This window comes from Lissotriton vulgaris, chromosome 6 (genome assembly GCF_964263255.1).
Source record: "Lissotriton vulgaris chromosome 6, aLisVul1.2, whole genome shotgun sequence".
Lineage (NCBI taxonomy): Eukaryota > Metazoa > Chordata > Amphibia > Caudata > Salamandridae > Lissotriton > Lissotriton vulgaris.
The window spans coordinates 1,371,329,582-1,371,401,670 of NC_141694.1; positions in this window are offsets into that span (position 1 = coordinate 1,371,329,582).

The following is a 72,089-nucleotide window of genomic DNA, read 5'->3' on the forward strand; positions in this document are numbered from 1 at the left end:
AGCAACCTTGGAAAGCCCTGCTTGCTTTGTTTTGATTAGTAATAGAACTCCTGCGAGCACTGTAAGAACGACCAGTTCTTAGTGACATCTTTATTGACGTCTTATGTCCAAAACTTACGTCAAACTCGGCACCTTTCAGGTATAAATATACCAACGTTGCCTTAAGCAAACACACGGTGGTGGTGAATACTGGAGCAGAACAGCTGTCCCCTTGCAGAAAGCCCAGCAGATGCGAGAAGCCCACGGACGCTGCCCCTCCTCTTTGACGCGCTGAGAAAGACGCTATCTTTTCTCCTGCCAAGAAAATCCAGCTCCGGCGTTTCCAGCCTACCCTTGCGGGTGACTGGGATATCGGGTCCTGAGAGGGAGATACCAGACCTCCTACATTCTATTCCAGAGGTACGGTGCTGACTAAACCTTTGGAGAGAATTCTTGAATCAAACTCTTGGCAAAACCAACTTAACTTAAACTGCTACTTACTTACTCCCACCCACGTATTAGGCTTAGGTCAGGTACACCGGGGTAGGCGTAGTTAGAAGCACCAGTTGAGGTCGTTAGCCAATGTATATACGAATGTATATATTTTATTCATTTTAACTATCTTATGGCTAAGAAACCATATCAATGCCTTTACAGTATTATTTTGTAATACTCCTTTTACTGTACGCACTTTTCATTATAACAAGTCTTGCAATTGTGGCAATTCATTTCTCTTGCATGAGAAAGAAGACCGCTCAATAAATAATATCTTTTATTGAAAACGCCCGTCTCTCTATTCTATGCACCCTGGTAAAATTAAATATGCACAACTGACTGAGTGAAATAGCTGTCTATTGTTCCACACGACTCTAGAGATTGACTCTTATTCTGGGGAGCAAAGTTGTCATGTTTATGCGGTTGTCGGAAGCTGAATCCCTTCTTGTCTGAGCCAGGGAAGCTGATCACTTCCTATTCAGTCAAGAAAGTTTCCAGTGACCTCTGAGCTAGCTGGCGCAAACCTAAATTAAGTCTCACATAGTCAGTAGAGACCTAGAAGACCTCAGTCCTACGTCTACACTACTGTTTATGTTATTCCAATGCGCAGGGCCTATAGGGAAAATAGGAACTACACTACATGGCGCCCAACGTTTGGTAAGGCGATAAAACTAACGCAAGACGTTAGAGTAACTCAGTCGTGCTTTTTCACACAGACCCTTTCTCCCGTAAATTCTCCAATAGACGTCTGGAGTGGGTGAAAGGTTAAAATCCGCTGGAACTTAGTAGGAAGAGATTCCTATGTCGAGTTTCTGGTTTAGTCGATGTTGAAGGATACAGTGTTCCAAAATATTGTGCACCTAATCTTTTGTTTCCTTGGAAACCTGCTCTGCAAACTTTCATTAAAACAATGTCAAATAATGGCGATAACAACGGAACCAATGAGGTCGCAGTAGATGCAAAAAAAACGGGTTTCAATGTTACAGGGATTAATGAACCGGATGCAATTATCATCCCGGCGAACATAGGAAAAACTATAACTTTAAAACTAATAGAAAACGGACTGACAGCACGAGGTGGTACAGTCATTTTCGTGATAGAGGCACACGAATATCGGCAGACAGAGGTATTCTATTCATGGCAAACGCTACAACACACGAGTTCCACTATTACAAAATAGAGGAACCACCGGAAGAATACGCTCCTTTCGAGGAGATTGAAATCCCATTAAAATACCAAGAGCACCTGCTCTGGTTTAAAGGCGCCCTAAAACATAATGATCACATCACCAGGCTCGGTCCACTAGGTAGACCAGGAGCAACGTGGCCGGTTCTAGCCAGCTACACACCACATCCAGACATTGATAAAATGTCAAGAGAAGAACTTTTAGCACAGCTAAAATTATTAATTAAAATACACAAACAGTTAGTCCAATATGTAATGCAGACTGCAAAGGTCCAAACAGCTGTTAATATTCCACAGCTAACCCCTCATCAGGGGAATACAAATAAAATCACACCACAGAACATACAATCATGTCTTGGAAAAACACCCGCAAAACGGGAACAATTTCCATTCTGGCTAGCCCAAAAAATAACTCAAATAGAGGCAGTATTCCCGAATACTCCCCCTATTGAGAAACACAGAATTCTGACTATCTGCCTTCCAATGGGGGTCGCACCACATGTGGAGGACTGTGACACTTGGGGCACAGTCTTTGCTTTCATTTACACAAAAACACATGGTGTTCTGTCCATGGCGGTAATACCAGATGTGCTAAAACAAATTCAGAATGAATACGGTCCAGAACCTGCTTTAACTCTTGGTATGAAATTACTGAAAGACTTCAAGCAGGTCTCGGCTATATTACTAGCCAACATAAAAGGAGAAGCAGCATCTGTGGCGATCCGCCAGAAATTGAAAGAAACAGATATAACAGATCAACCAATTGAAATTGTAAGAATCATAGAAAAATGCTATGAAGAATTAGGTAGAGATAGTTTGGGTGGGAAACCAGTAAAACCCGTACTACTTGAAAATCCTGAAAAATTATTTATTAAAAAGAATCTAAACACTCCTAAAAAGAGCTGGGATGGAAATAAACAATCCACTCCCAAAGAAAAAGTTTTCCAGTCCAGAGGAAGATCTCCTCGACGGAGAGAAAGAACTCCGAATTGAGAACACCAGTCTCCCCGGAGGGAGCACTCTGAGAAAAGATATAACCTTAGAAATAGGGATAACTTGAAAAAACCTGATAGATATCAAAGTATTGATACACGTCCCTCTCGATCTTTTTCGCAGAAATCGGAAAGAAGAGGACGGTCAGATCCAAGGGAAGAGCACACCAAGTCCAAAGACAAGGAACCTGCTTAAAGTAAAAAATTTGAATTTCCAAGAAAGAAGGTAGCCAGTATTAGAGTAATCGAACATGCCGAGAATACTTAGGACACAGCTGAAAAACGGAGAGTGGGCACAGACAATGCTAGACAGTGCAGCAGTAATCAGCATAGCTCGCAAGATCCTGATGAGTCATCTGAAGACAGTGGACACGAATGAATACATTCAAGTAGAAACTGCAGACACCAGAGTTAGCGAACCTCATAAGATATACGAAATAACACTGCGTATAGAGGGAGATAAGAGTAGGAAAATAAGGGGTCTATTTTGGGATAACCTCTCAAAAGGCTATGACATCCTGTTAGCCGAGAAAGATTGGTCCCCAGAGTTTGTCAGGGAGTGCCCTCATGGCGAAGAAATGATTATGCCTGCCTTCTCAAATCATATTCCAATTCACACTAAATATATATATGCAAGGAAATGGGCAGTAGCTCAAGCACCTGCATTATATAAAAATCATGTAGGATGGGATGAGGACTCTCCTCCTCACAAAATCCAGTTAAAATGTCAACCAACTGCACAAAGGCAGTACCCAATTAAGCAAGAAGCTAAAAAACAGATCAGGGAGATTTTAGATCAACTTGAATACCATGGGGTGATTGAAACATGCACCTCTCAAATGAACAATCCTTTGTTTCCTGTCTCCAAACCAGATGATTCGTATTGTCTAGTCTTGGACTACAGACACCTTAACTCATGTTGCAAAATATTTGCAGTACAAAATTCGCACAGTGCTGCACTAATGAATAACAGAGTTCGCAAAAAATACAAAACAACATTAGACATATCTAATGGGTTCTTTTGTCAAAATATTGCACCAGAAAGCAGGTACTTGACCGCTTTCTCAATAATGGGGTCACAGAAAAATTTCTGTAGGTTCCCACAGGGATTTAAGAACAGCCCAGGACTATTCTCAGCCAGAGTAACAGAGTTACTACAAATATATGATGATGAGGCATTATCTTATGTCGATGACATCTATCTCACAGACGACGACTTGGATACTCACTTGAAAAGAGTGAACACCATAATACTTGTATTCGCAGCAGAGGGTTACAAATTCAACTTTAAAAAGTCACGAATTGCCCATCTAACAGTCTTATTTTTAGGATACGAATTATCAAGTGAAGGAAAAAGCCTAGCGGACAACTTCTTAGAGAAGTGCGCTCTACTCCAAGCATCAAAAACGCGGAAGAACTTACAATCGATTCTAGGCTTCCTGAATTTCGGAAGAACTTACATTCTAAACTATGCAGAGAGGATTAAACCTCTCTACGAATTAGGAAAACCTGATTTTAAACCAATCAACTGGACTCAAAAACACACAGAAACTTTGAGATCACTACAAACTGACATGTTAGCTAAAACAAAATTAGAAACACGTGACAATACACGCAACCTTGTAATCCGGGTCATCCCAGGAAGATGCGGATTCACGTACCTGACCTCTAATGAGGGAGAAACGGTACCAATAGCTTACAAATCACATTTGTACACACAAGCAGAAAAAACATTCAGTCTCACAGAAAATATTGTAAAGGCAGTGCAAACTGCTGTAGCGAGGGAACGAGCACTAGCCCAAGGCAAAAGAATAACTGTTTTCACAGCAGAATCAGCCTACGAGGCGCTTTTCAGCCCAGTAAATCTAAAAACAGTGGCACTCGATCCGAAATGGATACAGTGGGAAAATTCTCTTGCTGCAGAAGACGTGACATACTATTTTGTCCCGAACATGAAAAAACTGAATGATTTAAAATATGAAAAAACAATATCCTCTGCCAATCGAAATTCTGCCTCTCCAACAGTACTCTTGTATAATCTATACAGACAGATCTGTACAGCATTACAATGTAGATGATAAATCTTACAATGCAGCCTGCGCGATTGTTAAAGGTCGCTGGCTCTGCGGTAAATTCAGACCGAAAATAACAAAAACTGAATCCCTGAGCAAATGTTCGGCTCAGCGAGCTGAAATCAGATCTTTAAAGATGGCGCTTGAAAATGCCGAACGTGAATTCCCGAAACTAATCGTGTGCGATTCGCATTTTTGCGTCAATTCTTACAATAATGATTTGCAGAACTGGGTTCAAAATGATTACAAAGATGACACAGGTGCCACAATCAAGCATAAAATGCTTTGGAAACAAGTAGTTCTTTTACAGAAAGAACTACAAAAGACTCACGTGATGCACACTCTGAGTCATCAACGTGATGGCGTTCACATTGCAGGGAATTCATTGGCTAATACAGCCACAGCAGAAGCAACTAAACCGGCTTCCGTAGCCACAAAAAAGCGTTCAGAAAAATACATAGACGGGGAAACCATGCTGGCGATAAAAAACGTCTTTGAAAGACAACTGTGCAGCAATATCTGTGAACTATCCACTCAATTATACATACGTAATTGATGCAAACTCCGTTCCTTTTGCTCTAATCCCTGGAGTGGGGGATAGGGTAATTCCAAACACGAATCGGAGAATCTTTTTAATAGCAGACGCACACATGGGATTGGGTCCGAGGCACAAACAGATGAAGGAATCTCTGACAGAATTACAATCAAAATACTGGTGGCCGGGGATGAGCCTGCAACATTATAAATTTGTGAAGAGCTGTCCAGACTGCAACAGAGACCGCAGTAACGAGCCAACCGGAGGAATGCCATGGCCATTTCTGTAGGGAGCATAGGGCTGTCTACACATGAAATCCAGCGTCCTATTAATTTCTTTTTTAAGACTATATTCACTTAAAAATGTGGCCCCAGCGCTCGGCTGACGCCAGAACTGTTGTAAAAGATTTGCAATATACGCAATTGCCATGCTTCATTCTGACCAGGGTCCTGCTTTCAGCTCTCGAGCTTATAAGGAGGCCATGACCAGCATGGGCATTGGGTTGCGGTTCTCTTGTCCCTTCCATCCTGAGGAAAACGGGGTAGCGGAAAGAAAAAAATGAGACATAAAGCAATCTATAACGGCAAAGGTATTAGGTTCGGGTGATGGGTGGGTCCAGCATTTAACAAGTGTCCAACGTAGTCTTAACAACTTGCCAAGAAATTCTCTAAAAGGTTTCAGCCTGTACAAACTATTGTTCGGAACTAGAATGTATGTTCAGGACTTAGATATTCATGCTTCAGTGGTAGAAGATAAGGAAAAAGGCTTTGACATCAAAGATCGTTTGGCTGTTTTACAGGACTTAAATGAAACAAGAAAAGCCCTGAGCAACATAAAGTTAAAGCAACAGCCAACAACCACTGAAGACACACCACCTGTCCCAGCAAGACATGTCTGGATTCCAAAGATTGGGGATCTGGTCAGAGAAAAAATAGCGGTGAAGGAATTTGGGCCTTCTTACAGAAAAGCAGTACCTGTCTTAGCAATCAACGGAACAAGATCAGTTGTACTACCGCCCCTTGCTGGTAAAAAGGAGAACCGAGTTGTATCCATCGACCTGATAAAACCACAATCATGTGGCCTATAATAAATAGTAGGCCTAGTGGACTCCCAAGGAGTAACAGAATACCCAAATTTGCTAGTATCCAAGAGGTTCAAACTGAAAGACTAATCACATTTGATAAACCTGCAGTGAATAAAAAAGGACTATGCAGAAATGCCATGGAACTTGTGCCTCTTGAAACCCAAATTGAAACAGTTCGTCATGAAACACCAATCTACAATGATGTAGCATCATAATGTGCTAATGAAAGGCAAATTGAGAAAACAATTCCAACAATCGACAGAACTGCATCTGGCTACTTCATCAATTTCGATAACTTTTCTGAAGATCAAAGCGACCCTGAAGTGACGCCAGCAACAAGGACTTTTAAAGAAAAAGCAACAGAACTCTTTCATCAACTCAAAGAAGCATATCTAAATGCACCATTGATTGAACATTGGATTGTATCAGGGGTACTTATACTCCTACTATGCCTAATTTTAGTTTTAATTTTAGGAAAATTTATTACAGTACAATGGACACAGCAAGTCAGAACATCAACTTAGTTCTGAAGCCTCACAAGTCATCTCACATCAAGAAAAGAGAACTATCATCAGTGAATGTCACAGCCATTCCAATACCCAGCGGGGTAGTTTGGGACAAAACAGACTACGAAATATTTGGCCCGGTCGAACTCTTGAAATATCCTCATCAGTTTAAGGTTTCATTAAGTGACTTTGTAAAACCAAGTACATTCTCTGATGATTGGGACTTTGAAAGCATAAACAATATGATGTCGGATTTAGTTTTGTCAGCAAAATTTACAGAACATGATTATTCAAGTCAAGCCAAATTAGAATTTGCATAGCGCACTACTCACCCAGAGGGTTTCAAGGCGCTTGAGGGAGGGGGGTGGGGGGGTAACGTTACTTATCAAATATCCAAGTTTTGAGTTGTTTTCTGAAAGAGAGGTGGTTCTGTGTAAGGCGGAGATGGGTGGGGAGAGAGTTCCATGTCTTGGCCGCTAAGTAGGAGAAGGATCTTCCTCCCATGGTGGATCTTTGGATGCGTGGAATCGCGGCGAGGGCTTGATTGGACGATCGTAGTTGGCGGGTGGGGGTGTAGAAGGTCAGGCGCGTGTTGAGGTATTTGGGTCCTAGGTCGTAGAGGGCTTTGTGTGCGTCGGTGAGTAGACAGAACGTTATTCTCTTGTTGACGGGGAGCCAGTGGAGGTCTCTTAGGTTACCGGATATCTGAGCTTGGCGGGGGATGTCTAGGATTAGTCTGGCTGAGGCGTTCTGAATGCGTTGGAGTTTTTTCTGTAATTTGGCTGTTGTTCCGGCGTAAAGGGTGTTTCCGTAGTCCAGTCGGCTTGTGACAAGTGCTTGGGTGACCGTCTTTCTTGTTTCGGTGGGGATCCAGCGGAAGATTTTTTGAGCATACGTAGTATGTTAGAGCATGATGATGAGATGGCGTTGACTTGTCTGGTCATCGAGAGGGAGGAGTCCAGGATGAAGCCCAGGTTACGTGCGTGGTCTGTTGGTTTGGGTGCGATGCCCAGGGCCGGTGGCCACCATGAGTCGTCCCAAGCGGAGGGGGATGATCCTAAGATGAGGACTTCCGTTTTGTCTGAATTCAGTTTTAAATGGCTGTTCTTCATCCACTCGGCTACTTCTTGCATCCCTTCGTGTAGGTTGGTTTTGGCAGTGTTTGGGTCTTTGGTGAGGGAGAGGATCAGCTGGGTGTCGTCTGCGTAGGAGATGATGTTGAGGTTGTGTTGGTGCGCGATGGATAATAGGGGACTCATGTATACGTTGAAGAGGGTGGGACTGAGCGAAGATCCTTGTGGTACGCCGCAGATGACTTTAGTGGCCTCCGATCTGAAAGGGGGAGGCGGACTTTCTGGGTTCTTCCTGCGAGGAACGAGATGATCCAGTCCAGTGCTTTTCCTTGTATCCCGACGTTGCTGAGGCGTTGTATCAGGGTGCTAAAGCAGACTGTGTCGAAGGCTGCGGAGAGGTCCAGTAGGATGAGGGCAACTGTTTCTCCGTTGTCAAGTAGTGTTTGAATGTCGTCTGTGGCTGCGATGAGGGCGGTCTCGGTACTGTGTTTGGCTCGGAAGCCGGACTGTGATGGGTCGAGGGAGCCGTTAGATTCGAGGAAGGCGGCGAGCTGACTGTTGACGGTTTTCTCAATGACTTTGGCAGGGAATGGGAGGAGTGAAATGGGGCGGTAGTTCTTATGTTCGGTGGGGTCTGCTGTGGGTTTCTTCAGGAGAGCGCTGAGTTCGGCATGTTTCCAGCTTTCCGGGAAGGTAGCAGTGTTGAGGGAGCAGTTGATGACATCTCGTAGATGGGGTGCGATGATGGAGTCTGCTTTGTTGAAGATGTGGTGAGGACATGGGTCGGTTGGCGATCCGGAGTGGATGGAGTTCATCAAGCGGATGGTGTCTTCAGTGCTGATTGGGTTCCAGGTGCAAAGGATGTCGGAGGGGGGCTTTGGTTCGGAGGTGAGGGGGGTGGACTGGTCGCCAAAGCTGTTATGTATGTCAGCAGTTTTGTTGTGGAAGAACGAGGCTAGAGAGTTGCAGAGGTCTTGAGAGGGAGTGATGTCGTTGGTGTCGGCGGTGGGGTTGGTAAATTCTTTGGCGATGTTGAATAGTTCCTTGCTGTTGTGGGCGTTGTTGTGAGTCGATCCTTAAATGTTGATTTCTTGGTGGATCGGATCAGCTGGTGGTGTTTGCGGGTGGCGTTCTTGAAGGTGGTCATGTTGTCAGTGGTTGGGTTTTTTCGCCAGGCTTTCTCGAGGGTGCGGCAGATCTTTTTGGATTTCTTAATGTCGTCATTGAACCAGGGGGCTTTTTTGCTACCTAGCTTGGTTAGATGGTTTTTCAAGGGTGCTAATTCGTCTGCGCTGTGAGTGATCCATTGTGTGAGGTTGATGGCTGCTTGATTTGGGTCCAATGATTTGGCGGGAGGGTTTTGGTAAAGCGATGTGAAGAGCTGGTCGGTGGTAATTTTGTTCCAGTTTCTGCGGGGGATTGGTTGTGGGTGGTGGTGGGTCGTGGTTTTTTTGTAGTTGAAGTGAACGCAGCTGTGGTCCGTCCAATGGAGTCCTGTGGCATAATTGAAGGAGATGTACTTGCTGGAGGAGAAGATTGGGTCGAGCGTGTGTCCGGCGTAGTGGGTGGGGGTGTTTACCAGTTGTTTGAGTCCGAGATTGGCGAGGTTGTCCAGAAGGGTGGTGGTGTTGCTGTCGTTGTTCTTTACCAGGTGGAAGTTGAGGTCTCCTCGTAGAATGTAGTCCTCGGAGGGGAGGGCGTGCTGGCTGATGAAGTCTGCGATGTCTTCGCTGAATTGTGTGCGGGGTCCTGGGGATCTGTAGATGAGGTTGCCTCTGATTGTGTGGTCTTAGGGTCGGTGTGAATCTGGAAGTGAAGGTGTTCGGCGGTTGCGAGGTTGTCGTCGGAACTGGTCGTGATGCGGATGGTGATTTTATGGACGATAGCGATGCCTCCTCCTGTTTGGTTGATGCGGTCCTTTCGGATGGTCTTGTAGCCGTCCGGGATGGCTATGGCGAGGTCGGGCGCTGATGAGGCGTTCATCCATGGTTCTGTGAGAAAGGCGACGTCCGGCGTTGTGGTGTCTAGTAGGTTCCATAGTTCAGTGGCGTGTTTGTGGACCGAGCGGGTGTTGAGCAGGATGCACTTCAGGTGGTTAGTGTCGGAGTTCTGTTTGGCGTTTGTGGATTTGGTATGGGTCCTGATGCAGTCTAACTTGCAGGAGTGGCAGGTGAAGGGTCCATGGGTGTGTCCTGGTAGCAGTCTGGGAGACGTCCTGTGTTGAGTGCAGAGAGGGTTGTGGCCTTGTACGTTATGCGGGTGGAGTGGATTGTGCGGGGACCAGGGGGTCTGGCGCTGGGTGCGGGCTGGGCACAGACGGGCGTAGATGGGCTTACCTTTGGCGCGCCTTTGGCGCGCATAGGGCGCGTCCGCTGTGCGTGGACGCTGCGCTCAAATGCATCTGTCATAAGTGGAGAGTGGAGGGGGCGGTGCGGGGGAGAAGCAGCTTAGAGGCGGGAGCGGGGTGGAGAGATGGGCTAGGAGGCACAACAAAATGGCAGATACCAGTCAGCCACAAATGATACTACAGGCAATGAGGGCAATGCGCAAATTGGTTAATGGCAGCAATGAGCATAATAGCGCTATGATACCAAGTGACCAGGGAGCGTGTGGGGAGCGACCACTTCTGAACGAGTCAGGACGGTCACAGCGCTGAGACAAACGGGATGATCCTTAGCTATCTGTGGGAGGGAGGAGCAGCTGGGAGGCGGGAGCGGGGTGGAGAGACGGGCTAGGAGGCACAACAATAAAATGGCAGCAAAAACAAAAGTGAAACAGGACGGGATTGGGGCACAGTCTGGGATGTCGCTAAGATATGGGCAGAGGCACCGGCACAATCAGGCACAAATGATTACAAAAGCAGTGCGAGCAATGCAATATAGCGCTATGATATCAGTCAGCCACAAACAATATTACAAGCAATGAGGGCAATGCAATATAGCGCTACGATACCAGTCAGCCACAAATGATAATACAGGCAATGAAACCAATGCGCAAATTGGTTAATGGCAGCAATGAGCACAATAGCGCTATGATACCAAGTGACCAGGGAGCGTGTGGGGAGCGACTGCTTCTGAACGAGTCAGGACGGTCACAGCGCTGAGACAAACGGGACGATCCTTAGCTATCTGTGGGAGGGAGGAGCAGCTGGGAGGCGGGAGCGGGGTGGAGAGACGGGCTAGGAGGCACAACAACAAAATGGCAGCAAAAACAAAAGTGAAACAGGACGAGATTGGGGCACAGTCTGGGATGTCGCTAAGATATGGGCAGAGGCACCGGCACAATCAGGCACAAATGATTACAAAAGAATGCAAGCAATGCAATATAGCGCTACGATATCAGTCAGCCACAAACAATAATACAAGCAATGAAGGCAATGCAATATAGCGCTACGATACCAGTCAGCCACAAATGATAATACAGGCAATGAGGGCAATGCGCAAATTGGTTAATGGCAGGGAGCGTGTGGGGAGCGACCGCTTCTGAACGAGTCAGGACGGTCACAGCGCTGAGACAAATGGGACGATCCTTAGCTATCTGTGGGAGGGAGGAGCAGCTGGGAGGCGGGAGCGGGGTGGAGAGACGGGCTAGGAGGCACAACAACAAAATGGCAGCAAAAACAAAAGTGAAACAGGACTAATTACATACATCTGCTCAACCTAGAAATGTTTTTAAATATAACCAATGGGAACATTGTGCTACTCCACCTAAAAGCAGTTCAAAAACATTCTATCAGGGTTTAACACAAGTGATGCAGAAACATTTTATTATAAACTGTTAGATAAAACAGGGACAAAAACCATGCTGACAAATACTAAATTGATATATTCAGAAGCATTTTATGAAAAAATGATCACATTTGGTTTTGATTTCTGGAAAAACAACATTGAAACAAAAACCATCTGGGGTACAAACGATTGGCAGGTACAAGGCCTAGAAGCATTATTTTGAGCCTGCATGATCCCAGAACAAATAATGTTCTTGAATGACACAATTCAACAAACAACCTGTCTTGGCCTAGCCAAGATTAAAGACCCTAACAAACCGTCTATTCCAAAGCCAATACCTGATAATGCAACCACAGATATTGAAGTAGACGTATCCCAAATTTGAAATGAAAACAGAACACATCCTGATTGGGAAAAGTGGTTAATCTGGCCTACAGACACGAATAACTGTCAAGACAGATTCCTGAACAAAATACAGGGGTTAAAAATGACCAGACCAGACCCTAGATACTCCCAGAGACAACATCCAGGGATAGTAACAACATACAGTGTAGGGAAACTATGCCTTGAATGGCTACAAACATCCACACTGGCACAAATTAAGCAACACTTGTCTTTACTTAAAGATGGTGCTGACTTGCGCGATTTCATAATGGGACCACGCAAACAGCGTCAAAAACATTTCATAGCGGCCAGTATATATGCTGCTTACAAAGAGGCATGGAAAGTGACTCAAATTGAGACAGCAGAGAAAATACGAAAAATTGATTGTATTAATTTGGAAAAATCACTTTCTGTTGTGGACAATGGGTTAATGACTCTGTCCTCCAGAATATATTCACTGGACAGAATTGTATCATCTGCTATCGATATAATAGACCAGGACTTGCAAATGTTACAACATGGCCAGTCCCAATTATGTTCTATTGTACAGCTAGGCTGGACGTTGCAAAACCTTCATTCAGGCTATGTGCCATGGCGTTTAATCAGCACAACGTCATTCTTTTCTATCTTTAACCTTACTGATAAACAAATCAGTTTGGCACAGAAAGGAGCAGACTATACAATCCTGAGCATTGAAAAATGGGGAGATTACCATTGACAATGTCAGAAAGACCTGTCATTGAATGGATAATACATGGAATAATCACAATTCCGATAACAACTTTCCAATTTAAAAATTGCCTAAAGTATATACCAGCAGGCCAGTATGAAAGGTTGGGTAAAGGATAAATTAAGTCATCATGGAAATTACCTTATACACACACATGTTATAGTGACAATAACAAAAATGTATTTCTTAATGGTAATGAGTGTAAACAATCACTAAGCAGGTATACTTTTGTGACAAGGTATTAACTTGCATGGGGCCTGTGAGGGGACTTCAAATAACCCTTCATGCCACCAGCACGGCATACCTGCAACACAGATAGAGCCATTCTTTAGACAACTTTCTAACGGGAGTTACGTTCTAATAACGGATCACAGCTGTTGTGGCTTGGTGCCAGGGAAAGCATATCTCTTAACCGTCAGTTCCATGGTCACTTGCTGTATGCAAGCATTATATCCAAATGGCCCTGGAGACTCAGTGTCTCCGATTTGGCTTCCTTTTGAATATCTCTTCTATACGAATTGATACTTTAAGCAGAATGAAGTCTGTGCTTTTACAGACAACAGTGCCCATCACGTCATCAAAAGAGACGTATGATCTCCAAGTTGCAAGGACAACTGCCGAGATACATACACTTTTATCAACAAATTGCCCCGTGCATTTCACAGAAATGCTCAGCCAAATCCTAAATATGTCGGATGCCAGTGGTATCTCGTATGTATTTAAGACAATTTTTTCGAGACTGTTAACACCATTCGAAGCAGTCCTGGGCATCTTTCCCAATTTTGTCCATTTGGTCTTTGGCGGCCTACCACTACTTTTGGGACTCGTAGCAGGTATTTTATTTTTGACCCTCCTGCTCCGATATGGCAAGCCAAAACGCAGACATGACTCCGGTAAGGATGGAAGAAACGATCCTAGCAATACGCTACCAGGACCGCATAACTAAAGTCCTTGGACTAGCCCGGCTAAGAGATCTGAATATGACCTGGTTTCTTTCATTCAGTCCTATATGGCAGACCTGCATCTTACCTGTGCTTCGATGTATGCTATGCAGAGAGGAATGCGTGTTAGACACCTGTCTTGCACTACAATCAGGAGTACCAATGGATATCGATACTTTGCTAAGCCCAGTAACGGCTCATGCATCGTGTTGTCCCCAGCGGTTACCAATCCTGATGACGGCATTCGTTGAGACTACTGCGCTACAACTAGGTGGTGGCAGTGAAGCAAGAAATGAAAGCAACATCACCCAGGTACGACCCTCTGTGAGCATTGCTGATCCTGAAATCGATGATAGCAATCATTCTCACAACTGCCAAGTTACAGCATTATCGAACTTGGTCGAACTGTCACCTGAATATGTAGACCAATTCTTTGCGAGCCTGTCTGAAATGATGTTCTCCCCTGAACAGAAACAATAACTTTTTGGAAAACAATCCGGCACACAGCGTTCCCATGAACTCTGAATTCGGCCTTCGGCTTTGATAAACAAAAGCTACTGAAAAGCGTTTGGAACTATTTTTGCCCCGCTCATCATGAAATTATTTTTTTCCAAAAATTCCAAAATATTTACCTTTTTCTGGCACACGTACTTTGCTTAAAGTAGAACTATTCATAAAGAACAGAGCTTCTATTTTTAGTAGATCTAGAGACAAAATATTACCTCAGCCTCTAGCACATTTTACAGCAACTGTATTTATATGTGATGAAATAGTCTCGCTCTTCTTTTCTGTATTGAGAGACATTTCATGTGTAATTTTCGCAAAATCGTTCAACTGAATATATATGCAAACATTTTTTTGAATGATTACTCTGCTTAAAACGTACAGTACCTATTATCATTTTCATGTATTTCGTATACACCATTTCAAATGCAAAATATATTTTGGGGTGGGTAAGAATACACATGCATCTTATTGCTTAAGTTTTTAGTAATTGATGGACATAAAATCATGGAGTGGGTGATGTGCTTTATGTAGGAACCCGATCAATATAGTGACCTTATGAGCCTAAACGGCTATAATCAATAAATATCCCTATAATGGCATAATAATCAGAGCCATATTTCAGTAACTCGCCTCTGCAGTCCATGACACAGCAGAAGCCCCTTCCTTAGATTCCTAGAGAACACACCGAGTTCTTTCGACACACCAAACCCCCAGCAACCTGGGAAAGCCCCGCTTGCATTTTTTGATTAGTAATAGAACTCCTGCGAGCACTGTAAGAACGACCAGTTCTTAATGACATCTTTATTGACGTCTTATGTCCAAAACGTACGTCAAACTTGGCACCTTTCAGGTATAAATATACCAACGTTGCCTTAAGCAAACACACAGTGGTGGTAAATACTGGAGCAGAACAGCTGTCCCCTTGCAGAAAGCCCAGCAGATGCGAGAAGCCCACGGACGCTGCCCCTCCTCTTTGACGCGCTGAGAAAGACGCTGTCTTTTCTCCTGCTGAGAAAATCCAGCTCCGGCGTTTCCAGCCTACCCTTGCGGGTGACTGGGATATCGGGTCCTGAGAGGGAGATACCAGACCTCCTACATTCTATTCCAGAGGTACGGTGCTGACTAAACCCTTGGAGAGAATTATTGAATCAAACTCTTGGCAAAACCAACTTAACTTAAACTGCTACTTACTTATTCCCTCCCACGTATTAGGCTTAGGTCAGGTACACCGGGGTAGGCGTAGTTAGAAGCACCAGTTGAGGTCGTTAGCCAATGTATATATGACTGTATATATTTTATTCATTTTAACTATCTTATGGCTAAGAAACCATATCAATGCTTTTACAGTATTATTTCGTAATACTCCTTTTACTGTACGCACTTTTCATTATAACAAGTCTTGCAATTGTGGCAATTCATTTCTCTTGCATGAGAAAGAAGACTGCTCAATAAATAATATCTTTTATTGAAAACGCCCGTCTCTCTATTCTCTGCACCCTGGTGAAATTAAATCTACACAACTGACTGAGTGAAATAGCTGTCTATTGTTTCACATGACTCTAGAGATTGACTCTTATTCTGGGGAGCAAAGTTGTCATGTTTATGCGGTTGTCGGAAGCTGAATCATTCTTGTCTGAGCCAGGGAAGCTGATCACTTCCTATTCAGTCAAGAAAGTTTCCAGTGACCTCTGAGCTAGCTGGTGCAAACCTAAATTAAGTCTAACATAGTCAGTAGAGACCTAGAAGACCTCAGTCCTACGTCTACACTACTGTTGATGTTATTCCAATGCGCAGGGCCTATAGGGAAAATAGGAACTACACTACAGCTCTACACACACCACTACACTTATTTCTACAGTAACATACACATACTTACTCTCCTAAACAATTAGTTATAGAAACACATACTTATTTATACAGGAACTCTTCCAATCTGTCACTGTCATATATCCTTACTTATATAAATCAATACTCACATATAGTAGTTTAAAACATATGTGCTTACTCATAAAGACACTATTGAGGCAGTCATTCACTCACTAACACACCCATACACACACTCATACAGTCCTACACACATGCAGTCTTCAAAACACATACAAACAGTGAGTCAGTCATTCATGCATCTGTGCGCTAAGTAATACCCCCTTCAAACCATACAGACGCTCATTCTGATACTCAAAAAAACAAGTAATAACCCATATAGACACTCATGTAGCTACTCACTAATCCATGCAGCCTCTTATACACAAATTGAGACACTGATACAGATATTTACATATTTAAACATTACTCGCTAATACATGTATTCACTAAGATATAATTAATACGTCAGTTATACAATCAATTTTACAAAAAAAACATTTAGACACTTATTTACCCACTTATTCAAAACAATACCCTTGCCGGCATAGAGTGATGCATAAATTATGCAAAAATGAAAAAGGAGAGAACTCTGGGTAGTTCCCAAGTTTAGGCGGAAGGCAGCTCCTGTATAGAGCACCCTCAATACCAGCGACATTCTAAATTTGCTCACCTCAAATGTCTGCTTTTCTATCAAAGTTTTTAAGCATAGGATTAGCACAGTGTTATCCACGCTGAGATAGAAATGGACAAAGTCTTTTGCCATTTGTACAGCAAAGTCTTTGAGCATAGGGTTAGCACAGTGCTATCCACACCGAGCTGTAAAATGACAAAAGCCATTTACCACTCCAGGCACAATAATACAGCTTTGGATTGGTAAAATACCATCCAAGCCAACCTGAAATGAATAAAACAACCCCTGACACATGTTTCGCTGTCATTACAGCTCTTCAGAGAGGTTTAGCTTTGTCCAGACACAAGGGAGCACCCAGTATAATTCAAAACAATACCCTTGCAGGCATAGAGTGATGCATAAATTATGCAAAAAAGAAGGCGAGAACTGTGGGTAGTTTCCAAGTTTAGGTGGAAGGCAGCTCCTGTATAGAGCACCCTCAACACCAGCGACACTCTAAATTTGCTCACCTCAAATGTCTGCTTTTCTATCAAAGTTTTTAAGCATAGGATAAGCACAGTGCTGTCCAAGCTGAGATAGAAATGGACAAAGTCTTTTGCCATTTGTACAGCAAAGTCTTTAAGCATAGGATTAGCACAGTGCTATCCACGCCGAGCTTCCAACGTATGATTTTTTACACAGCACTGAAATAGGTAAATGACAAATTTGGACTCATGATGTACTCAGTTTTGCCATTTTGGAGTTCATATGTTTTACATTTCTTCCCATTAATAAACGCTTTACATTTTAAGCATCTCCAGAAACCGGGAGTATTGAGCCAAGTTGGAACTATAGGTTATTTAATCATTAGATGGCTATGCGTTAAAATGTCGCCCAGAGACGCTGTCTTTCTGTATGTAATACTTGGATGTTGCGGAAGAGAGGTTTGTAAAGTCTCATCAAGCAAAAGTATTTTCCAGTTCCTTCGTATAATCTCTCTTAGTTCTTTGTTTTGATTATTAAGATCTATAATCAGCCGGGTAATTGTGTCATCCTTTTTGTCTGGTTTTGGACCATCCTGACGTGCAATTAGGAGGTCTTTTCTAATTTTAGTTTTTACTTTGTTCCTTGTGCTTTCAATAGCTTTCAAAGGGTATCCCCTGTCCAAGAAATGACCACTCATTTCATCCAGTTGGTTTTCAAGATCTACAATTTCAGAGCAGTTTGTTTTTGGCCCTCAGCATTTTTCCATAGTGTTTGCTCCATTTTAAATTCTGAGGATGCCCGCTATTTGCATGGAGAATGCTGTTGCAAGATGTTGCTTTCCTGTACATTTTGGTACATAATTTATGATTGTTAATGAACACTTCCACATCCAAAAATATGACATTCAGCTTGCTGATAGTAGATGTAAAGGAGAGATTATAAGTGTTGTTGTTTAGGCTTTGTATAAAGTTTTCAAAATCAATGCAACTTCCTTTATAAATCATGAAAAGATCATCTACGAATCTGTACCACACATTTATGTTGTGACTAGTTGCCAATTTGAAAATTTCAGTTGCCCCTTGCTGCCATCACAAGATTAGCATAAGTGCTTGCAAAAGATGTCCCCATTGCTATTCCCTGTTTCTGATGGAATATATTAACTTTGAACAGAAATATTTTGTGATCGAGGCAGTATCTCAAAATATCTCACAACATCTCTAAATGTTCAAAACAGCTTACATATCTCATATTAAAAAAGTGTTCAACAGCAACAATTCCAACATCATGAATAATCGATGTGTAGAGGAAAGTGACATCAGTTGTTGCCATGATGAAATTCTCTTTCCATTCAACTTAATGGAATTTTTTCAGAAAGTCCATAATATCTCTTAAATATGATGGGAAAGGTGTTATATTCTTCATCAAAAATATATCAATAAGGGGCGTGGCTTAGCGGCCGGCGGAGACGGAAGCGTTCATGTGAGCGCTCCGCAAACGCCGGGGCGAACTAGCGGCCAACGGACTTCTCTCTTTCCAGAGACACCTGCATCACTCATCGGAAGGATCCAGGAATGCCTTGGGGAATCGTTTCTTTGCTCGGATGACCGTTTCCTGGGTTTTTGCTGCAGTCTCTTCACTCGCGGCGTTACAACGGCCACGGCCGCCATTTTGAATGACTTAAAACGCACTCACTAAACAACACTCCTCTCCTCCTCATAGCGAACAGACGGGCATACTTTCTTCTCATTTCTGCAAAGTTGGCCAAATGTTTCTTTTATGATGCCTGCGATGACTGTATTATCGTGACTTTTTCCTTATTTTTTTTCAATGGATATATCTCCTTCTGCTGTTTGCTAATCTAATATTCCTCATATCAACGGCCATTTTGTGCTCTATTCCTACATGAGGGTTTTTTGGCTCGATCAGTTGGGCATTTCCCTGCACCTTTATATGGCTTTTTGATATTCCTATGCCATTTTAAGGTGTCTTTTCTCTGAATACTCTGACATTATTCCTGTGTGCTCCTGCAGAATCCGTTGTTTTCTCACCTACCTGTTGGTGCTCACACGGACGGAGCGTACCAGGTGCTAGCCTCTTTTCTTGGAAAGTGTTAATCATCCTATGGATAGGAGTGCAGCTGGCCGTCTTCCTAAGACCCCAAAACCCATCTTCATTAAAAACTCAAAAGTGTTTTCTGCGTTGGCTCATTTGGAAGCCTCTCAGGCATCTGCTGACCAAATGTCGCAGTCCAGTGTGGGACATCCTGTACAATCCTCAGGGAAGGCCACAACAAAGCGACTCAAGAAGGATCCTCCATCACTGATGGGCTCCTCTTCAGCTGTATCCATGGAGTTGTTGTTGGAGGAGATACGAGCCCTTCGTCCCTTTATGGAAGAAACCAATACCAAGCTACAGGTCTTAACTGATAATTGGTCGCAGTTGGGTACAAGAGTTACGATGGTAGAGCATAGTGTTTCTTCTCACCAGGAGTCATCCTCCAAGGTCACGCATATGCAGTCGCAGATTTCCTCTCTCCAGAAGCAGGTTGAGGAGCTTGAAAATCGTAATTGGCGCAACAACCTGCGCATTTACGGCCTGGCGGAGAATTGTGAGGGGAGTGACCCTATTGCTTTCTTCAAATCCTTCCTTCCTAAGCTCCTTCATTTACCAGAAAGTACCGTGCTTAATATCCAACGGGCACATAGGCTTGGTCATGCCTCTTCACCTGCTTCTGCCTCCTCTAGACCAAGGGGCGTCATCATGTATTTCCTGGAGTATACTGATCTTCTTAAAGTCCTCTCAGCAGCTAGAGCTTCTCCTCGCCTCACATGGACCATTGGCACCAGATATGGCCTCTTCCATCCATGCCTCTTCTGAGTTACTCATAACAACAAGACGACGACTTATGAGGATCCTGTTCACCTTCGGAGCTTTCTAAACTCTTGCCAAACAGCTGACATGGATTCCTCCAGTTCCTCCTCTGCTTTTCCTCCATGACTTTCCTAAGTGGCTATTGTTCTTTATTTGGCTCACTCAGTTCCTGTTGATTTGGTCATGCCTGTCATACTAGTTTTTTCCTTTCTACAGATTCCCATGTTTACAGTTCCTTCATATTTATATAATCAGTTCATACGTTTTATCCCCATTGTTTGATATAATATTTTCGCTGTTTCGTCTCTTGATGTTTTCCTTGCCTCATGTTTTTACAGAATCTACGTTCTGTTGCGCGATGTTTCCCCCGGCTTGACGGTCCGCTCACACTGGATGTCTTGCCTTCTCCAGTTGGTTCTACCCCCCCCCCCCCAGTTTCTCGTTTGTTCTCCTTCTTGACTGTCCTCCCCTGGTTCCAACCCCCGTAAGTATGTTTTCCTTCCTCCCTTTAATGTTTGCCTTCTCCTTTTTCTCCCTTCTCTTGCTTCTTTTCCAATTTCAATTTTGTTCAAAGGTGTCCCCTTTCCTTTACTTCCATCACTCTTTCTGTTCTTTTTCTCTCTACGCCTTTTTACTTATTACTTGTTTTTTTTCCTTGTCTATCTAATTGGATGATTCTTTTTTTTGTCTTTCTGACCAACACTCTCTCTCTCTGCTCATATTCATTCCCTTCTGCTCTCCCCTTTCTTTTTTCTATGATCTTTTATTTATCAGTTTACGCTTGTTCTGGACTTTGTTCTCTTTTCTTTTAGAGCACCCTTCTTTTATCTCTCTTCCACCTTCGTTACATCTCTCGTTATCTCACTTGCAATTACTTTTTTCTATTTTTCTCTCTTTTGCCATACTCATTGTCCTTTTCTCTCTAACCTATTTTTCTCTCTCTTGCTTGCTTTCTCTTCTCTTCTGGTTTTTTTTTTTTCATTTTTTTGCTAATCTCAATCTATCTTTTATATCATGTCATTAAAAATAGTTTCATGGAATGTTAAGGGTATTAATTCTCCTATCAAAAATCAGAGAATTTTATCTCACCTAGCACGTTTAAATGTTGATGTTGCATTTTTACAAGAAACTCATTTGTCTGATATAGAATCTGCTAAACACAAAAGAGGTTGGGTGGGTGAAGCTTATTATTCCCAAGGAGATGGTAAGCGTAATGGAGTGGCCATTTTATGTCACAAAGCTTTGGGGCATATTATCAAGGGAGTTTATCTCCGCTTTTTTGGCTTTAAAAGCCAAGAAAGCGGAGATAAAATTATCTCCCTATTACCTAGCTGCTGCTAACACCAGTTAGCGACAGCTAGTAGGAGATAGCGACCGTCTTGGGCCCCACTTTGCATGTCAGTGATATTTATCACTAATGAGATGCAAAGTGGGCGTGCCAAGATGTTAGAGACTGAAAACAGTCGCTAACATCGCTATCTCCTATTACCAACTTTTGGAGATATTTGCGCTAAGCGGGAATATCTCCAAAAGCTAACACCTGCCCTGAGCAGTTCTTAGCCATGTTATCCAATGGGAGGTGGATAACATGGCTAAGAGCATTAGCTCGCTAATGCATGAATATCGCTGACTTTTCAGCGATATTCATGCTTTGCGGCGATTTTTACCGCATTTGCGTTAAACCTTGGTAATACCAAGGTTTATTTGCGGTAAAAATCGCCGCAGCGCTGCGGTAAATTTTTGTCTCTAACCAAGCAATAGCGATAATTATCGCTATTGCTTGGTAATATGCCCCTTTGTCCCCTTCTTTGATTACCCAGGAGTCAGATACTGAAGGTCGTTGGACATATGTTAAACTGTCTCTTAAGGGTGTTCCAATTTCCTCTCTTAATGTTTACGCCCCCACTGGCGGAGACCCCATTTTTTGGCATACGCTCTCCCATCATATCACCAGATTTATTGATGATAACTTCATCTTAGCGGGGGACTGTAATCAGCCTCTTGATCCCTTCCTCGATAGGAATTCTAAAGCCCACTACGTTCCAAACAAATCCCATAAACTTTTTTCCCAAGCCATTTTCCAACATAAGCTCATCGATGCCTGGCGCTTATGTAATCCGGAGGCACAGGAATTTACTTTTTATTCTCCATGTCCTCACTCCTAATCCCGCATTGGTTATATTTTTGTTACCCATAACATTGCCCAGACTCTTACTCGTGCAGAAATTGGCCCAATGTTACTCTCGGATCACGCCCTTACTTTAGCTCAGCTTGACATCCTTTCCAAACCAGTTGGACCCAAGCGTTGGTGCTTCAATAATACCCTTCTCTTGGATCCCAAGTTTACTACCTCCTTTACTGAATTCTCGAAAGAGTATTTTTTGTTCAAAGACACCCCTTCCTTTCCCCAGCATACTATCTGGGATGCTTTCAAAGCTGCAGCGAGAGATTTTATAATTGGCTTTGTGGCAAAGAAACGGAAAAATGCTCGCAAATTTACGGCCGACCTTCTCCATGATATTAAGAAATTGGAGCACTCTTATTTCACTTCTCACTCGCAAGACAATTTAACAGCCCTGGTTAATGCTAAAATGAAATTTACCAAAAAGTCTACAGAAGATGCTTCCCTGTACTTATTAAAATCAAGTGCAAAGTTTTACGGGGGCAAAAATAAGGCTGGGAAAGTTTTAGCTAATTATCTGAAAGTCAAATATAACAAATTGAATATTGAATCCATCTATGATGCACACTCTATTCTTAAATATAAAGACACAGACATTCTCACTGAGTTCTCTACTTTCTATACAACCTTGTATTCTTCTGAAACTCAACCCTCTTCTCAAGCCCTAGATCGCTTTTTCTTCAATATACATAAACCTGCCCACTTTCCCCTTGACCTTTCTCACTTAGAGCTTGATATCTCTCAACAAGAATTACTCACAGCACTCCAAAATCTCAAAAAAGATAAAGCCCCTGGACCGGATGGCTTTACCGTTGAATTCTTCCTTCATTTTTCGAAGCTTCTCATCCCCAAACTACATTCCCTCATAGATACATTCCTGGCTTTAGGTGCTTCCTCAGGTTCTTTCTCTGACGCACACATCTGTCTGATACCTAAGGAAAGGAAAGATGCTCAATATTGTAAAAATTACAGACCAATCTCTTTGGTCAATATAGCTCGTCTTGACCTTCTTCTCCCAGAACTTCAGGGTGAGGAACAATCAGGTTTTGTCAAGGGTCGATTTATCACTGACAACACCAGACTTTTATTTAACATTTTATCCAAATCTCATCACTTACCCCACTCCCTCGCAGCGATAGCCCTAGATGCTGAGAAAGCATTTGATATGGTAGAAGGGATTTATCTTTTTCATACCCTTAAATAGTTTGGTTTTGGTTCCTAATTTATTTCTTTGATTTCCTTACTATATTCTAATCCCCGTGCAGCAGTTTGTGTTAATGGCCAAGTTTCCTCCTTTTTTAATTTGGGGAGAGGTGTTCATCAAGGTTGTCCCCTATCCCCTTTTCTCTTTAACTTGGCCCTAGAACCCTTTTTATCTAAACTCCATCAAAATTCTGACATTCACGGATTTCAAATATCAGACTCCCAAGTTGAGCTGGCCGCTTATGCGGACGATATTCTACTTTTCATCTCTAATCCCACTGAATCTATCCCTGCCTTTCTTGCTGAAGTGAGAGTTTATTCCCAGATATCTGGTTACAAACTCAATAATGACAAGTGTGAGATCCTACCCTTGACGAAGTTCACTTTCAAACCCGATTTTAGTGCCTCCAATTTTACCTGGAGTTCCTCGCATATTAAATATCTTGGTTTGCATATGACACCTTCTATCTTAGACACGGTCTCCCTTTGTTTAACTAAATGTACTCAAAAACTGTTGGACTTAACGTCCAGATGGCACCCTCTTTTCCTATCTGGGTGGGGTCGTCTCGACACTATTAAAATGATGTTATCTCCAATAGTCCTCTATACTATCTCTAATAATCCAGTGTCCATCCCTTCTAAATTTTTCAAAAAGATTAACTCAATTTTATTGTCTTTTCTTTGGAACAACAAAAAACCCAGAATGTCCCTTGCTCGACTGATTCGCCCCAAATCAGAAGGCGGGGTCAATTGTCCAGATTTCCCAGTTTACCATAAAGCCTTTGCTAAGGCAAGCTTCCTTTTGGTCACAGGATCCCATTTCTCCCTGCCCTTTATGGGCTAAATTTGAACGCCTCTTTCTTTCTCCCTTTTCTTTTGCTGAGTATCTTTCTTTCTCACGTAAACCCTCTTCCACTCCTAACCCCATTCATAAATTTACTACTAAATTGCTCTTATCTTCCTCTCCCGCCTCTCCTTCGAATGTTGCTGACTTCCTGTCCTCTACTATTTGGCACAATACCTCCCTCCTCATCCATAACAAACCCTTCTACTCGAAGGCATGGCGCTGAAGAGGGTTGTTATGGATCTCCCCACTATTTTTGCAATCTTCTTTCATATCTTTTACTACTCTTCGCTGCCTCTATGGTTTACCTACCTCTTTTTCCCGTAATTATCTCTTGCTTAAGGAAGCAGTAATGACAATTTATACTCGCCTCTCTCAGACACACTCCTCTCCTGCCTCCCCCACCCCTACTTCATTACTCCATTCCTTTTTATGCACCACTCCCAAAGCTTTCTCCATTTACAAACATCTCCATACTAGTAACTCCATTAGGCCTAAATCCAAAGTGGAGGAGTGTTGGGAACATGATCTCACCACATCCTGGTCAGTTTCTTTATGGGATAAGATATGGATTAAGATCCTCAAATCCTCGAGAGCTGCGACTCTGACACAGACCATGTTCTTCATTTACAATAGGCTTCTTTTTACCCCCTCTGAACTCCACAAGCGCTTTCCGGACACTCCCCACATATGCTGGTCTTGCTCATCCCCAAAAGCAACTCTGTTTCATATGCTGTTCCTTTGTAAATCTGTCCATGACTTTTGGTTGCAGGTATGGGCTCAAATCAATGTAATTTTTCACACTTGTATTCCTTTTTCTCACACTAACATTTTTGTAGGAAGTCTTTCCTCTTGTTGGGATGATGTTGAATTGAACCTTCAGATTATTGATTTATTGTTAGCTGTTGCATTTCAACAGATTACAGCCAATTGGAAGAACTTTTTCCAATATTTCCTTTAAAGCGTGGTGGTATAACGTTTGCCACAACCACAGACTGGATACTGCTTTTGTTTTCCCAGCCCACATGGCTGCAAAAAGCATGGCCTTATGGCTTCCTGTCACGCTTTATCTTGATGTTTGTTCTAAACGCTTGTTTCACCCATTACCCTCGCACCAAGAAGTCTCCAAACCCCCTTAAATAGCTCCCTACATTCCTCCTTTTCTTTGTTTTACTATTTTTATGCTCCTTCATTGTACATTCATATTTGTATAAACACTGTTTTCTCCTTTCTTTAGCTTTATTGCCCAGAATTTTTCTTCCTATTATTGCTTATAACCATATTGTTCTCATTACCTACCAATGTTTTCAGCATTTTATACTCTTCTTATATTTTGTATTGACACCTTGTTTTCCTTTTTATATCAAATAAAGTTTTTCTTGAACTTAAAAAAATATATATCAATGAAATGTGATGTATTTTCAAGAAGAGATCCCTTAGAGCTAATGGATTTATGCACCTTTGTTAAAAAATATATTGATGGGACAATGGGAAAATCAGTTTTGCGATACATGTATTCTTCATTATCTATTAGGCCTCGTTCTTTTCAGCCTAACAGCATTAGATGGTATTCCTTCTTCCAGATTTCCATAGGATTGATTTTTAGTTTTTCATAATGATTCACATTCCCCAGTTGTCTGTTGGTCTCTTGAATGTAGTCATTCAGATTCTGTACTACAATGTTTCCACCTTTGTCAGAGGCTTTTATTATGGTCTGTGGATTATCATGTAGTTCTCTTAATGCTCTCTGTTCTCCAGATGTTAGGTTCACAGTCTTCTTCATTTTCTTCTTCGGGGACTGGTGAATAAGCATTGTGCGGTTCAGATCTTCGAACATAGTTTCTTGGAATTGGTCAATTTTTATTGCCTGGTGGAAGTTGGGGGCAAAAGGCGAATTGAGCTCTTAATCCACTCTCACCTCCTTTCCATGTGGCAATGCCCAACCAGTTGCACAGTTGCTTATCTGATTCTTGTGGCAATTGCATTTCAATGTTATCAGAGTTTTGATCGTCTTCCAATTCGACCAAAGCTCTTAATGCCGGTATATATTTTGGGCATAAAGATGATGTTGCCATGCTTGTCTTTATTGGTAAAGCTTGTGACAGTGGTCTACTGTCAAAATGTTTTCCTAATTTTAGCTTGGAACTGAACTTATATAGGTCAATATGGAAATTTGGGATGTCAATGTCATGATAAGGGCAGAAAGTCAGACCTTTATTTAAAAGAATAATATGATCCTGCTCAAGATTTTATCTGAGATATTAATGACTAGGTCCTTTATGATCATGGTCTTCTTAAGTTTTACTTGTTCTTTCCTCTTGTTTTTTTAGATTTTGCTCCGTTTTCTGCTTCTTCTGGCGGCGGTTTGGTTTGTCCTCTACCTCGTATTTTTCCTCATCCTCCCCCTCTTTGGCACATTATCATTTGAACTAACCGCCTCTCCCCACAGAAATACAGATTATATGTGCCTGGTTCATCATCAGCTGAGCTTGTGTTTGAACTGTCCACCGTACCTTAGGTCTCATATCCGGCGCATGTATCCATTAGTGCTTTATTTCTATATAGATCAAACTTTCTTGTGAAAGTGTAGAATCGCCCATTAGCATAGACGATCTCTGTTAAATTTACTGGCTTTTCTTTTTTCCACATATACATTTTTCCTATGAAATAGTAAAAGCTGCAAAATATTCTATCCAATTGATATGATATTGCATATACATATGAAAAATATGTACATTATGTGCTAAATGAATCTTCCCTCTGATATTGCCATGCAAATACATCTAATTGGAGTCATTTCCTCTCACAAATGTACTTGTGTACTATTTCCTCCTTCAAAGAATCGCTTATAACTGATGAAGTTAAAGCAATGTATCCTTGGCATGTTTTGCAATCTCCTAGTTGAGGCAAGGTATGAAAGGACTTTATTTAATTCTGAGTCCACCTTGTTTAGCTGTCATCTAGACGTGGATTTAGATTTATATGAAGTAACATGTTTTCCAGACATCTCATTACAAAAATATATACATTCATATATATGCACAGGTGCTTTTAGCCAGCCCCGTTCATCAAGGGTGCTGTTCTAGTTATTAAATTTGTATTTTCTTTTCACCCAACAAAGTATAGGGCTCAGGCCATGTGCTTGCTTAACTTTGAACGACAGCATAATGGCACATTTGCACACTTGCCTAAAAATTTGTATATTTCACTGTCAGAGCTGAGGGACACTATTTTCTTTCTTTTATGTCTGTTCTTCTTGTTTTTATTTATTTATTTCTGTTATAGGTCAGTCAGTAAACATTATTTTGCTAAGCTTCCATAGCATCAAAGTGCATGTAAAAATGTTAAAATGCAATTTTGACTTCATTTGCCCTTGTTAAATTACAATAAGACACAGTGTTCACTGAAGACTTCATTTAAACTCACACCACACTTTGAGAAATCATATCTTGAGAAACCCCATCTCATAAAATACAACTAAAACCACAATATCACATTTAAAAATGACATACAATTCAAAAAGAAAAGCCATAATAAGCATAAAAATTCATTAAAATTGCAGCACTATTGCACTAAAATATTGCACCTTTCTGAATTCCACAATAAAGGGGGAGGTAATAATATAAAGTACATATGTTTTCATAACATGCCATATGTTGGAAGTGCAGTTGCATTGCCATCCCAACTTACGACCCTTCCTGACAGGGCCCATCTTCTTATCCTCCTTAGGTACTGCCAAAAAAAGAGTGCCACAGTCCGACAGACCAAAGGGACATCAAGTTGTTGCAAAAAACAAAGGGCAGCTCCACACTGTCTGAAGTTAGATCCATTTAGAAGGGCAACATTAAGATTTTTCCTTGGGGCCCAGTAAAGCAAATAGAAACACAGAATGTGCAGGTTGGTTTGTGTCGAGGTTCCATCACATGGGTAGGAACATAACTCCTTCAGAGAATAACAATTTTTAGCACAGTCCAGTATTTATGGTAAATAATTAAGGCAGAATCTTGAAAGCACAAATTGATGTTGCTGGTTCTGGATAGCAAACAAATAAGGTTGCAAGCCTGCATAAGAGGGAATTAAATTGTAGAAAATAACTGCAACTTTATTCTTACTTGACTCTGATCTTTTTACCACATTGTTGGCTAAAATGTATGCTTCAAATTTGTATTGTTGCATGACAACAAATGTTTGGTGAGGTGAAAAGATCAGGGAGCCCTATGTCCTCCAAGATCAATTTAACTTATAATATCTAGGGTATATCCAGAGCTAGATCTAATTGTAGGCAATTCTCAAGCACACGTTGATTTAGTGATGCAGTTTCCCTTGTCATATTGTTATAGGTCACTTTTTATTTAATATGTATTTTTTCAAAAATATGCACACTAATTTTAGTCTACATCAATTTTGTTTTTCCCCTTTAAATCTTTAGTGTCTACTGCATATATTTTTGAAAAATAGATAAATGAAAAAGTCGGCTCATAAAGATCAAACTGAACAGCTTTCTCAATGCTTATCAAATGTTTGTCCTGTTCCTGCATACTTTCCAGCAAATAGAAGTTTGTAGATGTTTTATTTCTCTTGGTTTTTCCTCATATGCCTTGAACCACAGCTAACATAGGTTTGAAGCTTGCCACTGTTGCTCCAAAAGGAGAAGTAGGTCATGTAATATTCGAGTCCGCCCTTTGTCCAAGGCCTACCAGTAGCAAAACCATCTTCCCTTCAGTTGCTGTCCTCCCTTTGTTAAGGAGAGGATGGTTACACTCTCTTTTCAGGGTTTGAGACCAGAGACTTAGGCCAGAGACCAGACAGGCTGAAACCTGAAATGTTACAAAATTCTCACATTGTACTGGTCATGGTTTGTTTTATCCATGTGTCAGATGTATAATGTTGAACTGGCTTATTATTATGTGTAACCTACTTGTGTTCCTTTGTAGGGCACTCTACTGCCTATGGGCCAACTTCACACTATGGAAAACTTCAAAACTGAATACATAAAAATCTCTTCTTCATGCACAAAACATCTACAAACTTCACAGTCTCAGAATCAAATCAGGGGGAAATTCGACTTTTTTTACGAATCATTGGAAATAAAATTGGACAACTTTGTACAGGTCATGGTTTGTTTTATCCATGTGTCTGATGTATAAAGTGGCAGAATGAAATACCAACACAATATCAAAGTGTGGATGCCGAGAAGGTCTGTTCAGTCCCATACTTGATTACCTGAAGAAAGGCTGACTTCACCCATAGTCAAAGTGCCGCCTGTAACCCAAGTGTCTACTTCAGTGGGTCCCCAATAGCAGGAAAAAACACTAATGGTAAAAAATAATTCTTGACAATCTAGAAGGCCTTTGTTAAAGCTAAAGACTAATATTGAAGTTATTAACGAGACACCTCAGCTCCCCTCATTTCAGGGCAGTGGAAAAAGCCAAGCAAGGGCTTTCAGAAATAGAACCCCGCAAAAGTCCCACTACTAGAATCAAAAATAACTGAAAAAAACAATAGTAAGGTAGTGATAGAAATTATGAAAAAAGGGAACGTGTTGCAATACAACCAACACTTTGAAATGCCTTCTTAAATATAGAACACAAACAAGAATTGACATCACAAGAAACAACCCTATTTTATTTTAGATTGGGAACAGCTAAAATTCTATAAATAGACCAACGCCTTGGAAAGGGCAGAGTAAAGAGCTTGTCTGTGCCCCTTTCCTGAAATTCATGGCTTTTATTTGGTGGAAAAAGAAGAAGACCAAGTTTAAAAATCTTTCCCCAGTGTTGAATTTTGTAGTCAGCCTGCAACCACTCTAAGCATGAGCGGAAAATCCGTTCCGCTAGCGGATTTTCGGTAAATTCGCAATCCGCGAGATTCGCGAATTTCCCGCAAAATCTGCGAACGAATATCCGCGAACGGAACGGATTGGGTCAAAAGTTCAAGCTGAATTTTGTAACTCTTTTAGAATGGCGCCGGCAAGCTGCCAGAGCCATTCTAAAATAGTTACAAAAGTCAGCTTCAACAGGAAGCTCTAATAGATAAAGTAAAGCAGGTGCTGCTCAAATTCAGTTACATAATCAATAATCACCCCAAACTTGGGGTGTTTAATGATTGTGTAACTTAATGTGACCTTCAACTGGAGCACCTGCTTTACTTTATCTATTAGTGCTTCCTGTTGAAGCTATTTCTAGCTATTTTGGAATGGCACTGGCAGCTTGCTGGCACAATTCTAAGTGGGGCTGAGGGCAGAAGGGCACAAAAGTGGGACAGAGGGCAGAAGGGGACAAAAAATGAGTGGGGCAGAGGGCAGAAGGGCACAGAAACAAGTGGTACAGAGGGCAGATGGGCATAAAAAACGAGAGGGTGTCAGTGATTAAGCAGGCAAAAAAAAACCCCCACGAAATTGCAAAGCGCCTCGTGAACACCCGCGAACAGGCAAAGCGCCTCGCGAACACCCGCGAACACGCAAAAATAAAAAATCTGCAAATTCGCGCGAATTCGTGAATTTTGCGGATTGCCAATTCGCAAAATTCGCCCATGCTTAAACCACTCTTGCCTGGTAGCTTACCCTGCTCACAACTAGGGATGGGGTAAAATTCCTCTCTGCCATCTGCGTTCGTGGAGTTTAGCCTGCTCCATGTTCCGCTTGGGAGATGGAGTTCTGGCAAAACTTTGACACGGCCGTGTGATGGAGTTTTGTATTGCACGCATCTTGCCAACCTTATGTTGGCAAGCGCAAGTGAGAATTTGTGCTTTCAGGCATGATTTTTGGGCACTTGAATCCCTCCCAGTGAGATTTCTTAATGCTGGCGGGTGCAGCAGGTTGTGACACTACACGTTGAGAACGCTGCTGCTCAAGTAAAAAAAATCTACTCAAGTGGCAGAAAGAAGCAATGCCCTCTGTTGCACTGCATAGTGCCTTTTACAGCACAAAACCTGCTCCTAGTGCTGAAATTCAACTTGAGCAGCGCAATGTGCTGAATTCCGCACAGTCATGGACATCTGCAGAATCTCACTGAGTTTTATGTACCTCCGCAGAATTCTGCATCTTCCACCCGCCCCTACTAACAAAGCACCCTTCTGGGTGATCACCAGCTTGGAGAAACAAGTCTGTCTCAAGCACGAAGTTTTTAGATAATGGTGGTGAAAGTGAATTCCAAAGTCTAGTGGCACTGGAGGAGAAGGATAGTTTCATCCGCTGTTCTTTTCTCATTGTATGAGATTAATCAACTCCCATTGCTGTTTTAATGGACATAAATTGATGCTCAGGGTTTACAAATTATTTATTGATGTTGACTATTCCAGGATAACTTTTCAACAACATTGTTGAATCGAAATGTGCTACTGTTTAATTATCTGGAAGTGTTTGGTTTGATCTCAAACTGACGGCAAAACAGTTGTTTGCAGTCTTTCTCCATTTGACAAACATAAGACTCCTTGATTAAACAGTAGATTTAAAGTTGCAAAAAGGCATTTGAAAGATATTCCCAATGATTGTTTGAGCCAAATATCCTCTTTCTCACTATATGAAGAATGTCTTATTTATAATTACAAACATGGTGTGTTCTGCAGACAGGACTCTAAAATGTCCTTTGTCCTGAAGAAAGAAAGAAATGTACTAACCTTGAGTGCTGATTCAATTGTTGATACATTTACATTTCTTAGTAGCTTTATGACAACACTACCAACAAATAATTAAAGAAAGCCAAAAATCTACACCCACAAGTCAACAACTGTTGGACCTGACTCTTTCTGCAGGGTCACCTTAAATGCTTTACCTTCCTGTGCTGAATCTGTGTTTGTTGATGTTTAGGATTGCTTTTTAATACTTATAAGTCACCCCTAAATTTGGCCCTAACAACTTAAAGGGGCAGTAAAGGCTATTTAAAAAGTATGACTTGTGTTTAAGTTAATGGTGGGCCAAGCTGGCATAGTTTCTCTTTGCGTAGCTCCACGGAGTTTGAAAAAAACTCTGTGGAGCTCCGCATAGCTCCACATAGCTCCGCCCCCCCCTCTCAAATGCTTTAAAAATAATAAAAAGAAGGCACTTACCCGTGTTTCTGCTGCCTCCCCTGCCTGGACAATCTCCTTCTTGCTCCTTGCATCCTTCTTCATTGAAAAAAACACGACTTTGTACATCTTGCACATGCGCAAGACGTACATCGCAGTAGTTTTTTTTAATGAAAAAGGACGCATGAGTAGCAGGAAGGAGAGCGGCCAGGCAGGAGAGGTGGCAGAAACACAGATAAGTGCCTTCCTATTATTATATTTAAAGTATTTGAAAGGGGGAGGGAGCAGCTAACTCCGCTCCACCATGGAAGCGGAGTTTTGCCTATCTCCCCGTGTGGAGAGCAGAGTAGGCAAATCTCCGCAAACTCCACTGGCAGAGTGGACTTATCCACTCAAGGTTAGTTAAATGTTATGGCAGCGAAAAACTCCCTAAATTATTTTTCATTGTAAGGCATTTCCCTCCTATAGACCAACACTGGATACTTTAGTACACTTAATATGTGCTAACTTCCTTTGGGACCAGATTGAGATATGCTGTTTATACTCAAATTTATTGTAATTTAAAATCCCTTAAGAGGTAAAGTTAGATTACAAATTACTATTCTGAAAATGGCACCATTAGAATGTGGTATTTGTCTTCCCTAAACCAACTGTGCCCTTCTGCCAGTATCATGGGTGACATGACTCTGAATGACTCTTCTGCTGTGGGTTGTGTGTTGCTTACAGGCATTGCAGATCTGAAAATGGCCACCTTTTTAGATTGCTTTTTAATACTGATTAATACTGATTAATCACAAAAGGAGTTTCCCACTTATTGTCATTACAAGTCATGTACTAACTTTCCATGTGTCAGAGCATGCAGGATTACTGTTGGTGATTCTCACAGCAAACATATTTGCCAGGTCACCATGGTAGTATATCTCCCCACAAAAAAACACAGATTTTTGGAATGGCATGTGGAAATTGGTGCAGGAGCACTGATATCTGATGTTACTTTGAATTCAATATGGTATTACTTGTAATGTCAGGGTGATTCAGCTTGTATAATTTATGCTAATCAAAACATGGTATGAAATTATTGCAACAGAAATACTTCTAGGTGTTGTACTGAATATCTAAGGGCATGATTTATTCTCGACGGATGGGTGACTCAGTCATAAAATATTTGTATTTATATATCTGTCTATAGTTATCTATATCTATTTCTATATCTATATCTAACTATATTCACAAAATAAAGATGGTTAAAGTAACTTATACTTAGGTGAAATGTTCAGTAACAACGTAATGTTCTAACCTCTTAAAACCAATAAAATCACCAGTTAAAGTTATGGTTATCTCAAATAGCTATAACTAATGCCCTAAGCTAAAAATAACTCGCACCCCACCATGCACAGTTTTCTCATCAATAATTGTACTGCAGATGTTACAGGGATAATGTAAATTATGTCATAGAAGATGTAATGGATGATGTAATATGTCAGGTAATTAGTAGTGCAGGGCTATGGAATGAGTTATAGTTACCTTAGGACACGAGTAATAGTTAATTAAGATTACTATAACTGTTCAATTTCCGTATAAAGTTTAAAATGTTACCATCGAAAAGAGCATCTTGGAAAAAGGACTGGGGTTTGTCCCCACTCCCATCCCAGACAGCTTCCAAGAGATGATCGAAATCAGACATCTGTTTCGAAAGGTTCGTCTACGAGCTTTCTTCGACGGCAAACTTGAATCTACGAGCCAAGATACCGGTCTAAGGAAACCATCCACCTTCAATCCAACGGATGGTATGGTCTCGCTCAGAGGTCTTGATCTTTGAGCGAGCAGTTCTCGCCAGCCTCGATAACAAACCTCAAATCAAACAATTCCACAACTTGACGAATGCTGAAAGACAAGCCTCGATCACCTTGGGCAATGATGAACACCATTGTCATTAAGCAAGCAGACAAGGGGGGAGCCACGGTCATACAAGACCGATTTGACTACGACCTGGAATGCAGACGGCAGTTATCCAATAACACCCACTATAGGCCACTCGCTGTGGATCCAACAAAACGCTTGACCACCACCATCATGAGCTTAGTCATCGAAGGTGAAACGAATGAATGGATAACGAAAAAGGAAGCAGATTTCCTGATAACAACTGAACCAGTAACACCGTACTTTTACACGCTTCCCAAAATCCATAAAGGTGCCACCCCAGTCCACGGTAGACCAATCGTCTCTGGAATAGGGTCCCTGCTGGAACCACTGTCACAATTCTGCGACGAGTTTTTACAACCAGTTGTAAAAAAAATTCCCTCCTACCTTCAGGACACCCGCGATGTCCTCCGCTTGATCGATGATGTGGATGGTAGAGAAGACGTTGATCTTCTATTGACCCTGGACGTGGAAGAGTTATATACGAACATCCCCCAACAGGCAACCTTAGAGGCAGTGGAATCCACTTTGAGGTCGGAAGAATGGACATCCCCCACCCCGATCTCTTTTATTATGGCACTAGCGAACATAGCCTCACGGAGAATTTCTTCAAATATGAGTCACAATTATACCATCAGATCCGTGGAACATCTATGGGTTCAACCTTCGCGCCGAGCGTGGCGTGTATCTACATGGCGGCATTTGAGAAATATTTCATCTATTCACCAGAACGAATCCCATTCCTTGAGAACCTCACCCCTTGGCGTCGTTACATTGACGATATCCTGATTTTTTGGAAAGGGGACATGACAAGTTGCAATGCCTTCTGTACATGGATCAACCACCAGGATCCGTTCCTGAAATTTACAGGGACCATCTCTGAAAATTCTATACCCTTCTTGGACCTGAGAATTATACTGGGCCCAACAGAAATCACCACCACCCTCTACAAAAAAGAGACCGACAGGAACAGCCTCCTGCTCTACAACAGCCACCACACCAGGGCCTTGAGGGATAACCTACCTTTTGGCCAATTTCTCAGACTCCGCAGGAATTGTACCTCGACCACAGACTACCAACGGGAGGCGAACATCTTACAACATAAACTCCAGGACAGAGGTTACCCGACAAGACTACTCAAGCAATCGGTAAAGAGAGCACTCAATAATAATAGAGAATCTCTCCTGGAAACGCACACGAAAGATAAAGAGGATATTATCACCTGTGTAACCTCTTACACTAAAAATTCATCGTTCATCAAAAAGACAGTGAACACCCACTGGGGTATCTTGAACTCGGTGAACTTGGATATCCCCCGCCCTCGCTTTGCCTTCAAGAGAAATACCAATCTCAAGGACCAATTGGTCCATACCAGACCAAGGAAGACGAATACCCGCCCTCAGAATACCCTCTGGGACCTGCCCCCAGTTGTGGGACATTTCCGATGTGGCAATTGCATTGTTTGTCCACAAACGACACAGACTAAATCAGTCCAACTATCTGATACCTTTACATGGCATCTAAACAGACACACAAATTGTAACAGTAGCAAGTGCATTTATATGCTGACCTGCCCGTGTGGGTTGAAATACATTGGAATGGCGATGCGCATAGTCAAGGTTCGCATTATGGAACACAACAGCAACATTCGCTGCAGCAAGACCCACACTCGGCTATATGAACATTGCAAACAACAAGGCCACGCCGCTGAGAGCATGCAATGGATGGTTCTGGAGTGGCATCCCTCATCAAACCAACAGGCCCTATACAAAATTGAACAGAGATGGGTGCACCGTTTACAATTAGACACCCAGGGACTAAATGACTCCGTCCCCTGGAATATGTTAGCTAAATAATACTTATGCTGTTCCTTAATTACCTTCCAGTTTTGTTGCTGACCACGTCCAGATACATTGAGCCTGCTTGGCATGGTTTCAACACACTGACAGTTTCCACAGATTCCATCACTTCCTAAGATGGAACTGTTATGACACACCATTATACAACACCCCACCCTCCATTCATCCTTACAGTCATCATACTTGCAGAGATGTGATTGTCACTAACCGAATTAGCCACTAACGCACCTAGACCCCAATATGACTCTTCGTCATCGATTAGCCGCTCTTTTCACCATCATAATGATCACTGCGGCCACTTTAGATTGTTATCAACTGAATTACATGTTGCTACCTCTTTTCCCTTTTTCATATCGCTAACCTAAGTTTCTACTCTGAGACCACAGGCTCCCTCAGAGTTCCTACCCCATTCCAAGATGGCGCGCTAATACGAAGCGCCGACGCATGTACGTCATAACCCCAAACCTCGCCCCAGCACCTAGCAGACAAGCAACCAACAGCGGTATACGCCCACAGACAACGACTTTTAATGGCGCCGGATACCGCTGAACTCCACCAGCTGTTCGACGTGCCGAGCGACACGCCGGTATGTGGGTTTAGGTGCCGACAGGCAGAGTCACAGCGCTGCTAAGGTAAGGGCGTATATTTCAATGTAGCAAGCCCAAGACCCTGAAACTTTCCACGGGCTCTTTGGACCGCCGAACGGACCTATCTGGGTCTTGTTTCCCCCGCCATCCAGGGGTTCTTGGGAACTGCCCTCATCCAGGTTTGTGGCGTGGGGGCGATGCACGCAACACCCTCGGGCCCCGACCACTAAGGAGGCTGACCCTTGGGGGGGGCCTCGGCGTCTCAGCCCTTTTGCCGCCGATTCTGGGGCATGGGTGAATCACGCTATTGGTATGGACTATGACTCCATCCTGATAGTACACAGTGGTTGGTTCTTGGGGGCCCGAGCGGCTCTACTGGGTCTTTGTTCCCGCCGCAGCCTGACTTGAGCGGTATGTTTTCACGGGTGCCGACGGGTGGTGGGCGAGACCACAGATGGACTGTTGGTCGTTTCCGGCCTCATCGCATATTTTTGCCCCTCGGGATAATCACCCGTTTTCCTAATCCCATCTCCCTCCTCCCCCTCTTCCCCTGTTTATCTTTGGCAGATACTTATCTCCCAGCGCAGGTCCCACGAGAACAGACTGTGGGGACCAGCATTAAGAGACTGAGGGTAAGATCGACAAAGCAATCCCCCTTCTTTGCCCTCCCCTCTTTGACTAGTTCTTTGAGCTCACATGGCCACATTCCTCATAATACTAACAAATATAATCTGACATACGGAATATTTGTTAGACGCTCACTGTAGACATAGTTGAACGCCTTTAAATACTAAAGATGTTTAGAATCTCTCTCCTCCCTCTCACAATCGGTCCACATGACCCCGACGGGCGGAAATTTACGCCTCCCCATGGGGCCATGTGTGTGTCTCTCTCTTGACCTCAGTTTGTATATGTTTATGGGAAATATTTATGCATTTATTTTATTTTCCTCTCTCATAGGGTGGATTCCTACGCAGGACACCTATCTGCTCCAACCCCTCAGGTTGTATAATACACACTCCCTAGCTCGCCCCGGGCTGAATATGAGTTTATGAGCACAACCAAGGTCCTGAAGAATTGCCGATAGGGCATGAAACATGTCGACCTGATCATAGGCGAGGGTTGAACGAGACCAATCTCCTTAGTTTTTGAGTCCCGGTACCCCTCCCTTCACCAATTTTAACAAGGTAGTTAGCCACATGAATAAAGATATCTTAGTGGACTATACTAACCTTTTTTAATAAACACACACCCCCTCACGCTCACTACTCCACTTACTTAGGCCCCTCACACATACTCGATCTACGGCCAGGAACAAAAGAACTCCACTAAAGCGAAGCACTCAGTGCTGCCCATCAGGCATTGCAGCGCCGGCCTGACGCAGGAGCAGGAAGCCGATGATGAGACGAGATAACCTCCTGGCAAAATGACAGCAGTCATGAAGCTAGGAAGTTTTGTGAGGCATCCCTAGTTCCGACAAGGGAAAATCTTTTCCCTGACACTTGGATACATATTCACTCAGAGAGAGAGAGAGACCATCTAGTCACACTAACTCTACCCCTCTGGGGAACTTTGTACATCTTTTTGTTTATAAGAGGGAGGAGGGCCATGTCCCTCCCCTCTCTTAACCTTATTAGGCCTTGGGAACCCATCCCCAGGACCACTACCTAAAATAAAGGGGAGAGGGGGCAGGATGGCCTCCCTCCTAGAGCCGTATTATGCCCTCTGGACCTCATCCCCCATGGCTGTTTTTCTTGGTAAAGGGGAGGAGCACGACTTGGCCCCCTCCCTGTGTTTTATTAGGCCCTGGAGACCCCATCCGCCAGGGCCACTACTTAAATAAAAGGGAGGGGGCTACGTGCCCCCGAGCCTTGTTTGGACCTGGGAACCTCATCCCCCAGGACAATTGTTTTTAATTAAAGGGGGATGGGGCCATCGAACTTCTTCATTGAGCCTTGAGGGAGCCGCAAGGCACCTGCAGCCCCAGCCACCTCCCCTCATAAAGGGGGACCCAGCATTACTCCCTCCCAGAGGGAGCATCGACTAATGCTGCTCCCTCCAGATGGGGGCAATATTTTGATCTGTTTCCCTGCCTACATTGGTGCAGGCAGGGAACTAGATCAAAAGATTGTTCCCAGCTAGCAGGAGCATTTTCAAAGCTCCAGCCGACTGGGAGCAGACTTTATATCTGCTCCCGCATAGCAGGAGTTTTGAAAATGCTCCTGCCGAGTGGGGAAAAAAATACAGGTTTCCCTTACTCCAGCAGTGAGGCTGGGAAACCTCTGTACCTCAAGGGATGGTTCCTGGGGACATAGCTAGTGAGCTGGCCAGGGATAAGGCGTCCCTACGGCCATTATTGGGTCAGGAAGGGGTGCTATGTGGTCCCCCTTCCCTTTTCGAAATTTAGCGGCTCTGGGGAATAGGGTCGCTGGGTCTTTAGAGGGTCGGGGAGGGGGACCGTGCTGCCCCTCCCCGTAAAATGTTATTTGGGCCCAATGGCCAAACGCAGCATGAGGAAGGGGGCTGCGATCCCCCCGCAAAAATAAGTCAGGCCCTGTGGAATGGAGTCCTCAGGGCCAAAATCAACAGAGGAGGGGGGCCAGCCACATGCCAGCCTCCCCAAAAAATAAATGCCTTGTGTCCACTGGACCCTGGCCCACCCCAGAGGGTTTTTAAAAAAACAAGCATGAGAGCCTGTGCTCGTTTTTGTTTTTATTTTGCTGCAAATCTGTGGCAAGATTAAAAAAAAAACATTTTGGCCTCATGTGGCACCAGCACCAGGCCCAGGGGATCAGGGGATCTCTACCCTCTCCGCTTTTGTCTTTTTTAAAACTTTGTTAGGACTAAAGTCAGAGTCTTGAATCCTAAGATAGCTGGCATTAGTTCCTGGTTGAAGTGGCGGCAGTCAATCAGATCTCAGCTGGAGATCTGTCGCTAGAAATGCAATTGTTTTTATCTTAATTTATCCAGAACTACTGAACTGATTTACACCAAAACACTCTTTCTGGACAAAGATGTAGCTTTCTGTCAAATTTGGCATACATTCATTCAGCAGTTTGGGCTGCAGCTGTGTCCAAAGCTCCTCATGTGATAATACGATGCACCTCCTCACACTCTGATATAACCTTTGATACACCCAGTGTTAAATACAGACTACCATTCTTGAAACCATTGACACACCAATACCAGTTACTACATACGCCCTCACTGATTCCTAGGTCTACACACACATTCACTCATTCACCCATAGAATCACTCATACATACAGTCACTCATCAATACAACACTATCATATGCACTCATACACCCATACAGACACTCACACACTGCCACTCATCCATGGAGTTACTCACACACCTAGTCAGTCATGCAAAAAATCAATCACACTTTCATTTCCTCAACTATACAGTTATACACACAACACCTTACTTATTCAAACATATACGAACACATACTTACTCTCTTATACAATCACTGATACAAGTACACAATGATCCATACAGCCACTCGCACATTCACTGGCTCCCATGTATAGTCATTTATATATGCCAACTCTTACATGCACTGTGTTTTACATATGTACTTACTTGGACATGTAGCACTGAGATATCCATTCACTCACCAACACACTCATGCACACAGTCAACCGCCCATATAGCTGTTTCCACATGCACTCTTGAACTCATACACCTAGTGAATCAACTGCTCACACATCTATGCACAGAGTCACACACCTCCCAGCCACCCACACACACACGCAGTCTCTCATTCAAATATTTGGGCAACCAATCAATAACCCATATAGCCACTCATATAGCTACTGATCAACACATGCAGCAGCTTACACAACAACAGACATACTGATGCACACATTCAGACAGTTTAGTCACTAACCCATGCATTTAGTAAGACACATTTAATCACTCACTCATACAGTCAGTCACGCACCTACTAAATCCTTCATCCAGACACTTATACATCCACTCATTCTTCAATATGTAAAACATATTTAAACTTTACAGAAACACACAGTCACTGGATGATGTCATCAGTGATGTCATCAGTGATATCAAATGAGATGTCATCAGTGATGTCATCAGTGATGACATCTGAGATGTCATCGGTGATGTCATCAGTGATTTCACTGACCATGTCATGAATGATGTAATATGTGACATCATCAGCAGTGGATTGCGGGTGTGTGAAATATAGTACAACTAACTATATAGAAGCAATTTCAATGGTTTTTAAATGCTAATTCCTAACTATATAAGGCCTGAAACCTATGGTTTTTTAAGTGAATATATATATAAATGGGACCAGTAGGCGTTATCCAACTCACCACAGTAAGACTCATGATAGGGGCGGAGTCACCAATCACGTAACCGGATGCAGTGGGATATTTTAATCTGCAATGTGAACTGCACTGCTTGTGAACAACACCTCTGGCACTGAAGAAGGTGGATCTTACTGCCGAAATGCATTTGCCTACCTGTGAGCCTCGAGATTAAATGCCTCCTTGAATCCCCGCAAGTGGTCTCTGTTTCTTCTTTGGGAGGAGCTGTTTTTGGACATTGTTTGCGTGATGGCCAGCATCGCGCTGAGAGAGCCCCGCATTGCAAAGTTGGGTGCGGTGCTGCTGGCTTCTGCTTCGGCGGATTGATTCTGTTCCAGGGTACTGGATGTTTTGGCCACACCCCACCCCCAATCCAGGGAGAAGTCGGGGTAGTGTTGTCGCCATTGGCTGCACGTCGGGTCTGGAGGATTTATCCACAAACCCCCTGCCTCAAAGATCCCGTTTGGATTTGGGGGTTTATGCGGTATAGGGGACCAGAGGAGACACACTGTTTCGGAGGGCACACAGACTTGGTGAGTTCGTGAAAATTTTGTGACTTTACTTCCCCACTGACATTACATCCCACATGACTGTGGCATTCTGGGACCTGTAGGCGTTATCCAACTCGCCACAGTAAGACTCATGATAGGGGCGGAGTCACCAATCATGTAACCGGATGCAGTGGGATATTTTAATCTGCAATGTGAACTGCACTGCTTGTGAACAACACCTCTGGCACTGAAGAAGGCGGATCTTACTGCCGAAATGCATTTGCCTACCTGTGAGCCTCGAGATTAAATGCCTCCTTGAATCCCCGCAAGTGGTCTCTGTTTCTTCTTTGGGAGGAGCTATTTTTGGACATTGTTTGCGTGATGGCCAGCATCGCGCTGAGAGACCCCCGCATTGCAAAGTTGGGTGCAGTGCTGCTGGCTTCTGTTTCGGCGGATTGCTTCTGTTCCAGGGTACTGGATGTTTTGGCCGCACCCCACCCCCAATCCGGGGTGAAGTCGGGGCAGTGTTGTCGCCATTGGCTGCACGTCAGGTCTGGAGGATTTATCCACAAACCCCCTTCCTCAAAGATACCGTTTGGATTTGGGAGTTTATGCGGTATAGGGGACCAGAGGAGACACACTGTTTCGGAGGGCACACAGACTTGGTGAGTTCGTGAAAATGTTGTGACTTTACTTCCCCACTGACATTACATCCCACACGACTGAGGCATTCTGGGACCTGTAGGCGTTATCCAACTCGCCACAGTAAGACTCATGATAAGGGCGGAGTCACCAATCACGTACCCGGATGCAGTGGGATATTTTAATCTGCAATGTGAACTGCACTGCTTGTGAACAACACCTCTGGCACTGAAGAAGGCGGATCTTACTGCCGAAATGCATTCTGCCTACCTGTGAGCCTTGAGATTAAATGCCTCCTTGAATCCCCACAAGTGGTCTCTGTTTCTTCTTTGGGAGAAGCTGTTTTTGGACATTGTTTGCGTGATGACCAGCATCGCGCTGAGAGATCCCCGCATTGCGAAGTTGGGTGCGGTGCTGCTGGCTTCTGTTTCGGCGGATTGCTTCTGTTCCAGGGTACTGGATGTTTTGGCCGCACCCCACCCCAATCCAGGGAGAAGTCGGGGTAGTGTTGTCGCCATTGGCTGCACGTCGGGTCTGGAGGATTCATCCACAAACCCCCTGCCTCAAAGATCCCGTTTGGATTTGGGGGTTTATGCGGTATAGGGGACCAGAGGAGACACACTGTTTCGGAGGGCACACAGACTTGGTGAGTTTGTGAAAATGTTGTGACTTTACTTCCCCACTGACATTACATCCCACATGACTGTGGCATTCTGGGCCCTGTAGGCGTTATCCAACTCACCACAGTAAGACTCATGATAGGGGCGGAGTCACCAATCACGTAACCGAATGCAGTGGGATATTTTAATCTGCAATGTGAACTGCACTGCTTGTGAACAACACCTCTGGCACTGAAGAAGGCGGATCTTACTGCCGAAATGCATTTGCCTACCTGTGAGCCTCGAGATTAAATGCCTCCTTGAATCCCCGCAAGTGGTCTCTGTTTCTTCTTTGGGAGGAGCTATTTTTGGACATTGTTTGCGTGATGGCCAGCATCGCGCTGAGAGACCCCCGCATTGCAAAGTTGGGTGCGGTGCTGCTGGCTACTGTTTCGGCCGATTGCTTCTGTTCCAGGGTACTGGATGTTTTGGCCGCACACCACCCCCAATCCGGGGTGAAGTCGGGGTAGTGTTGTCGCCATTGGCTGCACGTCAGGTCTGGAGGATTTATCCACAAACCCCCTGCCTCAAAGATACCGTTTGGATTTGGGGGTTTATGCGGTATAGGGGACCAGAGGAGACACACTGTTTCGGAGGGCACACAGACTTGGTGAGTTCGTGAAAATGTTGTGACTTTACTTCCCCACTGACATTACATCCCACACGACGGAGGCATTCTGGGACCTGTAGGCGTTATCCAACTCGCCACAATAAGACTCATGATAGGGGCGGAGTCACCAATCACGTAACCGGATGCAGTGGGATATTTTAATCTGCAATGTGAACTGCACTGCTTGTGAACAACACCTCTGGCACTGAAGAAGGCGGATCTTACTGCCGAAATACATTCTGCCTACCTGTGAGCCTCGAGAATAAATGCCTCCTTGAATCCCCGCAAGTGGTCTCTGTTTCTTCTTTGGGAGGAGCTGTTTTTGGACATTGTTTGCGTGATGGCCAGCATCGGGCTGAGATATCCCCGCATTGCGAAGTTGGGTGCGGTGCTGCTGGCTTCTGTTGCGGCGGATTGCTTCTGTTCCAGGGTACTGGGTGTTTTGGCCGCACCCCACCCCAATCCAGGGAGAAGTCGGGGTAGTGTTGTCGCCATTGGCTGCACGTCGGGTCTGGAGGATTTATCCACAAACCCCCTGCCTCAAAGATCCCGTTTGGATTTGGGGGTTTATGCGGTTTAGGGGACCAGAGGAGACACACTGTTTCGGAGGGCACACAGACTTGGTGAGTTGGGGAAAATGTTGTGACTTTACTTCCCCACTGACATTACATCCCACATGATTGTGGCATTCTGGGACCTGTAGGCGTTATCCAACTCGCCACAGTAAGACTCATGATAGGGGCGGAGTCACCAATCATGTAACCGGATGCAGTGGGATATTTTAATCTGCAATGTGAACTGCACTGCTTGTGAACAACACCTCTGGCACTGAAGAAGGCGGATCTTACTGCCGAAATGCATTTGCCTACCTGTGAGCCTCGAGATTAAATGCCTCCTTGAATCCCCGCAAGTGGTCTCTGTTTCTTCTTTGGTAGGAGCTGTTTTTGGATATATATATATATATGTATATATATATATTCACTGAAAAAACCATAGGTTATAGACATCAGTGATGTCATTTGAGATGTCATCAGTGATGTCACTGACCATGTCATGAATGATGTAATATGTGACATGATCAGCAGTGGATTGCGGGTGCGCGATATATAGTTAGTGCAACTAACTATATATGTGAATTTCAATGGTTTCGTGTGAGTAAAATAAGGTTTTGTAAATGCTAATTCCTAACTATATATGGTCTATAACCTATGGTTTTTTCAGTGAATTTTCAAGGTTTTGTAGATGCTAATTCCTAACTATATATGGTCTATAACCTATGGTTTTTTCAGTGAATTTCAATGGTTTTTTAATAGCAAATATGAAAAGCTGTAAAATGGTAAGTACGTGGTAGGTAAAAACATTTTCGTGTTTATGCACGCTGATGTGCTTTGAACGCTGCCACCCCGCCCCCTCTTTTTTTTTAAGGAGTATTCTCTCATTGCATTTAATGAAGGGTAGGTAACGCAGGCCTTTGCCCCTGTTGTAATCCGTCGTGCCTGCTTCCCTCTCCATTTGATTGATTGTTATCCAAGCATTTACTGTTTTGGAATTGGTTCTCTTTGGTTCATTCTCTATTTACAAACAAGCACAGAGTCGCAATACTCTGTTTAGTCTTTGCAGATAGTGAAAAATCGTTAGAAAAAACAAAAGGAATCAAGCAAAATCAGTAGGCCACTAATGGGATCTCTTTTTGACCTCGCTAAAATAGAAACATTAGGAACAACACCTCATGAGAAATATGAAACTAGTGAGAGGAACTGAGCTCGACGCCATGATGGCTGCAAGACAGCTCGGCTCCGCCGCCCACCCCGCCCAAAATAACGACAAACCCTATGCAAATATTATAAATATATACAACACACCAGCAAAGTAACAGGGTAAAACGTTTTATTAAATAACTATTTACATGGCAACATGCATGCCGCCATTCCCGGGATTTCTCCCCGACTACTCTGTGGCCTACGAGATGGATCAGTATGGGCAAATATACACTTGGGGATTCACAAGCAACAACAAGCCTTTGTATTTAGGGCTCAAAATCAACAACAGTGACAGAGAACAGAAGCGAACTAAGCACTCAGGGGCTACGTTTAAACGTAACATCATCTCCCCAAAGGTTCATCACCTTACACAGACATGCACTCTGATCTCCTTGGCCTCAGTCAAGCATCAATAGTAAGATTTTCATAGGTGAGTGTAGGTTCATGGTTTTCCATCCACAGAATAAAAGCCTGGAGTGGGACTGAAAGAACCATAACTAGGTAAGAAGGAAGGCAGAGGCTGTAGGAAGGACTCTGGATATGGTATGTTGCTTGGTCCCTGAGATGCTTCGATGTCACTGCCTTGCACAAATGGCATAAGTCCTGGATGTTGGGTGACATCGTTGAGGGTTCCGAGCAGCGCTTGTAACACTGTCTGAAGCTCATTTGTACCTGCTGCAGCTTCACTATTCTCAAAGTAAGTGGGGGCTGTTTGATGACCTGACTGCATTGGAAAGCAATGTGATGCGGTGCCTCCCTGAACCGCTTGACGGAGGCCCCCGAGGGGCGGTGTGGTGGTGCAGACTCGGAGGGGGCGCTTGGCTCCTGCCCCCTCCCCAAGTCTTGTTGCCCTGGTGTGGCCTGAGATCGCCCCCGACATAGGCGGCCGGCTCCCGGGGTCAGGCGGAACTTTTTGCCTTTTGGTGACTCTTCCATTCTGGACCTTGTCCCACAATCCGTTTGACCTGAAGACACGTCCTGCGGTGCCCTGGTCCGACAATCACATATACCTGCGCCAGGAGGGTGGGGTGCACTAGAAGGGAGAGGCGGTGCGAACGAGCCTCCCCCACCTCCCCAGGTGGAGGTTTCTCAGCTACACCCCAGCGCTTCACTCGACCAGCTGACTTGCGCCCGCTCTTGCGACACAGTGCCTCGCTCGGACAGCTGAATTGCGCCTGCTCTTGCTATTACAGCGTCTCACCCGCCATCCAACGCAATTGCACCCAATCTTGCGGTACAGTGACAGGCGGCTGCCACGGAGCACACATAATGGCGGTCGGCTCCACAGACTTGTTGCCTGTCCCTTCTGTTGTCATTTAACAGAACTTTTTGGACTGCTGAAAGGGGTTCTGTTCCGACCGCTGGTTGGTGGAGACATTTTGACTATATTCTGGACCTGCATTGTCGCGTAATGCGTCATATGACGCGCCGCGTTAACGCACCCAGAAGTGCTCCGGTGCGCGAAGCGCAGCTTCCCGGAATCGATCCGGGGCACGGCGCGCGTAACGTAAACATAACAGGTCATGTGACTTGTTGATAAAACTTTTCATTGGTTCCTTTTACTTTTGGTTTCCTAATGATGGAAGGCTTGGTCATATGACCTAAAAATAACACTTTTCGTTGGTTTAGAACATTTTTTTTTTCCCAAATGATGAAAGCCCCACCTTTTTTTTCTCACTCTGACTTGTAAAGCAAAGGACCCAGATGCATTTACAGTTTATCACTAACAATGTTCCAGGCTAATGTATTTTCCCGGGAAATTTACAACTGTCCTGCAAGTAAAATATTCCTATTTCGAGAAAAAGGGCGTTTCTTCGTCCCATGAGGGAGCCGTTGAGCAAAAGAGGCTCGGCCTGCTGTCGTAGTCGCTGATAGGCCTGAATATCGGATTCTTATCGATCACTTTATGTTGCAGGAGTGGAAAACACAACAGCCCTTGACCATTTATCTTTACTGCTTACCTGCGTATTATACCTTTTAACCGTCATGTAATCGGGCTGCTTTATTTCACTTGCCTTTTACTGATTCGAAAACAGTGGCTATTATTCAAAACTTTATCAATCTAGGTACTACTACCATGTTTTGTTTTAAAAACGTTTATTGTGAAAATGTCAGTATACAAATACGGGCCTATAACCACGTGGGCCGGCCACGGAGCAAACTGTAATCGTATATGATGAGGGGACATTTACACTGTAGAAGAACGTAACGGGCGGGCCATTAGGTTGCAAGAACTAAGGTGTCTAACAGTTGTGGAATCGGTGGACGTACATTTTAAAATTAAAGTACGACAGGGCCAGTTACAATAAAATTATCTAGATATACATTTGCGGGCAAGTACCATGGGTGACATTAATTCGAACTTTCAATAGTACAGTAATCAATAACACATCAGAACTTAATATCAATAGGGATGTCCAAATGTTCAATCAGTACTCGTTCCCGCCCGCCATGTGCTTCAAAACTGCATACGTATCTCGAGATATCAAGGCTGGGCAACCAGTACACAACAAGGAGTTACGAGTCCCATTTATACCGGCGCCATTTTGGACGAGGCCGGGCAGGTCCAGGATATAGCCAAAATGTCTCCACCAACCAGCGGTCGGACCAGAACACCTTTCGGCAGTCAAAAAAGATTCCGTTAAATGACAACAGAATGGATAGGCAACAAGAACAATCAGTCAAAAGAGGGGAGGGCAAGTTCTTTCCTACCGGGTCACGTTGGGGCTCCATCGGAACTGATCGAATTGGTAGTCTACAGTGTTTCTGGATGTTTCAGACTGAAGCTGGCGTCAGCATGAGAACACCACCATCTCGTGGCTCCGTCGTGGCCATTCCGCAAGCAATCATGGCAGACGCTCCCCATCGGAAGCCTGCGGGAGTCGGGGGCCCCGGTGACTTTTGTAGAATCTTCACGGCTGAGGGGACGCTTTCGGGAATGGGGCCCATGCCCTAGCAGGCAAGCGTCCGAGTTCCAAGGTGTCCCAGGGCCATTTTAGTGGACCAGGCCCAAATCCAAAGAGCCGGCCGCCATTTTGAGAGTCCTGTTGCAGCCGCCTATCGCTGCACCGCAAGAGTGGGCGCAATTCAGCTGGATGGAGGGCAAGACGCTGTGCCGCAAGAGCGGGCGCAACTCAGCTGGATGGAGGGTGAGGCACTGTGCCGCAAGAGCGGGAGCAATTCAGCTGGATGGCGGGTGAGGCACTGTGCCGCAAGAGCGGGCGCTATGCAGCTGGATGGCGGGTGAGGCACTGTGCCGCAAGAGCGGGCGGAACTCAGCTGGATGGCGGGTGAGGCACTGTGCCGCAAGAGCGGGCGCAACTCAGCTGGATGGCGGGTGAGGCACTGTGCCGCAAGAGCGTGCGCAACACAGCTGGATGGCGGGTGATGCACTGTGCCGCAAGAGCGGCCGCAACTCTGCTGGATGGCGAGTGAAACGCCAAGGGGCACCCCACTGCAGCTGAGGAGCCTCCACCTGGGGAGGCGGGAGAGGCCCGTTCGCGCCGCCTCCCCCCCCCCGGGGCGCCCCACGCCATCTTTCGGGGCAGCATTGTAGGATGGCCACACCAGTGCAACTTGCTGGACACCACCTCGGTGCCATCCGGATCTCAGCGCGTTGTGCTGCCTTCGGCCTATTCGCACATCGATCCACTACTTACGCCGCCTCACAGGCCAATGGATTTTGTAGGCTTTTTATAGCCCAAATCCGCATAACAGGTCATGTGACTTGTTTATAAAACTTTTCATTGGTTCATTTTACTTTTGGTTTCCTAATGATGAAAGGTTTGGTCATATGACCTAAAAATAACACTTTTCATTGGTTTCGAACATTTTTTTTCCCAAATGATGAAAGCCCCACCTTTTTTTTCTCACTCTGACTTGTAAAGCAAAGGACCCAGATACATTTACAGTTTATCACTAACAATGTTCCAGGCTAATGTATTTTCCCGGGAAATTTACAACTGTGCTGCAAGTAAAATATTCCTATTTCGAGAAAACGGGCGTTTCTTCGTCCCATGAGGGAGCCGTTGAGCAAAAGAGGCTCGGCCTGCTGTCTTAGTCGCTGATAGGCCTGAATATCGGATTCTTATCGATCACTTTATGTTGCAGGAGTGGAAAACACAACAGCCCTTGACCATTTATCTTTACAGCATTCCTGCGTATTATACCTTTTAACCGTCATGTAATCGGGATGCTTTATATCACTTGCCTTTTACTGATTCGAAAACAGTGGCTATTATTCAAAACTTTACCAATCTAGGTACTACTACCATGTTTTGTTTTAAAAACATTTATTGTGAAAATGTCAGTATACAAATACAGGCCTATAACCACGTGGGCCGGCCACAGAGCAAACTGGAATCGTATATGATGAGGGGACATTTACACTGTAGAAGAACGTAACGGGCGGGCCATTAGGTTGGAAGAACTAAGGTGTCTAACAGTTGCGGAATCGGTGGACGTAAATTTTATAATTAAAGTACGACAGGGCCAGTTACAATAAAATTATCTAGATATACATTTGCGGGCAAGTACCATGGGTGACGTTAATTCGAACTTTCAATAGTACAGTAATCAATAACACATCAGAACTTAATATCAATAGGGATGTCCAAATGTTCAATCAGTACTCGTCCCCGCCCGCCATGTGCTTCAAAACTGCATACGCATCTCGTGATCTCAAGGCTGGGCAACCAGTACACAACAAGGAGTTGCGAGTCCCATTTATACCGGCACCATTTTGGGCGAGGCCGGGCAGGTCCAGGATATAGTCAAAATGTCTCCACCAACCAGCGGTCGGACCAGAACCCCTTTCAGCAGTCAAAAAAGATTCCGTTAAATGACAACAGAAGAGATAGGCAACAAGAACCATCAGTCAAAAGAGGGGAGGGCAAGTTCTTCCCTACTGGGTCACATTCAGGCTCCACCGGCACTGATCGAATTGGTAGTCTACAGTGTTTCTGGATGTTTCAGACTGAAGCTGGCATCAGCATGAGAGCACCACCATCTTGTGGCTCCGTCATGGCCATTCCGCAAGCAATCATGGCAGCCGCTCCCCACCGGAAGCCTGCGGGAATCGGGGGCCCTGGTGACTTTTGTAGAATCTTCAAGGCTGAGGGGAAGCTTTCAGGAATGGGGCCCATGCCCTAGCAGGCAAACGTCCGAGTTCCAAGGTGTCCCAGGGCCACTTTAGTGGACCAGGCCCAATCCGAAGAGCCGGCCGCCATTTTGAGAGTCCTCCTATCGCTGCACCGCAAGAGTGGGCGCAACTCAGCTGGATGGCGGGTGAGGCACTGTGCCGCAAGAGCGGGCGCAACTCAGTTGGATGCAAAGGGGCACCCCACTGCAGCTGAGGAGCCTCCACCTGGGGAGGCGGGGGAGGCCCGTTCGCGCCGCCTCCCCCCCCCCCCCCCCGGGGCGCCCCACGCCGTTTTTCGGCGCAGCATTGTAGGATGGCCAGACCAGTGCGGCAACTTGCTGGACACCACATCGGTGCCGTCCGGAACTCGGCGCGTTGTGCTTTCTTCAGCCTATTCGCACAACGGTCCGCTACTGACGCCGCCTCACAGGCCGACGGATTTTGTAGGCTTTTTATAACCCAAAGCTGACTAAAAGACAGGCCAAAGCAGCCCATTGTTGCTACTCCGGGGAGGGAGGAGCAAGGACAGTGTCAAGCGGACGGTGAATGCTTTGAGATGGATGTTGCAGCAGGCTGCCATGTAAATAGTTGTTTAAAATGTTTTTTTTTAACGTGTTTACTTTGTTGGAGCGTTGTATATATTTATAAGTTATTAAAGTGTTATAATCCTACTACTTTGTTGAAGTGCTATATATTTGTAATGTGACACATTCTTGTGAAGACTTTGATGTACAGAAAGGCATCCCTGGAATCTTCCGCTTCAGGCTCGGTCCCACACACCCTTACAGTGAGAATCCCCTCCCCAATCACAATACAGGATCGTTATCAGATAGTAGGAACGCGTGTGGTGTGACGGATCTCATGGGGTGGGGGACTTGATCTACTGTAACTCCTTTGAAGAGGGGTGATTCTTTACAGTTGGGGCCATAAACTACTTCCGCAGGGCTAGGTGACAGCCTGGGACCGGCCTGAACAATCAGACACAGAGGAAGAGGAGTGTCAGAGGGTGCGGTAGTGAATAGGGTGAAAGGGAGGTGTCGGGCGGGCACGGGGTGTGTTTCTCAGGGAAGAGCAGCGCAGATGGGGGGAGGTTTATGGCCCATGCATGAGAGAGAGAGTGGGGGTGACCAGTGCGTGGGGGAGATGCTTGCGAGGGTAGGGAGCCGTGCTGAGGATCGGCGGCGTGCAGAGAGTGGGTCTGGTCAAGGCATCTAAAATGGCTGCCGTGCACGACAAAAGTGTGGCGGGGAAAAAAGGCAAGTTGGCGCAGACAATGTTTATCAATACGGATTAATTTTCCACAGAGAGAACAGGGGAGGTCAGAGAGGGGGGGTGTTCGTAGCGCCAGGGAGACGCGCTGGGGACCGGCGAGGGGCAGAGGGGCCATAGCGCTTTCAAAATGGCTGCTGCTTGCTAGAGCGTACGTGCCTGAGTGGGGACAAGGTGGCGCCGATTATGTTGACATCGCAAACCAGATTTTAACACTTAGACATGAAAGTGAAAACTGCACCATTGCTCCCCCCCCGACTGACACCCTCCTTTGCCTCAGCTTGGATCATCATTTGCTAAAGTGTTCAAAGACCCCACCGTGAGTATAAGCACAACCGGGGCCTTACTGCACACCCTGAGAAAAACTACGCAGCAAGACAATCTCTACCTTCTCCCTTTTCCATGTTCCAACGCTTTGAAATGAACAATATATTTACTCGCAGTGACAAAATGGCGGTCTTCACTTCCTGATTTCCTTCGAATCGAACGTTAACAGACGTCACGCAGCAACAAAAAAATTCCGCTCACGCGCAGCCGCTGGAAGACATGTATCAACATATATGAGCATCCTCAGCCACCCTCAGAAAACATAGGGGGTCAGGATACGTCTCCCGTGCCCCCTTATACCCATTTCCCACATTGTTTTCCCTCCATCTTGTGATTTAATTAAAACGAAACACAAAATGGCGAATTCCCGTTACGCCACAGGTTTGCGACCCGGTTCGCGTCCCGGGAAGCGCTTCTACCGCGAAAAATCAATTTTTTTTATTTGCCCCACGGGACCCTTTAATAACCCCAACATCATTCCTAGGGGGTCAAGAGGGGTCTACCTTGCCCCCTTTCATTAAATTCCCCCTTCGTTTTTCTCCTCCTCTTGTCTCTCGATCCTACCGAGAGACAAGATGGCGGCCGTTCCACACTGTTTAGAATGTTGACACCGGAGAGCCAATCAGCTTCGCTTCGCGAAGTTCCGTTACGCGTCAAGTTCGCGAACCGGGGCGCTAACCGGGACGCTGTCACAGATATATCTGTTTTTTAAATCATTAATTTCTCAAAATCCACTGGAGCACATATATTGAGACCTAGCAAAGGCAGATCGGGCTAACAGTCCCTACAATTCTGCCAAGTTTCGTGTAAATCCATTCAGACGTTCGAGCTAAAAGTGAGGCCCTATGGAAAACTCAATGTTAAAAACGTGTTTTGGGACCCTCCTTTTTTCTCGGCCCCGCCTTGACGAAACCCCCCCAAATTTTCAGGGCCTGCTCAAAAGCGAAATGTGCCATTTTCCTGAAAATTTCAGCCAATTCCGTCCACAAACGCCAACGTTATTAGACATAGAATTTTCAAAAATCCCATAGAGAAAAAATCCTAACTATATATACCTACTGGCAACCGCCAGTAGGTAATATATATATATATATATTTTTTTTTTATATATATATCTATACTACTATAATAAAGGAAGAACTTTCGGACTTTGAGGCGGGTAAACTCAGGAACCACAGCGCCAATCCACACACCCAATACACCTTTGGAATCGTCAGGGTGTGTAGATGGTTATAGGCTATATAAATTAAAAAAAAACGTTATTTTAAAAATTTACAGTAAAAAAAAAAGTAGTCCATCCGAAGTAGCGCCGGCCGCGACGTGCGTGCTCACGTCAGGAGTGTGGGGAGGAGCGGCAGACATGGTGCTGGGGAGGAGCAGTGACATGAGGAGCAGCGGACAGGCCAGCGGCGGTGCGAGCACCGGACAGGCTGGAGGAGCGGCGGCTGAGGTAAGGGAGCGACAACATGGCGCAGGGGAGGAGCGGTGATGTGAGGAGCAGCAGACAGGCCAGCGGCGGTGTGAGCAGCGGACAGGCGGGAGGAGCGGCGGCTAAGGTAGTGGGACCCATGTCGGGGCAGGCGGGGGACGGGCTGGGCGGGGGCCGGGCTGCAGGAGAAAAGAGAATGATCCCGTGTTTTTACGGTGAAACAGCAATCATTAACACACCTCTAGGCCTAAAAGATTAGCTATGATGTAAGCTTTCCCAGCCAATGTACACTCTGTAGAATGGAATGGTCAGCTGTACACCTCTGCAAAGAAGAAAAGACATATTTAAAACAGTATATCAGCAGCGGACAGGCTGGAGGAGCGGCGGCTGAGGTAAGGGGACCCATGTCGGGGCAGGCGGGGGTCGGGACAGGCGGGGGTCGGAGCAGGCGGGGACTGCTGGACAATGTCAGGGCGGGCGGGGGTCGGGGAAGCCTGTTGCTCCCGGACAATGTCGGGACGGGCTGCTAGTATATATATGTATACAGGTCTATATTTAAAAGAAAACTATATATGCATAAACAGCAGAACTCTTGATATCCCAATCCATTATTGTGGATCGTATCCACCAAAGGTATGGGGAATTTCCTACTGATAAAAAACTGTTCTGTGCCAATTTCCCTTTACCCCTCATCCGTCTTTGAAGCAGATGCTACATTGTCCAGTAGAAGTAATATGATTAGGCCAGTGCGAATCAGTCTGTCACACTTCATTGCTATAATCATAAAGCTAGCATATGTTTGTCAATATTTGTGTGAATACATTACCTTGATAAGGGAGCAAAGGAAGAGCAGCCAGTGTGTCATTTATATTATGCTTTGATGGTAATCTGCAGAGGATGCATACCATTAAAATTAACACACCATGTTCATGCTCACCGAACAAACACATATGCTTAGGAAAATACACATTTGCAATAAAAAAAATCACTAGAAGGAAAACAACAGAAAAATTCCATCACTGAATCCTCATTTCTGTTTGCTTTGAAACCGTAGCTTATGTTTGCAATTTGGCCTCTTTGATAAAGCATTTAACATTTTGGTTAGGATATCGTGAAGAAGAACACGAAAGGGAGAAGAAAATAGTAGTATATTAATGATATAAAGAAAAAATACACAAGGTAGAACAACCCACGACTATAAAAGATTAGTACACCTCATAGATTTTGCATCAAAAAAGTTTAAAAGTGCCATAAAATGCATTTATCTAGTCAAGCATTGCTTAACGCAGAGGTCATTGAAAATGGCACGCCTTTGTACATTACTGCATGTGTGTGTGTATGCGCGTGTGCATGTGTGTGTGAAAAATCTATACATGCCACCATACCACCACTTTCCTAACCAATATTGTTTTACAATTGTAACTGAGTTGGTCTACAATAAATTGCTCAAAGAATAAAATGATGAAAGAAAAAGCAAAAATATATAAATGCGCCAATCTTGCATGGGTCAGTTGAATATAATGCCATCAATCTGATCCATCATGATATCCTAATTCAGAAACTGAATAATACTGTTAATACTTCATTTATATGGGACAATAACTCATGGCTGGATTGGCCATTAATCCCATTGGGCATTCCCCAGATGAGATGGAGGTATTGCAGGCACGTTTTAGAAGGTCCATGGCTGGTGGTTGCTTGTCTTTTATTTTCACCAGCTCAATAAGGTGAAATACAGCAGGTAGAGGAGAGAGAGAAAGAGGGAGAGAAGAGAGAAGGCAAGACAGAGTGGAAAAAGAGTAGCAGGGAAGAAAAGAGAGAGAGGGAGAGAGAAAGAGAAAGAGGAGGGGATTGGAATGGAGCGGTCTAAAGTGAACATTTTTGCCTAAGCTGTTTTGATTCCCACTCCGTCCTGCACAAACATCTAAATAAGGGGCAGAATCACATAAAGTGAGTCCTGTAAGTGCTAACTTACGACACAGTCTCTGCCACAATGTTACCTGACTGAAGTCTTAATAATTGAAAAGCAGGAGCAGACCTATTTTATCATATTGACAGAAATACAAAGTTGCTTGACAGTGCAACTTTAAAGATGTGCCACTTTTGCTGAAAATGTTCCAGCATTTGTTGCCATATCTTAAGCAAAACGTAATAAAACAGAATAATATGTGTTTAGCTGATAGGCAACCTAAATCAACATGTGCTCACCCTCTGGTAGCTTGGCACAGAGCTGTCAGGCTTAACTTAAGAGACAATGTGTAAAGCATTTCTGCAACACTTATATTACAGTAACGCAGTGTATGGCCGGGATGCCCGCCACCCCCTCCCAACACCAATTCCCCATGGGAGGAGACAAACACCAGTTTGAGTTTTTGGAAGGCGGGGGGGAGTTACCCCCCCGGCCGTATTTAATAAAATATGAAACAAAATTTAAACTTTAAATTAAAAACGTTTCATACATTATGTACAATTTTACTTTCATTACATTTTGATGAAGACATGTTCTTTGGCTAACCTTAACAGATCTCTAATACAAAAGGTTTCCTAGCCGAGTCTAGCATCCTGAAAATGCATAACATTCTAAAATAAAATTGTACATCCTAGCATTAAGGGCCAACGGCAAGGTCGTAGATCCCTACTACCAACTTCCCGCCCTCACGGTGTGAGTGGCGCATGCGCAGAGGACTTTACCCTCGTTGCCAACTGTAACTTCCCTTGTCGTGGGGGCCCCCTTTCACTCGACGCCATCTTAAAGGTCGTCCGAGTTCCCGTGTGAGGTATCTGTAAGAAGGAGAGCGTGGACTCCCCCCCTTCCCCACAATCTCTTCCGCCGGAGCGGATATCCGGCCCCTGGGAAATTCGTAGGAGGGGCATATAGCCGTCTCCCCCCTGGGAGGGGCCTATGGCCATCTCCCCCTAGGCGACCCATCCATAGTGGGTGCCGCCTCCCTGTGGGAGGGGCCAATGGCCGCCTCCCAATGGCGCTCCCATCTGTACTGGGTGGCGCCCCCCCCAGGGACCTTGAAATCACTGCTCACCGATCATGACCTTACCGCCCGACCAAAATAAATACGACAGTTGTTTTACCTACTAAGGAAAGAAAATACGACTAATCTGCCACAGCCTGACGATTCATCAACTTTCGCATTTCTACAAAGGGAAAAAAGTCCTAAAGCACAAAACAATTTTCATTATTTGATACATTCCTCCATTTTTCTACAAGGGAAAAAAGGCCTACACACATTTATTCAATCAAAGGCATACATGTGACTGCATCTCTTTAATAAATTCGAATATTACCAACAATGACTTTATTCAAACAAACATTGCAAAAGGGGCTGGTGGGTGGGTCAAAATTGCTGCTTGTTCTGTCGAGGGCTCACGAGCAACGAGTGGTGCAGCCTTCCAAGCACTGGAACAAGAGGACGCTTCCTTGGATTCCCGCTCTATTTATCCGTCTGTGGGAGGGCGGGGGCCCTCCTCGGGTACGCCCATCCGTGCGCGGACTTCCGGGCGGGTGTCTAGGACAACCCCTTCTGGGCGGGAAGGGCGTGCTCCGGCTACGCCGCTTCAGGCATACCAGCCGAACCACGCCCCCGCCCAAAATGGTTTCCCGGGGGGATCGGGGCACCCATCCATACGTTCGGGGGGACCGAGTGGTCTCCCCTTTCCATATGGCCGGGATGCCGGCCACCCCCTCCCAACACCAATTCCCCATGGGAGGAGACAAACACCAGTTTGAGTTTTTGGAAGGCGGGGGGAGTTACCCCACCGGCCGTATTTATTAAAATATGAAACAAAATTTAAAACTTTAAATTAAAAACGTTTCATACATTATGTACAATTTTACTTTCATTACATTTTGATGAAGACATGTTCTTTGGCTAACCTTAACAGATCTCTAATACAAAAGGTTTCCTAGCCGAGTCTAGCATCCTGAAAATGCATAAAATTCTAAAATAAAATTGTACATCCTAGCATTAAGGGCCAACGGCAAGGTCTTAACCGGTGTCAGATCCCTACTACCAACTTCCCGCCCTCACGGTGTGAGTGGCGCATGCGCAGAGGACTTTAACCTCGTTGCCGACTGTAACTTCCCTTGTCGTGGGGGCCCCCTTTCACTCGACGCCATCTTAAAGGTCGTCCGAGTTCCTGTGTGAGGTATCTGTAAGAAGGACAGCGTGGACTCCCCCCCTTCCCCACACTCTCTTCCGCCGGAGCGGATATCCGGCCCCCGGGAAATTCGTAGGAGGGGCATATAGTCGTCTCCCCCCTGGGAGGGGCCTATGGCCGTCTCCCCCTAGGCGACCCATCCGTAGTGGGTGCCGCCTCCCTGTGGGAGGGGCCAATGGCCGCCTCCCCCCGGGCGCTCCCATCTGTACTGGGTGGCGCCCCCCCTAGGGACCTTGAAATCACTGCTCACCGATCATGACCTTACCGCCACAGGCCGGATAGTTGACCGACTAACCGGCCCCCCCACACCTCCTAAAGGTCATGCCTCCTCAATCCCGCCAGCCATGCTATGAAGTCTCCTATGAGTAAATCATTCCCCGCCCTGGACAGGTGAACCCCATCATTCAAGTAACAGCGATCACCCCGAATACACCCATGGGGAATGCTTTGCAAATGCGCGGAGCGAAACAATTTCCCAATTTTATTGTTGACCCTCTTTACCGAGTGGTTCAACGCTGTTACAGAGAAACCCCCCCGCCAAACTCTCCTGGGGATCATGTGGGACCAGGCAATTGTGCACCCCGGGAGCCTCCTAGCCAACCAGCTGACTGCCGACAATATGTGTTCCACTAACACCCGTCTTCCCAGTCTTACCAAGTCATTGCCCCCCAAGTGTACTATGATTACAGATGGCGGTGACCTTTGCCGCCCTAAGAGTCCCTCCACAAACGATTGAAATTGGTCAAACCATGGAAAGTCACTCTGAACCCGTATTCCCGAGATGCGTGAATCGCGTCACCTGCCATGAATACGTCCCCAGCACGCCTCACGTATGAGTGGCCCACGACCCATACCACTTGGTCTACCGACGGTGATCCTTGGCCGCTGGTCCTCTGGTGTTGGGTCGATCCCCAATTCCGCCCCGCGTCACAGGCTTGCGAAACTGTAATTCAAACAAAAGACAACAAGCGTGAGTGCATTTCATCAGTCTTTTACAACATGTGCAGTCGCACATACCTCTTGAAACAGTTCGAGGACCAACGGCCTGACTGTTTCACTTCTTCCGCACCCAGACCCCGAGCCGTAGCCTCAGTAGCGGCCCCTATTCTGAATGAGTGGGTCCCAAAATCGCACGGATTCAAGCCCGCCGCAGCAATTGTAAGTGCCAGCACCCTCTGAAACTGAAATTTCGTCAACGGGGTGCCATCCTTGTGTCTAAGCAGGCTCCCTCCCCGTGTCGCCGGCCTCTGTGCCAGGTAGTCCTCTAAATACCTTATCGGACAACTGGGGCTCCCTCGAGCACGCTGCACAACAACACTACTCCCCAAAGCTTCCTGGTCTGTCTTGGACCTGGCTATCGAGATTAGCATAGAATCACCCCGTATTTGAAAGTGATCCCTGCATAGGCCTCCCCCCACATCCTTCTTGTTCCTCGCCACAAGTTCACTTACCCGCATGGCCCCATGGAATGCCAATGCGAAAGCCGCTCGGAACAGAACTACCTCGGAAGGGGAGGAGCATGTCTCATCAAGTTTTGCTAGTAGCAAAGACAATCTCTCTAAACCAATCGGGTGCCTTGTATCTTGTCTGCGACCCTCCAGGCATTGCCAACCGCGGAGCGCCTTCCTGACTAGGAAGGAACCCGTCGGGTCCCATATGCCGTGGAGCTGTGCCATGAATGATATGGCCGCCCTATGTCTGTTGGCAGTTGCGGCTGATCGGCCTTCTTTATGAAGCGCCACTAAGAACCCCAGGAAGGATTCCTCCTGCCCCCAGCTATGTCTCCCTACCGGCCCTAAAAAGGCGCAGTATGAACGAAACGCTCCCTCATAGGCTTTCCTCGTCCTGGGCGCTAAGCTGGCTGCCACGAGGTCCTGTAATCCAGGGCACCGATCAGCCATAGTGCTTCGGGGAATGGTGCCGCCACTAGATCCGTTGTAGGTAGATTGCCCCTGAAAGCCTGCATGTGTGAACGAGAGAGTGCATCAGCTGCATTATTCAGTACACCCGGCACATGTTTTGCCCTGAACTGTACATTCAATCTCATGCAGTGCAATACAATCTCTTTCAACAGTCTCAAGATCCACCTGCAGCGTGCTGCCTGCTGATTAATGCACTCGACCACCGTCATATTGTCAGACCAAAACACTACTGAGCGGTCTCTAAAGTCTTCTGGCCATGCCAACAGAGCCACCCAAATGGGAAATAGCTCCAAGAACCCAATGTTACCTGTTAGGCCACTGGAGTGCCACCACGTTGGCCATACTTGCGCCGACCATCGGTTACCAAAGATCGCGCCAAATCCCACGCTCCCAGCTGAGTCGGTCCACAAACCCAGTTCATCAGATGATGCTGGGGGTTTGTACCACGCCACCCGACCGTTGAAGTCCGCCAGGAATGCCAACCAAATGCGCATATCCTGGCGAACCTCTGCCGACAGTCTCGTGCGGTGGTGTCCCTCCTTGAGGCCGGCCATAGCTTGTGCAATGGAACGTGAGAAGGGGCGAGCCATCGGTATTACTCTTAAGGCAAAGTTAAGCTGGCCCACTGTTTGTTGTAACTGGTGCAGGGTCACCTTCTCTTTACCCAGGCATTGGATTAAGGAAGCCCTGAACTTGGCCACCTTCTCCATTGGCAGACGGAAGCATCCCTCCACGGAATCGAGCTCAATTCCCAGAAACTCCAGTGAAGTAGATGGCCCCACTGTCTTACCTGGTGCCAATGAGATCCCAAACTCCTGCATGAGAGTACAGAAGTCCTGCAGTGCCTGTGTACATTCCGTAGTGCCTGCCGGCCCTAAGAACAGGAAGTCGTCTAAATAGTGCATCACCTGACTATGCCCTGTGGCCTCGGTGAACGCCCATTCCAAAAAACAGCTGAACATTTCAAAATAAGCACAAGAAATTGAGCAGCCCATGGGCATGCATTTATCCATGTAATACTTCCCTTGGAACGTAAATCCTAGCAAGCGCTGGTCCCGCGGGTATACCGGGAGCAACCTGAATGCTGATTCGATGTCTGATTTCGCCATCAAAGCACCGGGGCCCAGGCGATTCAGTAGGTCGACGGCATCGTCGAACGATGCGTATCGAACTGAACAGACTTCCGGGTCAATGGCTTCATTCACCGAGGCCCCCCTCGGGGCCGACAGATTGTGAATGAGTCTATACTCCCCTGGGTCTTTCTTCGGAACCACTCCTAGAGGTGAACACACAAAATCCTCCACTGGCAGGCATGGAAAAGGTCCTGCTACCCGTCCCAAGCTGACCTCCTTGGTAATTTTCTTGGCGGCCACCGCTGGGTTGTGTTGAACAGATAGCTGATATTTACAAAAGGGGCTCCCCGAAAATTTCCCGCCGGGATGTTGAAGCCATATAGGAAGCCATTCCTCAAAATCCCGGCGGATACATGATCAGGGTATTTGTTTAGCCAGGGAGTCAAAGCCAGGATGTCGATGGGTGAAGATGATTGCTTCCTAAGCATCACATCAATCCTGCTTGGATCCCCTCTTACCACCCGAACTACCGCTCTTAGACCTACAGCTACTTTCTGGGTGTGAGGAGTTCCCACAGCCCGCACAAGCATGCCGGAAGCTACATGTTCCCTGGGGCCTGTTACAGTTACCTCTGTTGAAACCCCAACAGACCCCGCGCTTGCCCCCATTCCCGCCGGTCTTGGGCTGTGATTCCCCACCGGCGCTTGCTCGAAAGGGCTGCGCCGGTCTTTGTTGAACTGTCCCTGACCCGCTCCCGCCAGGCGAGGACGTGCCCGCTGATCCAGGCAAGAGCTGTTTGTGCCATGGCACCGTGTTGAGACAATCCCACATCAAACTCTTTAGATTTTCGAAAGTGAACATCATAACCCTTCCATTCATTCCCCCCGTACATTGTATAAAAATCTATGATCCTGTTCTGGTAACATGATAAATCGGGCAACACTTCGGGTTTACGTTCACCCATTACTGCTGTAAATATAGAAAAGGCCTTCACCCAGTTCGCCATGGTCTCGTCAACCCTAAATTCCGCCATCTTGGCCCCCATACGCTGGGGTGCCATAAATCTTTCTGGGTCTTTGCGTACTCTATCTCACGATGGTCGGTCAACAGTGAAAACATATTAATATATTTGTCCCCCCATATCATTTCCTTCGTGGCCGCCGGGATGTGCTGGGACAACCTTTCCCGCCTCGAAGGCACTGAACTCTCCCCCACCATTGGCAATGGGTTCTTACCGGGTTCAACTGCCGTGTCCGCTGTCTTTTCTCGGCCATCCGTCGTGACTCCCGGTGCCACCTGTGGGGGAATATAAGGAACATTCGCCGTCCCGGCTTCCCTTGACTGCCGTAACTGCTCAATTATTATTCTGGCCTCTTTGGCCGGATCCCCCGCAGCCACTGCCCCGCTGATTTCTTCTTTAGCCAGGGTAACACTGCCGCTAACTGAAGGGCCAGTTCTGGGGGCATTTGATCATCCTCAACCAGCGTTATCACAACGGGGATTGGTAAACCCACATCCGGACCTGGTACCGGGCTGTCCACTGGTGCGACTGGGCCTGCTGGGGGCACCTCCGGGACTGGGCCCTCCCCGGAACCCGCCCTCCTCTTACTACGCTTCCCCTTACCCTCTGGGGCGACGTCCGGCAAGGCCGGTCCTATCACTTTCTTAGGCTGCCCCGCGAGGTTGTTCTGGGCTGCTATATGCTTTTTAACCTCTGCCAAGCCCCGACCGAGCTAATCCATTTTACCCAGTTTTCGGTCCATTACCGCCATTCGGTTCACCAAGGTGCGTAGCAACTTCTCCATCTCGGAGCTCTTTCCCGCTCTTTTGCCAGACATGCCTTCGGTTATCCCGTCCGACTTGATCGACAAGGTCCTAGATCCTCAAAACGCCTGACACTGAAAGAGAAACAACAAAGATTACAAGTTCTCAAAATTGCTGCTTGTTCCGTCGAGGGCTCACGAGCAACGAGTGGTGCAGCCTTCCAAGCACTGGAACAAGAGGACGCTTCCTTAGATTCCCGCTCTATTTATCCATCTGTGGGAGGGCGGGGGCCCTCCTCGGGTACGCCCATCCGTGTGCGGACTTCCGGGCGGGTGTCTAGGACAACCCCTTCTGGGCAGGAAGGGCGTGCTCCGGCTACGCCGCTTCGGGCATACCAGCCGAACCACGCCCCCCGCCCAAAATGGTTTCCCGGGGGGATCGGGGCACCCATCCATACGTTCGGGGGGACCGAGTGGTCTCCCCTTTCCAAAAGTACCACAAGAAAGACACCACAACAGTTTAGAAAAATAGGGAATATTTATCTAAGTAAAACAAGACCAAAATGACAAATGTCCAATGAGTAGAGCCAGAGATATGATTTTTAGTACTGAATGCAAAAATAGTTCTTAGAAGTCCTTAGTGGTCAAAATTTTACTTTAGGTCACGAGGGAGCAGTGCAAATTCAAATTTCAAGCCAATAGAGGGCAGACCGGCAACAGAACCCATGCAGGGACAGCTGAAAAATACCTTGTATGGAGCAAAGCGTTGACGTCAAGAACAAGATGCATCAGAATTTTCCAGCAGTCGGGTCGAGCCTTGCAGACGGTGTTGAAGGATCGGAGCTGCATTGTCGTTAAACTTCGCAGTCAGGACCAACGTCGTCGTAGAATTGGCACTGCATCAACGTTAGAGGGCACTGCGTTGGTCCCAATCAGCACAAAGGAGCTACTGCATCAATTAATAAAGAAAACAGCTGTAGAACCCATTTCTGAGGCAGAGGACTGGAGGGACACCTCAGGCAAGGGTAGTACTCACAGAGTGCAGCACAGCATCTCTTCTTCCAGGCAGAATGTCCTTGGTTCCAGCAAAGTTCTGATTTGGTGGTATCAGGGGTCCAGTACTTATTCCCCAATTGTGTCTTTGAAGTGGGGGAGACATCAAAGAAGCCTTTAAAGATCACAAGGGCCCTGCCTTTCCTGCCCTGGCTTCAGACACACTACAGGGGGGTATGCAGATCTTTGTGTGGGGACATACATAACCCTAGTCAGGTGCATGTGTCCGCTCCTCCATCCCACTCTAACTCAGGAAGGCCCATCATCCTGGTGATGGGCCATCAGGATCCAAATTTCACCCCAGCTCCATTTGTGTGACTGTATAGAGGGAATGCAAAAATCCCAATTGTCACCCAACCCAGACGTGTGCTCAAAGACAGTCAGATGCACAGACTTACAATTTAAAATCCAAATTCACCATAAGTTTTGACTTTACATTGCCAGTTTAGAGACACAAAACACTAACTTTCTGTCTCCTCTCTATTTGAAATTACAATTAAAAGGTGATTAAGGCAATCTCAATGTTAACCTATAGGAAAGATAGGTCTGGCACTAATGAAAAACAATTGTATAAGTATTTTACTACCAGGACATGTAAAACTTACAAGTACATGTCCTACCGTTTAAATACACTGCACCCCGCCCATGGGGCTACCTAGAGTCTACCTTAAGGTTGATTTACATGTAATAAAACGGAATGTTTGGGCCTGGCAAGTAGGTCAACTTGCCTGGTCAAAATGGCAGTTTAGAACTGCACACACAGGCTTTGCAATGGCAGGCACCGGCCATGTTTAAAGGGCTACTGAGTGGGTGGCACAATCAGTGCGGCAGGTCCACTGATAGCATTTATTTTACAGGCCCTTGGCACATATAGGGGACCGATTCACATAACTAATCTGAGATAAAATCCTAAACGTACTACTTTTGGCATTCACAGAAGGCATTTAGTAGTAGTAAAGTTAGGACTCCTAACTTTACAACTACTAAAATGAGACAAAATTCTCAACATACTAATTTTGGTATTCACAGAAGGCATTTAGTAGTCGTAAAGTTAGGACTCCTAACTTCACTACTACTAAATGCCTTCTGTGAATATCTAAAGTAGTAAGTTTAAGATTTTATCTCAGATTAGTTCTGTGAATCAGCCCCAGTATAGTTTATTAGGTACTTATGAGTACATTAAATATGGCAAGTGTGGATAAGCCAATGTTACCATGTGAGTACAGATCATATGCTAGTTAGTACTGGTTAGCAATGATAAAGTACCCAGAATCCTAAAGCCAGCAAAAATGAAAGCAGCAAAACAGTAAGTAAGTAAGCAAAGTATTTGCAGAGCTCACAAATGGCGTGGCATCTTGGCGCTGACAGTAACATGTGTAGTATGCTATACAGGGATAGTAGCAAAAAAATCTTGGGTGGAAGAACCATGACTTGACCATTTTCCTAAACTGAAGTCTATTAGGCTATAGCCTAATAGTGACCTGCAGCTTGTTCCAGAGTTTGGCTGCTCAGTAGGATAGGCTTCTCCCTTACCATCTAGCTCTGAGTTTTGGGGACCTGAACTAATCCTGTATTGGCTGATCTGAGATCCTACCGTGGGGAGTACCAAAGAAAGAGTTTCTGCATGTCCAATGCTCCCCCACCATACAGTGCCTTATGTACCAGGCAGAGGGCTTTAAATTCGACATGCTGTTGGATCGGAAGCCAATGAGGCTGCCTGATGCTACTAGAGATGGAGTGGTATTTAGGAATGTTGAGCAACACTTTGCCTGCGTCATTCTGTAGAGACTGAAGTTTAACTAGCTGGTACTTGTCAATGCCCAAAAACAGTGCATTACCATAGTTTATTTTTGAGAGAATTAATACGGGTATTACTGTTTTTTTAGATGCTGGGGAATAAAAGTCACAATGACATGCAGGATCTTCAATAAGAAAACACATGAGGAGGTCAGGAAGTTGATTTGTCCTGCAAAGTTTAACTGGGCGTCGAACATCACTCCCAGATTCCTTGCTTTAGCTGAAGGGAGGGGGCAGCTACCTGCCTCAGTTGGTGGCCAACTGAGGCAGGTACAGTGGACCTTTCCCAAAGTCCATGAACTCTGTTTTATCTCTGTTCAGTTTGAGAAAATTCAGATTCATCTATCCCATATTGCATTTCAGGCAATTATGAAAAGTGCCACACGTGATTTTTACACTTGAAGAGATTGATATAACTATCTGAGTATCATCAGATAGTGCTGAACCATGCGGTACCCTACATGGGAGGCAACATCTCTCTGATTTCAGATTATCTCAGCAAACCATCTGCTCACCGGATCTAAGAAAGGAGGAGAGTAGGGTTAGAGCCATCTCTTTAATACCTATTTCCTTCAGCTGCTGTGTTAGCACCAAATAGTTAAAGATGTCGAACGCTGCTGATAGGTCAAGCAGGATAAGGAAGACTCTTACCCCATCCAACTGTTTTCAAATCCATCTGCTCTGATTAACTTGGACACAGGGGTGATGTTGACCTTAAATAAGGTTGGCAATAGTGTTGAACCATGCGGTACCCCACATGGGAGGCAACATCTCTCTGATTTCAGATGATCCCAGCAAACCCTCTGCTCAACGGATGTAAGAAAGGAGGAGAGTAGGGTTAGAACCATCTCTTTAATACCTATTGCCTTCAGCCGCTGCTTTAGCACCAAATGGTTAAAGGTGTTGAACGCTGCTGATAGGTCAAGCAGGATAAGGAAGTCTCTTCCCCCATCCAACTGTTTTCAAATCTCCTCTGTGGCCATGATCAGGTCAGATTCTGTGAAGTGACGTGGTATGAAGCCATGTTGGGTGGAGTCTAGGAGGCCATTGGAATCTAAATAACAAGTTAGTTCTTTATTGATCGATTTTTCTAAGACATGAAATAGACCAGTAGTTTAATACTTCGGTGGGGCCTAAAGATGGTTTCTTCAGAATAAGCGTAATACATGACAAGGGGAAAATCCTGGAGCTCATCAAATTATTTAGGAGGGGGGTTACATGGGTGTTGTTCTTATCTGAGACCAGATGTAGTATAGAAGGGGGACACATGTCAGTGGGAGAGCCTGACTTAGTCAATAGCAGAAAGTCATTTACTTTCTCTACTGTTAAAGGGGAGAAACTGGATAAATGGCAAGGGGTTAGATTTTCATGAGTAGCTTTGTCAATGGGAGGATTATTAGTTGAGTTTGGTGCTGTCCCTAGAGGTTCATTGTAGACTGATTGTACTTTGGTTTGGAAGAAGTTCACAATTTTATTGCTGAAAGCTTGATCTAGTATGAACTGGTTTTCCCATTGGAGTTTGAGACAGGACATTGACGGTCTTAAAAAGCTCTCTGGAAGAGTTCTTAGCTGCCTCTATTTTGTTTGTAAAATAGTTTGGTTTGGCATTTTTAATCGCTTCCTTGTATTCCTCTAGGGCTAGTTTATAGGCAAGTTGGCCTTCCTTGCTGTAGTCAGCCCTCCATGTACGTTCTTCTTGTCTACATTTTGGTTTAATGATCTTAAGATCAGAATTTTACTAGGGGGCTGAGGCTTAATTTCTCTTCTGTTTCTTTATATTTTCTGGAGCCAACTGGTCAGCTACTGATCTCATCCATCTATTCAAATTGTTAGCTGCATTATTGTTTTCTGGAACTAGCATATGGGGGTTCCTATCAAGGGCCTCTTCAAAATCCTTTTTTTAATATGTGCCAGGGGCGAAACTTAACCAGGGGCGGCCTATTTGAAAGGACGTATTTTTCTCCGGGATTGGAAATTTGAAAGAAATGGCTTCATTGTCCGTCCATTGTAGGGGTAGTATTTTGTCCAGTGCGATATTAGGGTTATTGGTAAAAATAACGTCCAAGTGTGGCCAGTCTTGTACGTGGGTTCTTAGATGATTTGAGTCAGACCAAATCCCATCATGTAATCCAAAAAAAAGGGGTGTATTTCGGTTGTCATTGGATTCAAAGTGAAAGTTTAAGCCACTAGTATTGTAAAGGTGAGGACATTTAAACAAGATTCCATGAAAGTCTGGAGTGATTGTATAAACATTGATCTCAGCCCTGATGGCCAATAAAGACGTGGGCCCGGGAAAGTCCAGGTGTTATTGATTTTAATATTAAAAATCATAGCCTCTGCTTCACACCACCTTGCTGATCCTCCTGGACCTGACTGCAGCCTTCAATAAGATCTCTCCGAGTAGACTGGTTGGTAGGCTGCAGGAAATTGGGATAGAGGAATCCGCACTTCTGTTGTCATCTTTCCTCATGGATCACTCACACATAGTTAAGATCGGCCAATTTTTGTCTGCCCCTAAGCCAATGTTTTGTGGAGTCCCTCAGGGATCTTCATTGAGTCCTACTCTCTTCAATATCTATGTAGCCCCGTTCGCTGCTGTGGTTAAGTCTTTTGGTTTAGAAGTCCTATCTTACACTGATGACACTCGGATTCGGATTTCCATCACAGCAGTATAATTTTGAAAATTGCATGCAAGCAGTGGCTGCATGGATGGTGGAGAATTATCTCAGATTCATGGGGACAAAACAGAGGTTTTAATCTTTGGAGACAAGCTGCATATATGGTCGGAGGCCTCGTGGCCTGTTTCTCTAGGATTTTGCCCCGTAACTGTCTCAGTGCCAAGAATCTAGGCATTATTGTAGACTCCTCTTTGTCATTAAAGTCACAAATAAATAGAACTGTCTCAACATGCTTTGGGATGATACGGACTTTGTCATGCCCTGGACATAGGGCACTAGGACCCTGGACAACGAGTGGTGGGAGGGGGCAGGAAACCAGACACCAGTTCCGGTCAAGACAGACACACATGGACAGACACACCGGAACTGAGGACGAGACCGGACGTAAAGAAGCAAGCTGTATGAACAAGAAATGAACATACCTGATTACAACCCTAGTTCCATGTCGTGATTTCGGTGGGCAGACATGACAACTGGCGACGAAGGTGCTAAGAGAAGCGCATATGTGTCCGGTGACCGGTAGAGAAAAAAAACTAAGCCACAAGCCCACCCTGGTTTGTGTGACCGGAAAGAAGTCACGGCGCTGCAGGCCCAAAGATGATGGTACAAAGGAGTGAGAAACAGAGCGCTCAATACCGCAGACCTCTCCCTATCAACTTATCAGAGCCGCAAGTAGGGATCAGATGGGAGCGATGGATTCGAAAATTCGAGCGGTACATGCGCGCCACGGATGTAACAGATGCCAACGAAATGGATCTGTTTCTAAATCTGGTAGGCGATGAAGTAGACGACCTGCTAGTAACACTCCCAGAAGAAGAGACCACAACATACAAAGGGCTAATAAAGTGTCTCTCAAGCAAACTTGATCCACAAAGAAACGTTGACTTTGAGAGATACACCTTCACAATAGCATTTCAGCACACGGATGAATCGCTCTATGACTTTGTGACACGGCTGCGCAAGCTGATGACTCACTGTGAATTTGACAAGTTTGACAATGAACAAGCGATTTGCCTGCGCATCATTGAAGGCTGTCGTGACACGGAATTCCGTGCGAGGATTCTGAAAGAACCAATCTTGTTGGAGAAAATCCTGTTGTTGGCAAGGGCCGAAGCAAGGGCAACGGTGCAAGCGAAACAGATGGAGCGGGGCAAGGAACAGTGAATAGAACAAGCACACCGCATGGCGGAGAACAACCGCACAAACACCTGGAAAAAAGGGTATAATGAACAGGCGGCAAGGAAGCAACAAGAAATGACATGCTACAGATGCGGACTTGAATTTCCACACAACGGTGCATGCCCGGCAATGGGCCAGACATGCAGGAAGTGCAACAGGAGCAATCACTTTGCCAGCGCATGTCTGGGACTGTAGTTCAGAAGTGAGAGAGGAAGGCTGGGAAGACTGCGGACGACAACGAGCAGGCATGCCAGGCACATGGAGATGACAAACAGAAGCTCATCGGCAGAATCAGGGGAAGAAGAGGAAGAAGAAAAGGTAGAATGCCTTTACCTCATGTCCGATGCTGTTGCCGTATCCACCGAAGAAGACACAAGTCAAGAAAGCATCCACCTGATGGGGAAAATTGAAGCAAAGAAAATAGAGACTGTGACTATAGATGTGGGGCCACACAAAAAACACGGTTGGTGATAGACAGCGGAGCCACATGCAACATCATGTGTGTATCCGAATATGAGAAGATGGAAGTAAAGCCAGTGCTGATGCCATCCAGTGTTGATGTATTCATGTGGGGATCAAGAAAACCAGTGATGAACATGAGAAAGTTTACAGAGAACTTGACGTATAAAGGCCAAACAATCAAGGAAGACATACATGTACTTAAGGGTGACATTCCTGCACCGTGCCTACTGAGCAATATCACGGTGCAGGTAATGAGCCTCCTTGCAATGACATACAACATGTCAGAGAAGAAAAGCTTCCTGCGATGGTATCCTGGGGTCCTACAGGGACTAGGGAAGCTAAAAGGATGACAAATAACACTGCACATCAATGAAGCAGTAAAACCAGTTGCTCAACACCATAGGCGAGTGCCAATACACCTACAACCACAAGTAGAGGAAGAAATTAAAGCGTTGCTAGTTCAGGACATCATAGAGCCGGCCGTGGGACCAACGCCATGGGTGTCGCCAATAGTGGCAGTGCCAAAGAAGAACACATCCAAAATTTGCATCTGTGTTGATATGAGAATACCAAACACAGCAATCGAACGTGAAAGACACCTCAATGACATGATCAGCTGTCTGACAGGTACACACCGATTCTCAAAGCTGGACCTGTGCAAAGGATATCATCAGCTAGAACTTGACCCTCAGTCTAGATACATCACAACATTTTCCACGCACATGAGTCTCTTCCGATACAAGCGTTTGAGTTTTGGAATCTCATCGGCAGCTGAAATATTCCAAGAGACAATACAGCAAGTAAAAAACAGTTTGAACTACAGTGACGGCATTCTGGTGTTCGGCAAATCAGATGATGAACATGACAAAGCACTGCGAGACGTATGCTCACAGCTAGAACAAGCAGGGCTGAAGCTAAACAAGGACAGGTGCGAAATTGGGCGAAACAAATTGGTGTTCTTCTGACACATTTCCTCCAAAAAGGGGATGCGACCAGATCACAGCAAGTTGGACACGCTAGAGAAAGCAAAACATCCAAGCGACGTTGCAGAATTAAGGTCATTCCTTGGGCTTGCTAGCTACTACACAAGATACATAACAGATTTTGCTACGGTAAGCACGCCACTGAGAGAACTGACCAAACAAGGCCAGACCTTCATGTGGACAGAATACTGCAACAAAGCATTTGAAGCCATCAGACAAGCAGTGATAGCAGTAGACCACCTTGCATAGTTTGATCCACTGCTATGCACAGAATTGACGGTGGACACCAGCCCGGAGGGGCTGGGAGCAATACTGGCACAACACAGGCCAGGCAAAGAATCACCAAGGTGCATAGTAGCCTAGAGAAGCAAGAGCCTGTCTGACATCGAGAGGGCGTACTCTCAGCCGGAGAAAGAGAGTCTGGCAGTAGTATGGGCATGTGAGCTCTATCAAATTTTCATATATGGGAAACCATTCACCATCATAACGGATCACCAGGCACTGGTAATGATCTATGGAAACCCTAATGCGAAAATACCACCCCAAATAGAGAGGTGGGGCATAAGACTCATGGACTACAACTTCAAAATCGTACACAAACCAGGAAAAGAGCACAACCCGGCAGACTACATGTCACGGCACCCTCTACCTCAAACACCTGAGGCAACATCAATGGCGAAGGAGAAACTGAATTTTGTACTAAAACATAATACTCCGACATCGATAAAGATGGAAGAACTGGAGCAGGAAACAGAGAGGGATCCCACAATGCAAGCGATCAAAACAGTGACAAGACAGCAGAGGTGGAGGCATGTCAACAACAGCATCATGGAAAAAGGAGTGAGCAAAGAAGAAATGCTGGCATTCAAAAAGATCCATGAAGAGCTCTCAGATACCAAGAAAGGAATAATGATGAGAGGAACGAGAATAGTAATGCCAGGAGTGCTGAGGAGACAGACAGTGGACTTAGCGCACAAATCACATAGAGGCATGGTAGCAACAAAGAAAATGCTACGGGAAAAAGTGTGGTTCCTGGGATTAGACAACATGGTAGAAGCCGCAGTCGCACCCTAACATATCTGTCAAGTGACAGGACAGCCGGCAAAACCGGAACCACTCCAGATTTCAGAGCTCCCGAAGGCAGTGTGGACTGAGTTGGCAGCTGATTTCTATTGGCCCCTGGAGACAGGAATCTACCTGCTTATGATAATTGATGAATATTCCAGGTTTCCCATTGTGCGGCAAGTGGTGTCAACATCAGCAAGTGCGACACTGCCGGCTATGGACGACGTTTTTGCTGCGTGGGGCTCCCTGCAAACTCTAAAGACTGACAATGGTCCACCCTTCTCAGGGGAGGAGTTCAGAAAATTCATGGACTACCTAGGGATCCGTCACCTGAAAATAACGAAGTTGTGGCCATAGGCAAATGGCATGGCAGAAAAGTTCATGGGAATGATAAAGAAGGCTGTACAACGAAATAAGCTGACACAGATATCGATAGGGCAGGCCCTGTGCCAAATACTAAGGGACTATAGAAACACTCCTCACAGCTCCACAGGACGGTGTCCCGCTGAGCTAGTTCTGGGCCTGTTAAGCAGGACGAGGATACCGCAGCTGGAAGCAGCAGCGAAGCAAGAGCGAGGCAGCAATGCCACCAAAGATCAAGAAGCAAAAGCGAAAATGAAGACATACGCAGACGA